This window comes from Oryctolagus cuniculus, chromosome 8, assembly GCF_051225735.1.
Source record: "Oryctolagus cuniculus isolate XC-2025 breed Fujian yellow rabbit chromosome 8, ASM5122573v1, whole genome shotgun sequence".
Lineage (NCBI taxonomy): Eukaryota > Metazoa > Chordata > Mammalia > Lagomorpha > Leporidae > Oryctolagus > Oryctolagus cuniculus.
Genome location: NC_142874.1, coordinates 74,597,156 through 74,669,244, shown reverse-complemented (window position 1 = coordinate 74,669,244; position 72,089 = coordinate 74,597,156).

Sequence of the window (72,089 nt, the reverse complement as noted above, 5' to 3'; positions counted from 1 at the left end):
GTGAACTGAAATTGATCACTTGGACTAGTGAGATGGCATTGGTACATGCCACCTTGATGGGATTGTATTGGGACCCCCTGGCATGATTCTAACTCCACCATTTGGGGCAAGTCCGATTGAGCATGTCCCAAATTGTACATCTCCTCTCTCTCTTTTCCCACTCTTATATTTAACAGGGATCACTTTTCAGTTAAAATTTAAACACCTAAAGAATAATTGTGTGTTAATCACAGAGTTTTGGAAGATCTCTGCGAGTGAGATCCCAGTGGAAAGAATAGGGCCATCAAAGAAGGAGGTACCTTTCTCTGAAGGGAGGAGAGAACTTCCACTTTGGCTATGACCCTGTCAGAATAAGATCGAAGTTGGCGAACTCAAAAGGCTTCCATAGCCTTGGCAATCATGACTAGAGCCTAGGGAGATTACTGACACCATAAACAACAGTGTCAAATTGTTAAGTCAACAACAGGAGTCACTGTGTACTTACTTCTCATGTGAGATCTGTCCTTAGTGTGTTGTCCAATGTGAAGTAATGCTATAACTAGTACTGAAACAGTATTTTATACTTTGTGTTTCTGTGTGGGTGCAAACTGATGAAATCTTTACTTAATATATACTGAATCAATCTTCTGTATATAAAGAGAATTGAAAATGAATCTTGATGTGAATGGAATGGGAGAGGGAGTGGGAGATGGGAGGGATGTGAGTGGGAGGGAAATTATGGGGGGGGGGAGCCATGGTAATCCATTAACTGTACTTTGAAAATTTATATTTACTAAATAAAAAATAAATAAAAATATTTACCACAAAAAAAGTCATTAGTAATTTACAAACTAAGGAAGAAGATTAGAACTTAAAGTGCACAAAATCATCAGTGAGTTTCTTCTCATCTTCCTCTGGTGTATCCTGGCATGGATGCATGGGAATCCCAGACCCAGAAGAGGGCACCAAGGTACAGACTGACAGCATTCCAAGAGAAGGCCTCTAATTCTGTCCTGAAGGGAGCTCACAGAGAAAATCCTTTAATTCTTTTTTTCATTTGTTTTCTTTTCTCACTGCTCCACACCCTAACTTTCAGACACGCCTATTGTGACTATGGAGACAGCAGCAACAGTGGTGGAAGCAGAAGCCTGGAAGTGTCAAAAATTCAATGGGAAAGAAATCTTTCCCAATTGGAGGGACTGTGGTACTGAGAGGAGAGAATAAAGACCTATTGCATGTCTTGCCTCTGCCGTACTGCTCGTTGGTCCTGGACGTGCATGGAGTCACTGAGAGTGTTCAGCAGATTGGGTCAACTAAAGTGTCAGCTTTCTGCTGAAGGATCTTGATAACCTATTTAATGTCCTCCACAGGGTTTTAACAAGGAGGGACTTAAATATTCAATTTATAAATAACAATCCAAAATTATTTGGGACAAAAACATTCAGAAAAACTTCAACTCATTTGGGAAAAGATGACACAGGTTTTGAAATTATCTGGAAAACAGTTCAGAATAACTGCCATAAAAATATTTGAAGAAGTAAGGATAAACACTGTTGAAATGAATGAAAGAAAGGATATCAAATCTCAGCTAAGAATTAGAGGGTATAAGGAAGAAAAAAATGGAAATTTCAGAACTGAAAAATGCAAAAACAACAACAATAAACCTCATTAAATGAGTTCAATAACAGAATGAAAATTACAGGAGGAAGTGTATGTAAACTCAAAAACAAACCAATAGAAATTATTCAATGTGAATCCAATTACAGAGTGAAAAAATATGTACAGAATCTTTTGTTCAATAAGAGGTGTATTATTTATATCATCAGCAAGAAAAGGAGATTATAATGCTGAAAAAAATTGAATAATGGCTGAAAACTTCCCAAATTTGTCTAACATGTAAATATACAGATTTCAGGAGACCAATGAACTCTAAGAAGGACAAACTCAAAGAAATCCAATACCAGGCACACAATAATCAAATTCCTAAAGTATAATTATAATTTAAAAATCTTAATAATATCAAGGAAAATGATTTTTTATTTATAGGGAGGAATAATTCAAATTATTTTGTATTGTAGTTTAGAAACCATGGAGGCCAGAGGGAAATGGGGTAAAATTTTTAAAGTACTGAAAAAAGGGAATGGTTAACCAGAAGTCTAGAGTCCAAAAAGATATCCTCTGGTAGTGAAAGTGAAATCATTTCCTTTTCAGATGAAGGAAAGCTAGGAGAAGTAGTTATTAACAAATGTGTTCTAAAACATTGCTGGAACAAATCTTTCAGACAGAAGTGAAATGGTTGCAGAAGGAAGCTCAGGCCATGGGAATGAAGGAAGAAGAGCAAAACGGTGAATATGTTTATAAATGTGAGTGTAATACTGGGCTTTCTCATTTTGAGTTATTTAAAATGTATTTGTTCATTGTTATAAAAATCATAAAAACTCAAATGAATCTCAATGGCTGCATGTTGAGTGAAAGAAGCCAGCTTTATACTATGGGGTATCATTTAGATGTAATTCTTTTTAAAATTATTATTTACTTTTAAATTTTTATTTGAAAGACAGACAATGAGAGATCTCCTATCTACTGAGTATCTCTCCAAATGCTTCTAACAGCCAGGGTTGAACCAGGCCCAAAGCAGGGACCTAAAACTCAAATCAGATTTCTTATGTGGGTGGCAGGAACCCACACACTTGAGCCCGCAGCACTGCCTCCCAAAGAGTACATTAACAGGAAGTTGGAATTGGGAATGGACTTGGGTCTTAAATACAGACACTCTGCTATGGAATGTGGGCTTTCCACACAGTATGTTAATGGCTGAGTCAAATACTCACTCCTATATGACATCCTTAAAGAAAAGATGCTTGTTACTTCCCCTGTGATGCCTGCTCTCACTCCCTAATCTAATGCAGCTGTCACCTCCATGCGATCATATGACCTGGCTGTATTTTACCCATAGCATAATAGCAATTACTACAATAGAAGTTATCTTTTTGCATATTTGTTTTGTTTACTATGTCTTCTTCTCTTCCCCACTCTGCTCTACCTATTTATCTAGTGAATTTGTTGGTTTTACTTACCATTGTATTCATAGCACACAGAGAAATGCTCAATGTATAATAGACACTTAATTGCTAAGTATATATTTGTTTAATGGCTGAAGTAGTGACTATTTTAGGAAAGCTGATGCTATCACACTTATATACTAGGTATTGGAATGTGGTGTCTTAATTTTGGTCATAGTTTCTTAGAGCTTCCATGACAAAATATCACATATTGGTGACTTAAAGAGAAAAAAATGTTTTCTTACATTTCTGGAGGTTAAAAGCCTTAGGTGAAGTTGTCAGTAGGTGGATTTCTCTGATGCCTCTCTGCTTGGCCTGAGGCTGGTCCCCTCATTGCTGGCTCTTCACACGGTTGTCCCACTGTACATATGTGCCACTGGTCTCTCTCTGTTCAATTTCTTCTTCTTACAGACACCACCAAGCTGGATTACAGCCCATCCCAGAACCCTCATTTTAACTTAATTACTTCTTCGAAGGTCCTGTCTCCAAAGTTACTTTCTGAGTTCTGAGGGTTATGGCTTTAACATGGGAATTTTGTGGGGACACAATTCAGCCCGAAACAATAGCAGTCATGGTACCATCTGTGATGCTATAACAAAATACTTGAGACTGGGTAATAGATAAAGCACAGAAATTTATTTCTCACAGTTCTGGAGACTAGAAAGTCCAAGATTAGGGCACTGACAAATTTTGTTGTCAGGTGAACCTCTTTTCTGCTTCCAAGATTGCACCTAGATGCTGCATTGTAGAGAGGTGGAACACTGTGTTCTCATATATCCAAAGGGAGGGACCTGAAAAATTGGACAAATGCTCTCCATCAAGTCCATTGATAAGGGCACATCATCTTCCAAAGTCCAAACCTCCTAATAATATTGCCTTGGGTATTAATTTTCAACATGAATTTTGACTATCACAAAAATATTCAAACCACAGGAGAAGCTAATATATTTTAAGGGCTTATTAGATTTCCAAATACTATTGTAATGCTTTCCATATATTCATTTATGTAATCTTCAAACAATACCATGTGGGAATAGCGATACTTATAATCATTCTATAGATGAGGAAAAGAGCCATACATGGTTTAAAATCATTTGCCAAAGTCACGTATTAAGTAGTGAACCCATGAGATGAAACCAGGAAGTCTGGTTTTAGAGTTCTTATGGTGATAATTCCCCCCTCTCCCTTTATCCTGGAAACAAGAATATCAATCGAGACTGTGAGGTGATAAGGGTCAGAACTGGCAAAGAAAAGGAAAGAGATCCTTTAAGGAACATAATATGGTACTAATGACAGACTGGACATGGGTGATAGGATATGGATCTTAAAGGGCATCTCTGACTTGGAGCAATTATAGCAAATCTTTACTTTTGTTCTGTAATTAACAAAGCAGATTTTGGAGGTAGGATGTAGTCCTGGAAATGATTAATAGGTGTTTTGATGGCAGAAAGACAGAAATAATGTTATAGACTTGAGAATCATTCTTACATAGTCTATGTATTTCTAGATGAAAAGTCATCTATAATTTGCATTTTCATATTTTTAAATTTAGGGTACATGTTAATGTTGGGATTCTATATATAATTTTTTCTGATCTTCCTTTTGTGGTAGATCTTTGATATTACCTACTATGAGGGTAGGTTCAGATTGTAGGGAGTGCAGCTAGAGAAAGAGAAAAGATTAAGGATTGGATCTTGAGATTTAGAGCATGAGAGGAGAGAAGACGTTAAGACTGGCAGGAATCCAGGGAGGAGCGTGAGGTACCAGGTGCTGGTGCCACCTCACTAAGCTAATTTCCTTCTAGCCCACTACTCACCAGCCAGTTGAGAGACCCAATCCATGTGTCAATGTAAACTAGCTCATGTCCTCTTTTTTTGAACCAGTAAGAGTTTAAAAAAAGATAAAAACCAAAAGTTTATGAAATAGTTACACAGTCATGTCCTATTTCTCCTTCCCCTTGACCCCCAGGCATACTTCCTTGGTCCTGATCTTGCTTAGTTACAGCACAAGGAAAAAGGAATTGTGGTATCATTGCTCAAAGGTGACATTACACCCAAGACAACCCCCAATATACTCAATTCTAAAAGAATTAAGGGGGCAGGTGCTGTGGCATAGCCAATAAAGCTGCCACCTGCAGTGCTGGCATCCCATATGAGTGCCAATTTGAGTTCCTGCTGCTCAACTTCTGATCCAGCTCTCTGCTATGTCCTGGGAAAACAGCAGAACATGGCTCAAGTGTTTGGAGCCCTGTAACCATGTGGGAGACCCAGAAGAAGCTCCTGGGTCCGGGCTTTGGATCCACACAATGGATGGAGGACCTTTCTCTGTCTCTCTCTCTCTGTCTCTCTCTCTCTCTGCCTCTCTGTAACTCTGCCTTTCAAATGAATAAATAAATTTAAAAAAATAAAATAAAAGACTTAAGATTTCTACATTTATAAATTTTGCCTTTCCATATCTGATCACTCACTGGGCATTAAACATCTTTGCATTAGGTTCATTTAAGGTTTACTCCTTAACTATTACTGGGCTACCTTATCTTCTAGGTGAAAACCTTGAAATATGAATTAGTTTAGATCCAGAGCTTAATTGTCCCCTTCTGTTACATTTAGTTCTCCTTGCAAAAACAATAATAAAAGTTCTCAAGCATTTTTTGGCCACATAGTCAAAAGGAAATATGATGCACTTTAAATTTGGGGATTCTGTGAATCATGTGTAGCAAGATATTGTATAAAACCAAGGGCAAAGCAAGTTTCCAAAATGAAGGGCAGATGAAGGGTGAAAGACACAGTAAGATTTGTTTTTCCTTGTAACATTCAAAAAGGAAATTAATACTTTTGGGGAAATATTAGATGGATTATGGGAATGAAGTTGAGTTTAAAGAAACTTCTACCATGTTTAAAGGATTTCAGAAGATGAATTGAATGTTTATAAGAAGGTCTAAAAACAGTTGGTTCTATACTACCAAAAACTATTATTCAAAAAGTTTGTAATGTAAGCTAAACCTAGCTATCCAGAATTGAGTTTCTGGCTAATGGGATAATTAAAATGTCAACCAAAAAAGGATATATTTCAATTATAGCCATACCCTATGCAATTAAAATGCCTTACAGGAAAATAAACTTATTATTATTATGGGGGAATTTTTTATTAGTTAAGAAATGCAATATCAGATTTGACTGAGGTGATGTAGTAATGTTACCTTAATTCTCATAAATCTAATAAGGAACCAGAAAGCGAAATTTTAAAAACATTTTAGAATTTTCAGCCTGGAGGAAAATAGATAAAGTCATATTTTATTGCTTTAGCAGTCTTAGAATAGTAATTTCTCTCCCCATAGGTTAGTGAATAGGAATATTTGGCATACCCCAGGAGTCTAATGCCTGTAAAATGGCCTTTTCTTAAATTTAATAGCAGATGTGTAGTACTGGTTACCTCATTTTCACTTTCACTAAGTTGAAAGTATGGCAATTTCAGACTACAAGAAACTTGTCTACAGATTTTATGTCTTCTTCATCCTTTATATTTTTAAATTGCATATATGTACATATATTACAGGAAATACGAATATGAAATAAATACATGTATCTTGATTATAGCTGGAGTTTATTTTGATATCATGGACAAAATGGAACCTTCATTTCAATCATTTTTTTAACATTAACATGGAGTTCGCATCAGATAACTTTAGCCATGCAGGAAGTTACACTATATAGTAGAGATGGGGCTTTCCAAACCAGGTACTCTGATATGGGATGCAGGAGTCAAACACCCACCCAGCCTTCTTGTGCTAAAATTGACATTTTTAAACTTTAGTTGGGTGCATGGTCATTCAGTGACAGCCAATAATGCTAGTTTGCAATCAGGTATGGCCTCATCACTAATTTCTTTTCAAAAGCATATGAGCCAAAGTTATACATGCCAATTCCAGGGCAAGCCCTCAAAAGAAATGGATATACCCTCTGCTTTATTTGATTCCTTTCCCACTGCCTGAGATTTGTGCTTGGTGAGAAATTGGGAGCAGTCTGCATGTATGTAGAGATGGAAGGTGTACACATAAAATGACAGCTAATGTACCAGTCTGCAAAACTCTGCTTTGTTTTCTGAGACAGTAAGCAAAATATTTGTCACGTTGAAGCTTTTATTTGACTATCTTTTTGTTACAATCTCCTGGACTTAATCAGTAAAGTGAGAGACTACGGACAAAACCTTACAAGTGTCCATTCAAATTTTTGTACTGAGAACATGACACAGTTGATTTTCACCTAGCCCTGGGACTAGAGAACTCCAAAAATACTGTTTGATTGTTTCCTGGCATCTAATGCAGCAAACAAGAAAACCAGGAAGAGATTAATATTGTTCCTTAGTTATATTAGGGAGTATGCTTTAAAATTTCTGGAAGCTTGATTTTTCTTACTGCTTTTTAATTTATTTTCTGAGTGATAGATGTGTCCTTTCAGTTGAAGACGTTTCATATTCTTCAGCTCTAGAAAGGGTCCTTTAATTATTTCTTCTAATAATCCTTCTTCTTCAAATTTCTATTCTTCGTTTCTGGGCCTTCTGAATTAATACATTATGTCTCCTACATTTTTTTCTTACTTTTCTATTTATTTTCCCCTAAGCTTCTGAACTCTAAGATAGTCACCAGTATTGAAAAATTGTTCTATACTTAAAATCTTAACTCTGTCACTATATGAAGAATACCAATACTTCCCAAATTTATTGCTTCTAGTTTCTGATAGGTTAGGATGCTTAATACCAAGTCCCTTCTCAGAATTAATTTTTTCTGTTCAATTGACTCAACCATGGTGCCTGAATCTGTGGTCAAATATTATTCTGAATGTTTTTATGAGGATGTTTCAAGAAGAGAGTAACCTTTTTTTTTTTTTTTTTTGGACAGGCAGAGTGGACAGTGAGAGAGAGAGACAGAGAGAAAGGTCTTCCTTTGCCGTTGGTTCACCCTCCAATGGCCGCTGCAGCCGGTGCACTGTGGCTGGCGCACCGCGCTGATCCAAAGGCAGGAGCCAGGTGCTTCTCCTGGTCACCCATAGGATGCAGGACCCAAGCACTTGGGCCATCCTCCACTGCCTTCCCGGGCCACAGCAGAGAGCTGGCCTGGAAGAGGGGCAACCGGGACAGAATCCGGCCCGGTGTGCTGGTGCTGCAAGGCGGAGGATTAGCCTATTGAACCACTGCGCCGGCGAGACTAACCTTTAAATTGGTGAATTGTGGGTAAAGCAGATCGCCCTACATTATGTACGTGAGTCTCAAGCAATCTTACTCCCCTAAGCAACAGAGGGAATTCTGTAGGCAGCTTTTGGACTTGAACTGCAATATCATCTCTTTCCTGATTCTATAGCTTCACAGTTTTCAGACTTCAATGGCAAATTTTAGATTTGCCATTATCATGTGAGCCAATTCCTCAAAATAAATTTCTTTCTCTGTAAATACACATCCTATTGATTTAGTTATTCTGGAGAACTCTAATACATCCTTAAATTCCCCAACCTCATTAAAAGATAATGATAACCTGGCCGGCGCCGAGGCTCACTAGGCTAATCCTCCACCTTGCGGTGCCGGCTCACAGGGTTCTAGTCCCGGTCGGGGCGCCGGATTCTGTCCCGGTTGCCCCTCTTCCAGGCCAGCTCTCTGTTCTGGCCAGGGAGTGCAGTGGAGGATGGCCCAAGTGCTTGGGCCCTGCACCCCATGGGAGACCAGGAGAAGCACCTGGCTCCTGCCTTCAGATCAGCGCAGTGCGCCGGCCACAGTGCACCGGCCGTGGCGGTCATTGGAGGGTGAACCAACGGCGATGGAAGACCTTTCTCTCTGTCTCTCTCTCTGTCCACTTTGCCTGTCCAAAAAAAAAAAAAAAACAAAAAACAAAAAACAAAAAAAAAAAAAAACAAAAAACAAAAAAAAGATAATGAGAACCATAAATTGACAATACTAGCCTGCATTTAATGACACGTATAGTGTGACTAGCACTCTTTAGTATTTTGAGTGTAATAATTTATTTAGCACTTCCATAAGGTAATATAATAATTTTACTTATACAAATAAGGTAATTAGGATGAGAGGATGTTAAAGGCTTGTTCCAGGTCACACAGATAAAAGCAGGTAAATAATAGCAGATAATAGCAGGTAACCTTTGTGGTCAAGTGCACTAAAATTTTTAATCTAGCTAGTAAATGAATAAAACATAAAATTGTTGAAATTTTTCTACAAAACTTTTTGTATTGTATATTTAATTGTAAAGCTTCAGGTAAGTGAAGCTTTTTAAGACAAAAATATTTTATGTGTTTAACTTTGGAGCCCTGTAGAAATCCTTTGAACATTTATTGGCATGTGTTTTAAATAGTCGAACTGCAAAGGAACTTCCTTTGTTTATTTCTGTCTCATGCCTTTTGTCTTTCTCCTTAAACAGGCTCCTGACCTTTATCATTTTTTCAAGCTGTAAGAAAACAAGAGATATTCTAAATTAACCCTAAATTTCCGACTTGGCAGAGCTGTATCAGAGATAATGTCCTGATAAAGAACAAGCACAGGGCAGATAGCATGGAATTGTTTGAATCTGTTTTGGAAATGGTTCAAGAGGATGTTAACCTAATTTGGGAGCTAGGAGCAAAAAGTGGGGGAAGGGGGCACAAAATTAATTTTTACAGTTTCTTTTCTTATATTTAGAGGCTATTCATTACTGAGTTGTTATTGAAATGTGTTGACATTAAAGGACTGTCATCAGAATATATATAGAATTACAATGCCTTGGATACTGAAAAAGCTGAGACTCAATTGGGAAAATTTTGTTCTATCCCTTAGGTTGCTTTTTTGAGGAAAACAATTTTAAAAACGATTATTTTTAAAAATTCATGAAGTTGTTTTAAGGTATATTATGTGGAAAATTTTTTCTTTGCTTACTATAGGTCGTATTTTATGGGAGGTTTGGCTCCATTCTTGTTCATTGACACCCATCACATAATTGTATAAATTTACAATTTCTTTGCAATATTCATTGACTTCTGTCCAAGTCCACTTGATTGCTTAACTAAAAACACAGCACATATTACTGAGAAACAGATGAAAGTAATTTCATGATTCTTAGATGAATCCCCAGAGAATACTCCACCTCATCCTGTTCAGTTGCATTAGCAAGGAAACATTAAGCAAATGTAATGTTCATGTGATCATTAATATTCGTGGATGATATAATCTTTCAGAAAAGATGTAACCTGTCAGAAAAGCATCTTGGAAAAAATAATAAAAAATTATATTGGAAATGTGTCAAAGACATAGGGAAATATTAGAATGCCAGTGAAAGGAAAATGATCATGTACCACCAAACTACTAATTTTGTTACACAAAATCAAGGATTTTAGGCATCTTTTGTTTTGTGATGGGTGTGAGACAATGCATTCAAGAGCGATATGAAATTTGAAAGCCAAACTGAACCCTTTGAAAATTGAATCCAAATGTTTGTGTGAATATCTGTCTGTATGTCTTGGGAGAAGTTGTGAAGAATAGTTTCCATCACATGATCTTCATTTTAGTTTTATCCACATGACCTCAGATCCTACAGGGACCCCTTAAGAAGAGACAAGTAGTTGATGCAGGTGTCAGAGCAAGATCAAAGTACAACAGACGGCCTCAAAAACTAAAACAGGAAAGTAGCAATCTGCACTCAAGTGTTCAAGTGCTTTGATAGTGACACCTACTTCATGGAAAACGGTTTGTGAATTTTTGATCCATGTTTTAAATCACTTATGATCACATTAGGTATTAAGCCTGCCAAATTATCCACTTGGACAATTAAATAACCAAATCATTATAATACTTAAGGGAGTCATGATGACATCTGTATTCCAGAGACATATCTTCTTTATCAGAAGTATTACCTGTGGATGAAATTTATCATGTGAAGATAATGCTGGAGAAATTATTGTTTCTCTAGCTTATACTTTAGAGGGGAATTTCAGCTAATGAAATTAATGATGTTTTATTTAAAAAGTTATAAGTTAGAGGCAGGCATTGTGGCACAGCAGGTTAAGCCATGGCATACAGTGTTTACTAGGTTGTTTTTCAGTGGTAGATTTTAAAAATGATTTATTTATTTGAAAGACAGTTTCAGAGAGGGAGACAGAGAGAGAGAGAGAGAGAGAGAGAGAGAGAGAGGAGGAAGCACACACATACCAGCAGAGAGAGAGAGAGAGAGAGAGAGAAACAGAGAACAGAGAAAAGAGAGATTTTGCACCCATTGATTCACTCCTCAGATGCCATTTGGGGATGACTTGGTATTATTGACAAAAGAAGCTATTTGAAGTTTTTATACTCTTTGATATATTATTTTCATAAACCACATAATACAAAATGAAATTACTTCTGACTATTTATTGTTATATACATCTACTCCTCAAATATTTTATACATAAAAAGATGAAAAATTGAATCATATTCTCTGAAAGACATATTACCTTGTCATGAATAGAGTAAGCATGAAAAGAGTTACAGATTTTATTTTTCATGATTTAAGTAGTTTAATAATCAAAGGCACCAAAAATAAAGACCAAAAAAATAATTTTCAGTAAAAAAGTGTTTTCTTTCTAAATTATCCCACATGCTCCAGTGTCTCAAATGATGATTACATTTTTAGAGGTTTAGTGTTTGGATATATATAACTAGACTCTATTTTTCTTGACTCAGATTTTTCTTATATACCACCATGAGTAAAATGCTGAGCTCAGCTCATAGTACATCATTAAATGTTTAACATGTTAAATATTTTATTTAATAATCAAATCATGTTTTTTTTGCAAAAGAAATTGAAACAAAAGGGACTAACAAATTAATATTCAATTCAAATGTAAATTTTTTAGTGTAAAGGTTGTAGAAATATATAGAAATATTTTTTCTGTAATTCCCAAATTTGCTCAGAGCACTTAATTTCTGAGGTCTTGATTCCTGAAAATGTGTTATTTTCTAATCACCACTCAAATAGCTTAAATGAGACACACTCTGTGTAGGAGAGAGTAGAATTTCTACTTATTTAATTTAGGCTGGTGGTGGGTTTTGTGGTAATCGCAGGTTAAGCTGCTGCTTCCAACACTGGCATCTCATATTGGAGATCCAGTTTGAGTCCTGTCTGCCATGTTTCTTATCCATATTCCTGCAAATGCTCCCGAGAAGTCAGTAGAAGGAGGTCCAATTACTTGGGCACCTGCTACCCACATCGGATTCCTGGATGAAGTTCTGGGCTCTTGGTTTTGGCCTGGCCCAGTCGTTGCTGTTGTAGCCATTTGGGGAGTGAACCAGCAGGTGAAAGCTCTCTTTCTGTATCTATCCCTCGTTCTTTCTAATTTGCCCTTCCTTTCAAAAAAATAAATAAAAAGTAAAAAAAAAAAGTTATAAACACAATTTAAAACATAATTATAAAAATTGTGCCATAAAACACAAATTTAAAACATTTAGCTAGTCTCTTCATTTTTATCAATTAATTTCTACCCTTTAGAAAGTTGATCCAAAGAATTATTTTACTAGTTGTGTGAGTAGTTACTCTGTGGCTTGTAGTTCACCAAGTGTAATTATAAACACAAGTTGAGATACCCTAAATCTACAGTTTTTCATGGAACAACATCTACTACTTACCACAAATAATTATGGGATATCCCCTAAGCCACAGTTAAAGCATTGTACGTTTCTTCTCAGTGCCTGCAGAGAACTGAGCACTGCCTCACATTGATTCAGGGATGTGGCAATTTGGTCACAGTTCTTTCAAACCCATCTATGGCCATCATGCAGTATAAATCCAACATTCATAGACTGTCTAGTCTTAGATTTCTTTTGTCTCTAAAATATCAATAAACACATTTTCTCCCCTTTGTAATACATTCATGTTGCCTTACCCATGGTTTATCATCACTCTGCTTGTCTCATATTGGAAATCCATGACTGGGATAATCTATTTTGAGAACTAAATTTGATACTTGTCATCTTTCTCCATCCCTCATATTAACTCAGTTTACTCTTCCTTCATGAGAGGACTTCTTATTCTTTGGCTTTCCATTTTTCTCTTTTTCCCAGTTCTTTTTCTTGGGGGGGTCTTCTTTTTCTCTCCTTCTAAGCTTAACCCCCTTTGTCACTTATGTCAACTATAATCTTATTAGAACATATAAGTGTCATGCATCCATATCCTTCTACAACAACTAGTAACATCTATGCTGTTTCCTAAAATTTTACTTCTGTTGTCCAGTAAATTCCTCTCTTCCCCACAGAAGTATTACAAACCTTCACTGTTTCCTCAGGACCTGAAACTGTCAAACTATTTTCATTTTTGGCAGATCCCTTGTTTCCTACTTGACTGACAAGTTTGGAGAAGTTATTCTCTACTCATCCCCCATACAAACTTCCTCAAATTTATTTGGACTTGAAGTAATGTTTATGTCCTTTCACTTAGTTTCTGAAAAGTTAGTACCTCACCTACAGTTTTGCTTTGAATCCAGATCACTATCAGATGATTAGAGAGTTTGCTTCATCAAAACCAAATACTCTTTCTTTTTTTGACAGGCAGAGTGGACAGTGAGAGAGAGAGACAGAGAGAAAGGTCTTCCTTTGCCGTTGGTTCACCCTCCAATGGCAGCCGCGGCCGGCGATTGCGCTGATCCGAAGGCAGGAGCCAGGTGCTTCTCCTGGTCACCCATAGGATGCAGGGCCCAAGCACTTGGGCCATCCTCCACCGCACTCCCGGGCCACAGCAGAGAGCTGGCCTGGAAGAGGAGCAACCGGGACAGAATCCAACGCCCTGACCGGGACTAGAACCCGGTGTGCCGGCGCCGCTAGGTGGAGGATTAGCCTAGTGAGCCGCAGCGCTGGCCAAAACCAAATACTCTTATATTTCTTTCCTAACAAATTCTCCCCTTTTCATATCTCTTTTTTCAGAGTACCCATATGGATCTCACTTCCTGTCTTCTTCCAGAGTTGCCGCTAAGTTTCTCCATCAGTTGAACTTCTCATCAATTTTCACTCATCTCAGCTGTTGCAGATTTCTAATCCTGATTTATATCACCTCAACAAATAGCTTATCTTGGCATTATTGTGTCAGTACTTGTGTACTAATTTATTTAATTAAGTCCATATCCTACCACAGGAATATTTCATTCATTCATTCATTCATTCAGTACCTAATGCGGATCCGGCTGAAATGCCCATGAGAGTATTACAGACATGGAAAGCCAAGAAACTCTGGGGAAAAAAAAATAAATGAAAGATCTCCATGAGTGAGATCCCCGTGGAAAGAATGGGTCATCAAAGAAGGAGGTACCTTTCTCTGAAGGGAGGAGAGAACTTCCACTTTGACCATGGCCTTGCCTAAATATGATCAGAGTCGGTGAACTCAGGGGGCTTCCATAGCCTTGGCAACTCATGACAAGAGCCTAGGGTGATTACTGATGCCATAAACAAGAGTGTCAATTTGTTAAGTCAACAACAGGAGTCACTGTGCACTTACTCCTCATGTAGGATCTCTGTCCTTAGTGTGCTGTACATTGAGATTTAATGCTATAACTAGTACTCAAACAGTATTTTTCACTTTATTTTTCTGTGTGGGAGCAAACTGTTGAAATCTTTACTTAATGTATGCTAAACTGATCTTATGTATATAAAGAGAATCAAAAATGAATCTTGATATGAATGGAAGGGGAGAGGGAGTGGGAAAGGGGAGGGTTGTGGGTTGGAGGGATGTTATTGGGGGGAAGCCATTGTAATCAATATTCTGTACTTTGGAAATTTATATTCATTAAATAAAAGTTGAAAAAAAAATAAGTATATTTTAACCATCTGTTAAGGCAGACACCATGCTAGCAGTACAAGTATTATGCAGAACTATATACAAACAATTTTTTCTCTTTGAGTGCTAATGTTGTATAATACTCCATTCCCATATCCCAGCAGAGCTACAGAAATATTTGGATATGGTTCTCTTGGTCAGTTTTTGCTCATTCATTCTACACATTGGGTGCCTTGTGTGTAGTCAGAATTCTAAGGTGATTGTCAATTTCCCACATCATTGTAAATACCAGCCTCTTGCATATGAAGAGATCTGTGAATAAGTGGTTATTTTATTCTGGATTAAATAGTCACTTCAATTTAATTTTTAAAGATTTATTTATTTGGCAAGCTGAGATATATAGAGAGAGACAAAGAGAGAAATCTTCCTTCTGCTGTTTTATCCCTCATATGCCCACATCAATTAGGGCTGGGTCAGACCAAAGGCAGAAGCCTGGAATTCAATCCAGATCTCCCACATGAGCGGCATCATTTGCTACCTCCCACAAGGCATTAATAAGAAGCTGGGACAGAAGTAGAGTGGCCTGGTCTTGAACCAGCAATTCTCATGTGGCAGGTGGGTATCCCAAGAAGCAGCTTAACTTGCATGCCACAACATCCATTGTAGCAGTTAATTTTAGATAAGATTATCCTTGGGTCTCAGCTAATTTGGTAAATTCTTAAAATATGTGGGTAAAAAAGGTAGCAAGTTCCAGAAAAATATGGTTACCAGCGGCAGGTTTGAAGACGAAGAGGGCCATGTATCAAGGGATGGTGGGCTCCTCGGAGAGCTGCTAGTATTTTTTAGCTGACAGAGAAGGAACAAGGACCTCAATCATGTGATTTCATGAAGTTGAACTCGGATACAACCTGTTGAGCAGAAGCGAGGAGCCTTAGCTCTCGATGAGGACAAAGCTCTACTAACCCCTTGAACTTAACCTTGGGAGCCCTGAGCAGAGCCACCAAGCTGGCTATGGCCAGACTTCTGATTTACATAATTATGAGGTAATGAATGGGTGTTGCTTGCACTCAATGGGTTTGTGATAGTTTACTGTACAGTACACCTTGTCCATGCTCAATTTCATCATTTTAGTAAAACTAGTCCTATGTATGAAGACAGTTTCTTGATTGAATTTAGTAGCCTGATAATGAGAACAAAGATGAAGCAAAATACTGGCAATGACCTAATAAATAATATACATTTTTGGAAAATCATCTCTAATAGACCCAGAGAAAAGATAAGACTTTCAATGGTAGGATTCTCTATAGATATTCATAAAATGAGAAATGGAAAATTCTTTCATTATCCCAATAATCCCAATTATTTTAAAGAAGAGGTAGTCAAACCAAACATGTTAATTTTCTGAGTTCATCTTTTTAAAAAATATTTAAAATTCATAGGAAAATGATAAAAATGGAGTATTAATCTATAAAAAAGAAAACTAAATACCAAAAATATTACAAAAATGAAAGAAGTAAATTTGTGACCCAGATTTAGACTATTTACTTATTCACAAAGTATTTCTCTAATTCCTCTATCTTCAATATAGCTCTAATTCATTGGCCGGCGCCGCGGCTCACTAGGCTAATCCTCCGCCTAGCGGCGCCGGCACACCGGGTTCTAGTCCCGGTCGGGGCGCCGGATTCTGTCCCGGTTGCCCCTCTTCCAGGCCAGCCCTCTGCTGTGGCCAGGGAGTGCAGTGGAGGATGGCCCAGGTGCTTGGGCCCTGCACCCCATGGGAGACCAGGAAAAGCACCTGGCTCCTGGCTCCTGCCATCGGATCAGCGCGGTGCGCCGGCCGCAGCGCGCCGGCCCGCGGCGGCCATTGGAGGGTGAACCAACGGCAAAGGAAGACCTTTCTCTCTGTCTCTCTCTCTCACTGTCCACTCTGCCTGTCAAAAAAAAAAAAAAAAATAGCTCTAATTCATAAAACTATAATTCATTGTTTAAGTCAATGCTGATAATGTAAGTCACTCAGCCAACTAAATGATATGATATTTCTACCTTTTGATCAGAGTTAAAAACTGATTTGGATCTCTCCTGTTGTAGGTCAGTTTTCTTTACACTAATCTTAACACCTTTGCTTCAGTTTTCTATTTGGGATTCTGAATAAATTCAGTCTCCAGACTACTGATTACTGACAAAACCAGAGCTTAGATCTACAAAGGCACTTATACCATAGTATGCTTTGGCTCCACTTAAACCTGAGAATCCTGGTTAATCCAATATAAATTGCTTCCTTGTCATTCTTGGCCCTCATTGGAAATATTAGCATTCTCTATTGACCACCTAATTATTCTAGTATTCTTTTTTGTCCCATTCCTTTTCAATGTATGCCTCATTAGAGGTGAAGAGAGATTAAAACAAGTTTAGCATGTTCACTAGAAGCCCAAACTCCACGTAGATCATACAGCCTTCCGGTGGGTGGAAATTGATTGTTATCAGGAATGGAGCTTCTCTGCTGGGTGAAGTGAGTAGCACATCCAGGGGCTCAAAGTGTCCTGGGACCAGACTGGAGCCTCTGAATGGCTGTGTGATAGGAGGGAAAGAGGGCAAGGTCATAAACTACCATTTGAATTGCCCTTTTCAAACTTCAATGGCAACTGAGTTTCTGAGACTCACAATTCAAGAAACTACAGCTGCTTGGGAGCAGTGAATCCAGCAGGGCTTAGGGCTGAGGGGGAATGGCAAGAGGTAAAATCTTCAACAGTGGTAGAGGGGAGGCACCTGGCAACAAGGTTGGGTCCAGCTCTAATGTTCTAGAAAATAGTGACTTGCCGTTATTTGCTTAAGTGTTCAGTATGAGCTTTTTGATGGCTCAAGGGGTGACTGAGGAGACCCTCTATTTCAGTTTCTGCTACAAGACCAGATTATATCTGTCTCCTCTGCCTAGGACCTTATTATATGCAATATAAATAATTTCAGAAGATATAAAATGTATTGACAGAATTAGATTAACACGTAAGAGACTCAGAGCAAGATACTACTGTCCCAAATCCCAAATTGAATTTTTACTGAATTGTCTCAGTTTCCTTAATATTATCATTCATTGGGGGCCAAAAAAGAAAAAAAAAACTTTTGAGCTCAATAGATTGAATACATCACAGAACATATTACTGAGCTGTGCTGTGAAGAGCTCTTTCGGGTATTGGCCCAGAAATGGGAACAGCAAGGGAAGCAGTATGGAGTTATGGTTTATCCTAAAGCTCTGGAGTCTAATTTTCTAGGTTTGAATCTTTCCTGTGATAGTTAATAGCTGTGTGAATTTCAGCAATCCCATAACCACTATTGTTCTTGATTTCCTCATTTGTAAAATCCAGCTAATAATAGTATGTATCTCATGGGGTTCGTTTACAGATCAAGTGAGATATTGTAAGTGCTAAGCAAGGAGCTTTGCCCATGGAGAGGAGCAAGTTTCTTCCTAATATTGTAAGTGCTTGTGGGAGTCACTTTCTCATGTATCACGTGTCATGCCTCCACCACATCTTGAAAACGGTAGTACCATCCCTGATCATTACTGAAATGTTTAATTGAACAGAGACTCTTGATTTCATTGAAACCCCCAAGTTCTTTTTATGCAGTAATCTCTCTACTCAAAATTGGTATTCTCCCACTTTATCAAAACCCTCTTGTGGTTAAGCAGTCATATTCATAAGGGAGAGGTAAAGTATTTTTGCTTTTAGACCAATGACAGTAATACTCCAACCCCCAATGCCATCTACCTATAGAGTTCTTGAAGTGCAAGTGCCAGCAGTCAAAGAATAGCAAATTTTTTGGCTTGAAACAATAGCAGTATAATATAATTTATTAATTTAGTTATTGGCTTCTGATAACTCTTAGATAAAAAGGCCTTTACAAGGAGTGTTTGAAAAGTTCATGAGAAATGCATGAAAAACTATGCACAAATTTCAAAACTTTTTGCATAAAAATAAACTTACCTTTTAATTCCCTTTTCCATGAACTTTGAAGTGCCCTTGTATGTGTCCTTTTCCTATCTGAAACTTTGATTCTACCTCTTCATTATTCATATTCATATTTCCATTCAAAGCATTCTTTTCCTGATGAGTAGTAACTCAATCAAATGGTCCTCTCCATGTGTTAAATGATGGAGAAGAAAGAAGAATTAATATTTGATGAACACCTATGATGTACCACACACCATACTAGGTGCTTTTATATGCTGGATCTCAATTAATCTGCAAAACAAATGTACTTGATATGTAATGTTTAACTAGTTTTCTAGATCAGGGTATAGTAGTCCAATTTATTATGGTTCTGTAGGCTGCTCATCACCATATTCATGCCTAAAGTGAGATGGCTGATGGCCAAGAAGTGGTTGAGTTGATTTAAAATTTTTCTACATATGCATCAAATACATTCTAATTTTTAGGTACTTTTTATAAGCTAGATTCACTCAACTCTTTGCTGTAGACTGGCTATAGTTTCATTAGTAAAGAAATCAAATTATTGATCTGTTTGTGAGCCCCTAATCCAGGAATTAAAGAACATTTACTAAGTCTTGTATATTATGGAGAAAAATGAATCAAGTCTAAGGACGATTGGGCTGCAAGAAAGGGATGAATGTTGATCAAGGCTACAACTTGGCTGCCAAAAGATAAAGTACTGGCATATTTTATGAATCTAGTTATGAACATTCAAACTGACTCCTTAACTTTTCTACTGATGTTCTAGCATTCTATGCAACATATAGACTAAGATTAAAATATCAAATCAACTTCAATACTCCACTCTCAGAAATAGACAGATCAACAGCACAGAAGATCAACAAGGATACAGTAGATTTAAACAACACTATAGCCCAAATGGATCTAACAGATATCTACAGAACTTTTCACCCTATATATAAAGCATTTATATTCTTCTCAGCAGTACATGGAACCTACTCTAGGACTGAACACATACTAGGCCATAAAGCAAGTCTCAGCAAATTCAAAAGAATTAGAATCATACGATGCAGCTTCTCAGACCCTAAAGGAAAAAAGTTGGAAATTAGCAACTCAGGAATCCCTAGAGCATATGCAAACACATGGAGACTAAACAACATGCTCCTGAATGAACAATGGGTCATAGAAGAAATCAAAAGAGAAATCAAACACTTTCTGGAAGTAAATGAGGATAACAACACAACATACCAAAACTTATGGGACGCAGCAAAAGCAGTCTTAATAGGAAAGTTTATATCAATAGGTGCTACATCAAGAAATTGGAAAGGCACCAAATAGATGAGCTTTCAATGCATCTCAAGGATCTAGAAAATCTGCAGCAAAACAGACCCAAATCTAGTAGGAGAAGAGAAATACTTAAAATCAGAGAAGAAATCAATAGGATTGAATAAAAAAAAATTACAAAAAATCAGCCAAACGAGGAGCTGGTTTTTTGAAAAAACAAACAAAATTGACACCCCATTGGCCCAACTAACTAAAAAAAGAAAAGACCCAAATCAATAAAATCAGAGATGAAAAAGGAAATGTAACAACAGACACCACAGAAATAAAAAGAATCATCAGAAACTACTACAAGGACTTGTATGCCAGCAAACAGGAAAACCTATCAGAAATGGATAGATTCCTGGACACATGCAATCTACCAAAATTGAACCATGAAGACATCGAAAACCTAAACAGACCCATAACTGAGACAGAAATTGAAACAGTAATAAAGGCCCTCCCAACAAAGAAAAGCCCAGGACCAGATGGATTCACTGCTGAATTCTACCAGACACTTAAAGAAGAACTAACTCCTATTGTTCTCAAACTATTCAGAACAATCGAAAAAGAGGGAGTCCTCTCAAATTCTTTCTATGAAGCCAGCATCACCTTAATTCCTAAGCCAGAAAAAGATGCAGCATTGAAAGAGAATTACAGACCAATATCCTTGATGAACATAGATGCAAAAATCCTCAATAAAATTCTGGCCAATAGAATGCAACAACACATCAGAAAGATCATCCACCCAGACCAAGTGGGATTTATCCCTGGTATGCAGGGATGGTTTAATGTGCACAAGACAATCAATGTGATACACCACATTAACAGACTGCAGAAGAAAAACCATATGATTATCTCAATAGATGCAGAGAAAGCATTTGATAAAATATAACACCCTTTCATGATGAAAACTCTAAGCAAACTGGGTATGGAATGAACATTCCTCAATACAATCAAAGCAATCTATGAAAAACCCAGGGCCAACATCCTATTGAATAGGGAAAAGTTGGAAGCATTTCCACTGAGATCTGGTACCAGACAGGGATGCCCACTCTCACCACTGCTATTCAATATAGTTCTTGAAGTTTTAGCCAGAGCTATTAGGCAAGAAAAATTAAAGGGATACAAATTGGGAAGGAAGAAGTCAAATTATCCCTCTTTGCAGATGATAGGATTCTTTATTTAGGGGACCCATAGAACTCTACTAAGAGACTATTGGAACTCATAGAAGAGTTTGGCAAAGTAGCAGGATATAAAATCAATGCACAAAAATAAACAGCCTTTGTATACACAAGCAATGCCACGGCTGAGAAAGAACTTCTAAGAGCAATCCCATTTAAAAATAGCTACAAAAACAATCAAATACCTTGGAATAAACTTAACCAAGGATGTTAAGGATCTCTACAATGAAAATAAAAAACCTTAAAGAAAGAAATAGAAGAGGATACCAAGAAATGGAAAAATCTTCCATGCTCATGGATTGGAAGAATCAACATCATCAAAATGTCCATTCTCCCAAAAGCAATTTATACCTTCAGTGCAATACCAATCAAAATAACAAAAACGTTCTTCTCAGATGTGGAAAAATGATGCTGAAACTCATATGGAGACACAGGAGACCTCGAATAGCTAAAGCACTCTTGTACGGCAAAAACAAAGCTGGAGGCATCACAATACCAGACTTCAGGACACACTACAGGGCAGTTGTTATCAAAACAGCATGGTACTGGTACAGAAACAGATGGATAGACCAATGGAACAGAATAGAAACACCAGAAATCAATCCAAACATCTACAGCAAACTCATATTTGATCAAGGATCCAAAACCAATCCCTGGAGTAAGGACAGTCTGTTCAATAAATGGTGCTGGGAAAACTGGATTTCTGCGTGCAGAAGCATGAAACCAGACCATTACCTTTCTTCTTACACAAAAATCCACTCAACATGGATAAAAACTTAAATCTACGACCCGATACCATCAAATTATTAGAGAACATTGGAGAAACCCTGCAAGATATGGGTACCGGCAAGGACTTCTTGGAAAATACCACAGAAGCACAGGCAGTCAAAGCCAAAATTAACATTTGGGATTGCATGAAATTGAGAAGTTTCTGTACGGCAAAAGAAACAGTCAGGAAAGGGAAGAGGCAACCAACAGAATGGGAAAAAATATTTGCAAACTATGCAACTGATAAAGGGTTGATAACCAGAATCTACAAAGAGATCAAGAAACTCCACAACATCAAAACCAACAACCCACTTAAGAGATGGGCCAAGGACCTCAATTGACATTTTTCAAAAGAGGAAATCCAAATGGCCAACAGACTCATGAAAAAATGTTCAAGATCACTAGCAATCAGGGAAATGCAAATCAAAACCACAATGAGGTTTCACCTCACCCCGGTGAGAATGGCTCACATTCAGAAATCTACCAACAATAGATGCTGGAGAGGATGTGGGGAAAAAGGGACACTAACCCACTGTTGGTGGGAATGCAAACTGGTTAAGCCACTATGAAAGTCAGTCTGGAGATTCCTCAGAAACCTGAATATAACCCTACCATACAACCCAGCCATCCCACTCCTTGGAATTTACCCAAAGGAAATGAAATTGGCAAACAAACAAGCTGTCTGCACATTAATGTTTATTGCAGCTCAATTCACAATAGCTAAGACCTGGAACCAACCCAAATGCCCACCAACAGTAGACTGGACAAAGAAATTATGGGACATGTACTCTATAGAATACTACACAGCAGTCAAAAACAATGAAATCCGGTCATTTGCAACAAGATGGAGGAATCTGGAAAACATTATGGTGAGTGAATTAAGCCAGTCCCAAAGGGACAAATATCATATGTTCTCCCTGATTGGTGACAACTAACTGAGAACCAAAGGGGAAACCTTTTGAAGTGAAATGGACACTATGAGAAACAGTGACTTGATCAGCCCTTGTCCTGACTGTTGATGTACAATGTAATACTTTATCCATTTTAGTATTTTTTTTTGTTCTAGTACTATTGGTTGAACTCTGTAATAAACACACAATTATTCTTAGGTGTTTAAATTTAACTGAAAAGTGATCCCTGTTAAATATAAGAGTGGGAATAAAAGAGGGAGGAGATGTACAATTTGGGACATGCTCAATCGGACTTGCCTCAAATGGTGGAGTTAGAAACGTGCCAGGGGATTCCAATATAATCCCATGAAGGTGGCATGTACCAATGCCATCTCACTAGTGCAAGTGATCAATTTCAGTTCACAATTGATCACACTGACAGGTCTAAGATTCAAAGGGATCATACAAACAAAACTAGTGTCTGCGAATACTAACTGATAGAATAAAAAAGGGAGAGAACCATCCAACATGGGAAGCGAGATACACAGCAGACTCATAGAATGGCGGATGTCCTCAAAAGCACTCTGGCCTCAGAATCAGCCCTTAAGGCAATTGGATCTGGCTGAAGAGCCCATGAGAGTATTTTAGGCATGGAAAGCCAAGACACTCTGGCAAAAAGAAAAAAAAAATAAGAAGACCTAAATGAAAGATCTCTACAAGTGAGATCCCTGTGGAAAGAACAGGGTCATCAGAGAAGGAGTTACCTTTCTCTGAAGGGAGGAGAGAACTTCCACTTTGACTATGACCCTGTCAGAATAAGATCGAAGTTGGCAAACTCAAAAGGCTTCCATAGCCTTGGCAATAATGACTAGAGCCTAGGTAGATTACTGTCGCCATAAAGAACAGTGTCAAATTGTTAAGTCAACAACAGGAGTCACTGTGTACTTACTTCTCATATGGGATCTGTCCTTAATGTGTTGTCCAATGTGAAGTAATGCTGTAACTAGTATTGAAACAGTATTTTACACTTTGTTTCTGTGTGGGTGCAAACTGATGAAATCTTTACTTAATATATACTAAATCGATTTTCTGTATATAAAGATAATTGAAAATGAATCTTGATGTGAATTGAATGGGAGAGGGAGCGAGAGATGGGAGGGTGCGAGTAGGAGGGAAGTTATGGAGGGGAAATCCATTGTAATTCATAAACTGTACTTTGGAAATTTATATTTACTAAATAAAAGTTGAAAAAAAGAAAAAAAATCAAATCAAAACAACTCACATACTGCACTTTTTTAGACTATCATGTTTCATTGTTTCAGTTATATCACCAATGTCTCATTGCCAATAATTGGCTTGAAAAAAGCATGTCTGAATACTTGCATGTTTAATAAAACGTGTATGATAAGCGAAAACTAGTCTGTCACTTTTATTTGATGACAAAATATGCTCATTGAAAGCAAGTCAGATAATATAAGCATTTCTAAATAAGAAAGTAACAATCATTACAAGTTCCTCTATTTTAAGATAGATTGTGGTAATATATTGGTTTAGCATCCACTTTCATTTTCCTCTCTTTCTGTTTCTCTCCTTGTCTGGCTCTGTTTCCCTGTGCATGAACTATTTTATAAATAGCATTCCTCCCCTTCCCCTAGCATCAAAAAAGACTGTTTTTCTCAATAGAGATATCATCATAATGTTTACTGGTCACATAGTATTACAATACATGGAAAAGCACAGTCTCCTACATGAATAGACATTTGTGTTGTTTTCAGTAGTTTACTGAAAATTAAAACAGCACTTCAAGTAAAAAAAAATCTCAGACCGTGTGGTGGACAGAATAATGGGCTTCGAAATAGCTCCACATCTTAATCTCTTGAAACTGTGAATGTTATCTTATATGGCAGAAGACAGTTCGCAGATTTGATTAAGTGAAGGATCTTGATATGGGGAGATTATGTAGATTATCCAGGTGTGCACAAGGTAATCAAAACAGTGCAGATTGACACAAGGAACTAAGAACATGAGAGAAAGGAGGGAGGAAGGAAGAGAGAGAGAGGGAGGTGAGAGAGAGAGATTTTCATCTGGAAATTAAAAGAAATGAAAACCCTGATTTCAGTTTTATAAACCCATTTGAGGACTTCTGACTTCCAGAGTTGTTAGAATAATACCTATTTTAAGGCACTAAATTTATGGTAGTTTGTCACAGCAGGAAAACAGGATAACTTTTTGTACTCTATCCAATTCAGATAAATTACCAGAAATAAAAGCTCAAACACATCTTAAATTTTGTATCACCAAATCTCAAAATCTCTCCAAAGAATCTGAACTACATGTTTACAATGGCTCTTCTTTTCAATTCCCTTCTTCTTCCAACCTTACCCTTGGCATTGTGGACTACTATCCATCTTTTTCATCTTGACCAAAGAAAAACATTTTTAAAGCTTTGTTTTGATTGTTTTAAGTGCTATAGGGTTACACATATTTCAGGTATGTTTTAGAATAATGCTTATCAAAGTTCAATGAGTGTAAGAATCCATGGGAGTCTTGTTAAAAAATGAATTCTGATTCATTTGTCTGGGATCAGTGCTTAGATTGTGCATCTCTGCTATGTTCCCATGGAATGGCCATGCTGTTGGTTTTTAGAATTCCTTTCTAGGAGAAGGATATGAGATGTGATATTTATTTATGGTAAGTATTATAGAATGGTAAGTAGGATCATAGATTCAGTAGTCAGACAAATCATGTCCCTGATTTGTTACTCTTTAATTGTGTCAGTTTGAACATCAATACTCTACAAGACTGAGAAAATGGTAGATGGCCATTTTATACATTTCTTATGATAATTCAGTAATGCAGTACCAATAATTTCTTTAGCTCAAAGCTTGGGGTCAGCATTTATTATTATTGTTGCTAGTTACATAAATTGAATTGACTCTATACTACCTTCAATTTTTCTTGGCATACTTATTTTTTCTTATAATAAGTGCTCTCATATATTTCAGATATCAAATCAACCATTAACTCACCATTTTTGTTAATATTTTCTCCAATTTTTTTACTTAAAAAATTAGACATATAAAAATTATACATATGTATGGGGTACTATGTAATGTTTCAGTATATGTGTACATTGTGTAATGTTAATCAAAAATACTTATCTTCTTAAACATGTAGCATTTGTTTATGATATAAACATTCAAAATACCATCTTCTAGATTTTCTTTTTAATAGGGAAATATACAGTACCTTATCTATAGTCAACTATTGTGCAATAAATTTTTAAATGTGTTTTAAGTTTATAACTTTAAAAATGTATGTTTTAAGTATTTCTAAATTATATGACCAAGTTTAGCAATATTGTTTCTTATGGTTTCTATTCTTGCTTATAAAGAGTTTTTCTATGACAACATTGTTTTTTTTTTTTTTTTTTTTAAGTATTTATTTTATTTTATTTTTTTTTTAATCTTTTATTTAATGAATATAAATTTCCAAAGTACGTCTCATGGGTTACAATGGCTTTCCCCCCCATACCGTCCCTCCCACCCACCACCCTCCCCTTTCCCACTCCCTCTCCCCTTCCATTCACATCAAGATTCATTTTCGATTATCTTAGTATACAGAAGATCAGCTTAGTATACCTTAAGTAAGGATTTCAACAGTTTGTTCCCACACAGAAACATAAAGTGAAAAATAATAGATGATTTTTTTTTAAATGATGATGAAATCAGATCAGACCTATTGTCATGTTTAATCCCAGTGAGAGTCAAGTTGGGAATTGATAGTTTCTTTTTTTTTTTTTTTTTTAACAGAAGATCAGTTTAGTGTACATTAAGTAAAGATTTCAACAGTTTGAACCCACATAGAAACACAAAGTGAAATATACTGTTTGAGTACTCGTTATAGCATTAAGCCTCAGTGTACAGCACATTAAGGACAGAGATCCTACATGAGGAGTAAGTGCACAGTGACTCCTGTTGTTGACTTTACAAATTGACACTCCTGTTTATGGCATCAGTAATCTCCCTATGCACCAGTCATGAGTTTCCAAGGCTATGGAAGCCCCTTGAGTTCTCCGACTCTTATCTTGTTTAGACAAGGTCATAGTCAAAGTGGAGGTTCTCTCCTCCCTTCAGAGAAAGGCACCTCCCTCTTTGAAGACCTGTTCTTTCCACTGGGATCTCACTCACAGAGATCTTTTTGCCAGAGTGTCTTGGCTTTCCATGCCTGAAATACTCTCATGGGCTTTTCAGCCAGATCCGAGTGCCTTTAGGGCTGATTCTGAGGCCAGAGTGCTATTTAGGACATCCGCCATTCTATGAGTCTGCTGAGTATCTCACTTCCCATGTTGGATCACTCTCCCCTTTATTTATTCTATCAGTTAGTGTTAGCAGATACTAGACTTGTTTATGTGCTCCCTTTGACTCTTAGTCCTTTCATTATGATCAATTGTGAACTGAAATTGATCACTTGGAATAGTGAGATGGCATTGGCACATGCCACCTTGATGGGATTGAATTGGAATCCCCTAGTATGTTTCCAACTCTACCAATTGGGGCAAGTCAGCCCGAGCATGCCCCAAATTATACATCTCTTCCCTCTCTTATTCCCACTTTTATGTTTAACAGGGATCACATTTCAGTTAATTTTCAACACTTAAGAATAACTGTGTGATAATTACAGAATTAAACCAGTCATATTCTTACTTGTGTTTCAAGAGCTATTTCCTTTTTTCTTTAGTTTTAAGTTCTTTATTTACATAAAATTGATTTTGTTTAAGGGAGTGAGGTAGAGATTTCATTTATTTCCCACCCCCACAGATTAGTCAGTATCTCAACATCATTTATTTGGTGATCTATTTTTTCTACTATTTAAAATTTTATTCATGTTTGTAAACTGAATTTTCTAGAATGCTAACTTTATTTGAGGATGGGCTGCTTATCTCCAAATTAATACTGCATATTTAATTACTCTGACTTTCAGTTATATTTTGATATTCAGTAGTTAAAAATTTTCCCTTAGTATCTTCATTTAAGAATTATCCTAATTCTAAATATGAAATATTTCATATAAATTTCAGGAGAAAAATTTTTGTTGATATAGTTGCAGTTTCTTCTTAAGTGTTCTAGTAGTTTTAAGATGTCTTTCTCTTATTCTATTTATTTTTCTTTCTTATAGTTCCAGTGATAATTTAACCATTTTATCTTTTTCCATTTTTTTTTTTTTTTGGTCAGAGTAAGAGAGAGAGAAAGAGATGTACAAACAGAGAGAGTTTCCATTTGCTGACTCCCTTCCAAAATGCCTGCAACCGCTGGGGTTGGGCAAAGGCTGCAGCTGGAAGCATGGGACTCAATGCAGGTCTCTCTGGATTGAGTAGGAGCCAGGAACTCAACAACTGGAGTCATCACCGCTGCTCCCAAGTCTTCCTTAGTAGGAAGCTGGAGTCAGGAGTTAGCACCAGGAATGGAATACATGTACTCCAATGTAGCATGCTTTAATTTGTAGTTCAAATGCCTGCCTTTATATTATGTTAAAATAAGCTTGTGTGTAGACATTCTGGGGCTGGTCATCATAAGTTGGAAGAATAAATGAATAATGATATACTAATATTTAAGTCCTGACTGAATTATATGTTCAAATTGGAACTGATTAGTAGTAATCTTTGAAAATCATACACTTTTGGGGCTGGTGTTGTGGCTTAGTGGGTTGAGCTGCCACGTCCAGCATCCCATACCAGAGCTCTGTTTCAAGCCCTCGGTGCTCTGCTTCCTGTCCAGCTCCCTGCTAATGTGCCTGGGAAGGCAGTGGATGGTGGCTCAAGGAGGTCTGGATGGAATTTCAGGCTCCTGGCTTCCTCCTGGACCAGCCTTAGAATAGCCATTTGGGGAGTGCACCAGTGGATGGAAGATTCATTCTCTCTCTTTCTCTTTGTCTTTCCCCATTTCTGTAACTCTACTTTTGAAATAAACAAACAAATAAATCTTAAATGCCAAAACCCATGCTGCCATGAACAGTGTTGAAAAAAAAGTCACATACTTTTATTTCTGACTATATATAGTTCAAAATTTATATAGCTACTATCAAAATATGAACTTATGTAAGTATGTTTTTAAATTCTACATTGTCCTTGTTCCCCGTATATCCAAGTGTTTGTTGACAAAAGCTGGCTCTGCCTTTGCTGTTAACATTGCTGTCTTGGTTGCTACCCAGGCTCCTTCTGTACTTCTGTTATTGACATCAGAGTTGTTAACTTGGAAATTAAGTTCTCTACATCTTTTCTTGGCTGCAGTGCACAAAGGAAGTATATCTTATAGCAGGTTTAAGGTAAAAAATATTCGCTATTAACCATAACTACTTAGGAAGTTACAGAGATAACTGCCTCCCCAAATTAAATGTTTGTAACCTAAGCACACTAATTAATTTGGTAGAAATAGTGACCTTTTGTGGCAAGATTTTTGACCTTGTTTCATTACTTTATGCTCAATGTTCTCTGGCTAATGATTACTTTAAAGGGATTTGTCACTATCCAAAGACCAATGTGGCTGGAAACAGTTTTCTCGGCAATTTTAATGCCTTGTGAGAATCGCAGTAATGGCACTGTTTCACTGCTAATCTGTGGGGTGTTGGCTTTTGCCATTCATAAAAAGCCTCCCTCCATTTGTTTAAGGTACAATATTATTTGTACAGTTCAAACAACTTTTTTCTAAATGATGTCTCTGTAATTATTTCCTTTTTTACTTCATTTGCAAGATAAATATCTGTTTTTATGTGCCCAAGCAAGCCAAAGTTTGTGAAAGAAAACAGCATTCTTGAATTTCTTTCTCCCTGTGACTTTTTTTTTCTTTTTCCTTTTTTTAATAGAATGGTCTGTTTTGTGGAACAGCAGGTTTTTGTGCCATTTCAGATGGCGATGCATGTGGCAGAATGGGCCCCATTCACATTTTCTGTGGGACAATTTGCAAAGGCACCGTGCTGTGGGAACCTTTTAAAGAGGGGAGTCCGTAGGGGCAGGCAAAGGGCTATGCAACACCTGTAGCAAGATGCAATGTGTTCAATACTCAGATCTGATTTTATAGTTTGTTTTATTCCCTGTAAGTATACAGCATATGTTCCTTTTTATGAAAAATAAGGGCTCTCTCTGATGGCTCAAATTAAGTGAGCTTGAGGAGGTTAATAGATTAACTGCAATCAATCCAAATAGTCTCTTGGGAGACCCTAACACTGCTTATTCACTGCCGCTGTTATGATGATGTTCATTTTATTAGAGCATATAGCTCAATAGCCAGAGAGCACAATCTTTTTACTGTGAAAATCCTTCTGCCGGCCTCCTTTAGAAAGCACCAGTAAAATGGTATGCACTCCCTTTACAAGGCTTGCAGTGAATCTGGAGTAACAGAAATAGGGTTTTCATTTTAAATAGCCTAAGTGAATGTCTAATCTTTTCCTGGGCCTGCTAGCACATTCTGTGGACTGGAATTTTTAAATACAGTGTTTCTAAGCCCCGTGTCCCTCTCTTGCTTCTTTCAGACCCCTTTTTTCCCCCTTCTATTTCTGAATTAGAGCAGTTGGGCCTGCACAGAGACACGTACAGTAGTGATGCCATGTGGTTCAAGTCAAAGAATGTTTAGTCTTGGTCCCACAAAAGCCCACAATTCCCGGCACACAAACAGATACAGCAGAGGACGGAAAAAGCAAACGTGGCATCAAAGAAAACTTGTGAATATAGACACCACTAAAAAACCAACTCTGTTAGCCCAGTGAAGAAAGAAATAACAAGGGTTTTGAATGTGAAAATATAGAGGGTGGTATGAAAGGGAGGGAAACATACACAAAGTAGACAAACTGAATAAAAGTATTTATCTTCAACCCACACAAGTCATGGTAATTAAATTAGGTCAGGCTGGTTACAACGCTACAAAAAGCAGGCTGTAACTAATTTCAAAAGGAGCAGAAAAAACCTGAAAAGAAAACAGATCGACAGCTCCTTATTTTTTAACTCAATCAAGGCAATGAAACATCAAAAAACGGGAAGCAAGACTTTGATTTAGCAAGAAAATTCATCTCATCACAATATACAAACTTTGCAGATAGAGTCAGGAACAGCTTAGAAGAATGGGAAATTATTACTTGCTATAACTGGAAAGCAAGCAGCACAAATGTTATCAAGTTTGCCATTTGACGGACACTAGCTAATGAAAAAAACAAAATAACTCCAATTTTTAGATAGCTTGATGTCTAATTACAAATGTTGCTATCACCCTTATGCATTGTAATCACACAGGATCTTTCTCTGAGTCGGTATATTCTGATTCTGCTTTCTGAAAAGCAGACCTCTGAAAGTATTACATGAAGAGGAGAATATTATGAGGTTTTTTTCAAATTATCTCTTAATAAAGAACACTTGTTGATGCCTATTAAATGACGTTTGAAAATAGCTCCAAATATTATAGAACATTTAGAATGCAAACTGGGGGATGGGAAAAATTACACAGAAAAACCTTTTTTTTTTCAGAGTTCATTCTGTTTTTTTAAAGGAATATTTATAATGTTTCACATCCTTCCCATCTTTGAAAGAATTAGCATACATTTGGATAATTTTTATTAATGTAGTTATTTTAAGTAGGAAAAAAGCTGCATACCAAACAATGATGCAAAAAAAAAAAAAAACTAATAAAATTGCTTATGGTAATTTCAAGTGCACTTTTCATCTAATAATTTCTTTTTATTCTCCTCTTGAGATTTGAGTCATGGGAAATATTCAACAGCTATGCAAGAGTAAGGACAGAAGTAATTGTGCTGTCTTTTCACAGATTTTCGGTAGTTACTCCTTTTCATGTATTTCAAACACTGATCTGTCTTCAGTGGCTATAATATATGCATCTATTTTCTTACCCATGTAGGAAATCCTGCTCTTCAGGATTTTAAACTTTAACAGGGAATGCTGACACGAATGAATGTATAAGACATCACAATTATTTTTAAATGTAGTTTTGCCTTTCCCGATCTTTTCTTAAGGTGTGTTTACTAATGTCTCCATTGCTGGAGGCCTTTTCTGAAGTGCAATTGGCTGATTTCACTGGAATGGCTTAGTGATGACTGCTGTTCCTGCTGTTGAGTTGTAGGACCAAGAGCCTGGGTTCCCATACTCAGGAAGTGGAAATGCATTGTTACTGTCAGCCAAGACTTGGATGAATAAATTCGTATGTGCTAAGTGAGTTGGGAAAATCCTGGATAGGGAATAATCTATAGTTGAACTCTATTATGGCCATACACAACATTACCCTCAAATTAGCTTGACTTTCAATCCCATCCATGCACCAATGGGAAGCCATGTGAAGAATGCAAAAGAGTCAGATACCGTGGTATTAATGTCTTCATACAACACCAATGGCGTGCACTCCACTTGTCTGTGAGGATAGGTCTCCCATGGGTTGGTGAGAAGTCAGACTGGTGTTCCTGTGGAGTAGTCTTTCCTGGACCTGGAGATTTGGGCAAGATTGTGCAAGTCTGCCAAGAGACTGGCAGAGATGCCTGTGCCCCTTTTAGCAGGTCACAGTGGCTGATTTTCCATATGCCTCGCACAGCGTCACAACCATTTCAAAACAGCTATTGGAATTTTACTATGTGCTTACTTGCTAAGTTTTGTTTGGCAGGGAAAGTAACATAATAGGAGAAGTGCATCAAGGCAGAAAGGGGTGGGTTTGCCGAAGGAAGAGGAGGGCAAGCCAAGGAGAAAGATGTGGAAATTGAAAGAGACTGAATGTTTTAGAAAATGGGCAGAACAAAGAAGCTAACGTGACCCATGCCCCCTTGTGAAGGTCTGCATCTGCGGTAATGAGGCTCTGTTGTTGGGTATTCAACCTTGTAAATGAGAGCACCGGAGAACCCAGAATGGGAGTGGGTGGGCCAAAGATGAGGGGGAACAATCCCCCTTACCCAAGTCCATGACCTCAGGCTGCCAGGAAGCCATTGTGCACACCCACAGTTCTGAGTGCTGCAAAGAGAAGACAGTTTCATTGCACAAGCCAGTACACAATGGACTTTTTTTTTCTTTTTAAAAAAGAAAAACATGAAATAAGTTAGCCATTTAATGCTTAGAACTGATACATAAATCTTGACAGTGGGAATGCAGGTAGAATAATCCGATAACATCTGATTGAGGATATGCAGGATAAATAGCTACAAGAGAGAAAATTTCATTCTTTATATTAAAAATGACAGTGTCGTTCTCACACTGGGATATATTCCTGTGTGACCATTTTCAGCAGTTACACTGATGTCACTTTTCATCCATCATATCCCTTTCTTTGTGGATCTTTAGTTTAGTGTGACGTTTTAGACCGAGGACTCTGTATATGCACAGCAGTGTTGGAAGTACTTGCTTTGTGACCCTGCAGACTTGGTTCAGTCTGTTGGACTCTGTTCTTTGGTTGACATACATTAAGCACACTCAAAAAATGTGAGCTGCCAAAGTAATATGATTCTCAAGAAATTATAACTTAGGCCATGCTGTCCAATTGTATATATATTTTTTCAGCTATTACTCTGTCTTTGGTCATAGCATCAGTCTTCTTAGATGGAGAGGTTACTTTAAGGCAGGCATCATGTTTTATCTTTTTGTGTTTATCTGTTAACACAGTAGTTTACACTGGGAAAGGAGACCAATATATGGCCAAGTGAGTGATCAGATGATTGAAAGACATAAAAATTGTTTTGGGGGAGAGATCTACTTTACAGTTGAATGATCGCTGTACTTTTAAAAGATTCAGCGGAGTTCTGGGGGAATGAGCATGTTTAAACACACTTTCAAAGAATAGATGTGGCTCGAAACTTCCTGAAAACCTCAAATGAACCTTTCAACACATCAGTAACTGAGATCTCTTTTAATCTAAAACACTCTTGGCATTCTTAATTATTACATTAATTCCCAAAGTTTCTTGGAATGCTCATCTGGTGTGCAATCATTTAGCTCACAGCTTTCTCAGGCGTTTTGAATTAAATCCCAACAATTTTCCGTCATGAGATATGTAAGATATATTTGTTACTTGGGTAACTCTCAAAGAATAAAAAAACTTGTGAAAATGTCATTCTAGGCTCCTCCAAATTTTTGTGGTAAAAAATGTGTGTTTGTTTCCTTATAGTATTACTGTTGTTACTCTCATGTTGTGTTACATAGTAATGCTATATTTAACTCTACTAAATATTGAAACCAGCAGTTTCCAATTTAACATTGATGTTATTCTATGTATTCTTATTCTACTTTATATTGATTTTCTGGAAGATGGTATAGATATTTCCAAAGGCCTTGTTTGTTAAAATGGATATTGAATCTATCTAGTGAAAAAATTATTTATTTATTAGTAATATGAGAATTTGTAAGGAGATGTGGTCCAAATATTTGTTTCTCCCCAAAATTCATGTTTTAATTTTTTAAAAGATTTATTATTCATTTGAGAGGCAGAGTTAATTCACTCCCCAAATAGCTGCAACAGCCGAAGCTGAGCCTATCCAAAGCCTGGAGCCAAGAGTTTCCTCCGGGTCTCCCATGTGGTAGAAGGGCCCAAGCACTTTAGCCATCCTCCACTGCTTTCCCAAGTGTATTGGAAGTGGAGCAGCAGGAACTTGAACCAGCACCCATATGGAATGCTGCACTGCGGGCAGATTACCCTACTATGCCATAAGGCCAATTCCCATTTTCTTGATTTTTAATTAAAAATTAAGACATATAATATTGTACATATTTATAGGATACTATGTGATGTTTCATCACATGCATACAATTGTCCAATCAGGGTAAATATTTTTAACTTTCAAGCATTTATCATTTCTTTATCATGAGAATGTCCCAACTCTATCTTTAGTTCTTTGTAGAGAAATATACAGTAAATTAACTATCTCTCTTCACCTTACTGTGCAAAAGAATCCAAGAACTTCTTATTCCTTTCTAGTTGTATCTTAGTATCCATCAATAAACCTTCCCCGACTTCCCCACTACCCTCAACAGTCTCTGGTAAACACAATGATGTTTTTAACTACTATGAGATCACTTATCTTTTTTTTTTTTTAGATTTATTTATTTGAAAGAGTTACACAGAGAGAGGAGGAGAGACAAAGCGAGAGAGAGGTCTTCCATCCGCTGGTTCACTCCCCAATTGGCCACAACAGCCGGAGCTGTGCTGATCTGAAGCAGGAGCCAGGAGCTTCTTCCAGGTCTTCCATGTGGGTGCAGGGGCCCAAGGACTTGGGCCATTTTCCACTGGTTTCCCAGGCCATAGCCGAGAGCTGGATCAGAAGTGGAGCAGCCAGGACTCGAACTGGTGACCATATGGGATGCCAGCACTGCAGGTGGTGGCTTTACCTGCCTATTACACGACAGCACTGGACCACCTATCTTTTTTAGATTCCACATATGAGTGAGATCGTGTAATATTTTCCTTCTTTTGTTTGCCTTATTTCATGTAACATAATGGGCTCCAGTTCCATCCATGTTGTTGCAAATACATGATTTCATCTTTTTATGGCTGAGTAACATTCCTAAATATATATATACATATATATACACACATATACATATATACATTTTATTCCTTCTCTTTTTATTTACATAAATATAAAAAGAACAGATTTCATAGATATTGCTGTGAATTCATTCTGAGAGGAGGGTCTCAGTGGGGCAAGAGGCGCGGAGTCACCACACAGACACAGGGAGTGTCGGGTGAAAGCAAGCCAAAGGTGAGCAGCCCTCAGACTTGTTTATTTCAGTTGGTACAGCAGCTTAAATAGTCAAGGCAGCCAATCCGGTCAAGGAATGGTCTATGCCCTAACCAATCAATGCCTGTTGCCAGGTGGGTTCCAAAGCCATTCCTGAGTAACTGATGCTCGCTTGCAGCGGCCATCTTGGCACAGCCTTATTCCACTACACATAGATAGAATTCTAAGAAGATAACCCTAATTTTCTCCCTTCTCCCTCTTGCAGTCCTCTCTTCTTTGAACTTTTTGTCTTCTTTTTCCCTTTAGCTTTTTCAAAAGCACACTTTCTTTTAAAAAAAAGATTTTATTTATTCATTTGAGAGGCGGAGTTACAGACAGAGAGGGGAGAGACAGAGAGGCCTTCCATCTGCTGGTTCACATAAAGAATAGCATAGTGTTTGAGAGTGTGAGCAATGAACTCAGGCTACTGTCTTGGTCCTATGAGTGCTAGATTTTTTGTTAGGCAAAAAAATGATATAAAACATTAAATGGTATTGTTTTTCAATATAAATTTAATGCACAAGCATAGTGAATGAACAGGGAATACAAAAGTCCTAACTGTATGCCCTGATGCCTTTTTGCAAATTGAATAAATGTATTTCCTAATAATATGATAAAGAAATAGAATATTAGCACTCCAGAAGTTTCCTTATATCTTCTTCTACTAACTGATGCCTCAATTTTCCTTTGTGAACTTTATATAAATGGAATTGTGAAATATGTACTCTGATTCAGCTGATAATCTTTTCATCAATGGCATGTCTATGTGTTCGCTTTCTTAGAGATAGTTGTAGTTTGCTTGAATTCATTATCATAGGTAAATGCATGTATGCATATACCAGAAATTATTATTTATATTATATATTATAATTATATATAAATTATTCTACTATGATAGTTGGATTGTTTTCAGTGTTGGAACCCATAAATGGCACATCTATGAGCATTCTTAAATGTTATTTAGTTTATGTATCTATGCATTTCTGTCAAATATATATTTAAGAGTGAGATTGCAGAATCACAGGGACTGCATATGCTGAGATTTAGTGGATTCTGTGAAGTTTTTAAAATGATTGATCCAATTGAGATTTCACCAGCCATCAGTGCGAGTTCTGATTACTCCATATCTTTGCCTACACTTCATTCTGTAAGACTTTTTCAGATTTCACCCTCTAGTAGTCATATAAATGTGTATCTTTGTCACATGACTTTCAATTTTTCAGATGTCTAAAACAGTTGAGCATCTTTTCAAATGTTTATTGGTCATTTTGATATCCTCTTTTGAAGAATTTATTCACTTTTTTTGGCTTGGAAATCAATTGCACTGCTACCTTTTTCTTATTACTGTGTAGGACTTCATTGTAAATTCTGGATATAAGTCCTCTGGTATACACATTGGAATTCTCCTACTATGGGGTTTGCCTTTAGATTCTCTTTACAGTGTCTTTTGATGAACTGTAGTACTCAGTTTTAAAGTAGTCCATCTAATCAAATGTGTTATATATGAGTGTATATATTTACACATGTGTATACATTGATTTAGATCTAAAATCCTTCTAGAATTATTTTGTGATAATCAGAATTTTTAATTAGTAAAAAGTTTTCCATGTGACCTAGAACAGTGTATTTTAGAGAAAAAAATTTCGTGTCACTACCTTAAAGTTTTTTTTTTCTTTAAGATTTGTTTATTTATTTGAAAGGCAGAGTTGAAGAGGGGTGGGGAGGGAGAGAAAGAAAGAGAAGTTCTTCCATCTACTGGTTCACTCCCCACATGGCTGCAATGGCCAGAATTGTGCTGATCCAACGCCGGGAGCGAGGAGCTTCTTTTGGGTCTCCCAAGTGGGTGCAGGAACCCAAGTACTTCCACTACTTTCCCAGGTGGATTAGCAGGGAGTTGGATCATAAGTGGAGCAGCCAATACTCTCAGGCAGAACTTGAGTGGGTGCCCATATGGGATGCCAGTGCCTCAAGTAGTGGTTTTACCCACCGTGCTACAGCGCCAGTCCCTAACTGAAATATTGTTATATGTGTTGTCATAAATCAGATTCAATCACAGAAGTGCAACCACTAGAACATATACATTTATTTGCAGGTTTGTTCCATGGATTTGCTCTTGTGCAATGGTTGGGAATAGTTGAACAGTCTGTATGAGATTATTGCATCTGTGTCTGTTCCTGGGCAGTCATATAGAAAGAAAATATGGCCATGAAGTAAGAAACGAGACAAAGCTTGGACCCTGTGAGGAAGAGGTGAAAGCCCAAAGAAAGAACTGCGGCCCAGGCTGGCTTCTTACTGCCTCTAAGACTGCACCTTCAGTGATGGGTGGTGTGCAGAAGACAAAGATACTCTTCCAGTGCAACTAACCAGTCTCTGGTCCTGGGGTCAGAGAAGTCAAAGGAGGACGTGCTGGAACCACCGACCTGCTGCTGCACCAGGCCAGCAATTGAGCCACCTGGTAAGGACAGTGCCTGAGAGTTCTGCCAGAGCCTAGAGAATGTGTCTGCTGCTTCATGTCCAGGTGCCAGATCTCATGCACAATGCCTCGGTGGCCCACCCTGACTAAGAAACATGCGTGGCAGGATAACGAAGAAACAGTTCTGGTTTAGTTTTGTTGGCACAGTGCAGAGCTACCACTTCCTATGGCTGAGTCTGAACTCTGTTCTGCTCTACTGGTTGATTAGAATGTTCTACCTCAAACCACTTTTCAACTGATGTACCTTGCAATAGGTCTTGGTATCTGATAAAATAAGTCCTCTGGATTTTTTCTTCCTCACATCGCCTTAAACAGGTTAACAATTTTGCATGCATGTGCAAATTTGGAACATAATATTTTTAAAGGTTTATTCATTTATATGAAAGGCAGAGTTAAAGGGAGGGGGAGAGAGAGAGAGAGAGAGAGAGAGATGGGGAGAGACAGAGACAAATCGTCCATCTGCTGGCTCACTCCCCACATGGCCACATCGGCCAGAGCTGGGCCAATCCAAAGCCAGGCCAAGAACCAGGAACTTCCTCCTGGTCTTCCATGTGGGTGCAGAGGTCCAATGACTTGAGCCTTCCTCTGCTGCTTTCCCAGGCACACTAGCAGGGAGCTGCATTGGAAGTGGAGCAGCTGGGAAGTGAACCAACACCATATGGGATGCTGGCACAGCAGGCAGTGGCTCCACCTGCTACACCACAGAGAGGACCCCTTTGTCACTTTCAAAACAAACTGCTGTAATGTGAATGGGATTACACTGAATTTATATCTCATTTGGAATATAATTAAAATTTTCCTTTATTGAAAGTTTTAATCCAAGAATATCTATCCTGTTTTATTAAGGCATCTTTATTATCTTAATGTTTCTAATTTCCTGAGTAATATTCTGCTATGTTTCACTGCTGTATTTTTATCACATGTAAAGGTTTATATTTTCTATTTTTAATTATAGATACATATATAATTTATTTTAGTTTGTTGTCATATTTGAAAATCTTTATAAACTTGTTTTTAATTATCCCTTCCATAGTACTTTTGAAATTTCTACATTGAAAGTCATATAGAAGTAATTACATAATAACTACAGATTACTTTTTCTCTTTTCATCCACTTTTTTTGGCATTTCATTTTCTTTTTTTTTCTTTTATTTAATGAATATAAATTTCCAAAGTACGACTTATGGATTACAATGGCTTCCCCCCTATACCATCCCTCCCACCCACAACCCTCCCCTTTCCCACTCCCTCTCCCCTTCCATTCACATCAAGATTCACTTTCAATTATCTTAATATACAGAAGATCAGCTTAGTATACATTAAGTAAGGATTTCAACAGTTTGCTCCCACACAGAAACATAAAGTGAAAAATAATAGATGATTTTTTTAAATGATGATGAAATCAGATCAGACCTATTGTCATGTTTAATCTCAGTGAGAGTCAAGTTGGGAATTGATAATTTCTTCTTTTTTTTTTTTACAGAAGATCAGTTTAGTATACATTAAGTAAAGATTTCAACCGTTTGCACCCCCACAGAAACACAAAGTGAAATATATTGTTTGAGTACTCATTATAGCATTAAGCCTCAATGTACAGCACATTAAGGACAGAGATCCTACATGAGGAGTAAGTGCACCGTGACTCCTGTTGTTGACTTCACAAATTGACACTCCTGTTTATGGCATCAGTAATCTCCCTATGCACCAGTCATGAGTTTCCAAGGCTATGGAAGCCCCTTGAGTTCTCCAACTCTTATCTTGTTTAGACAAGGTCATAGTCAAAGTGGAGGTTCTCTCCTCCCTTCAGAGAAAGGTACCTCCTTCTTTGAAGACCTGTTCTTTCCACTGGGAACTCACTCACAGAGATCTTTTTGCCAGAGTGTCTTGGCTTTCCATGCCTGAAATACTCTCATGGGCTTTTCAGCCAGATCCAAATGCCTTTAGGGCTGATTCTGAGGCCAGAGTGCTATTGAGAACATCTGCCATTCTTTGAGTCTGCTGAGTATCTCACTTCCCATGTTGGATCACTCTCCCCCTTATTTATTCTATCGGTTAGTGTTAGCAGGTACTAGACTTGTTTATGTGCTTTGACTCTTAGTCCTTTCATTATGATCAATTGTGAACTGAAATTGTTCACTTGGAATAGTGAGATGGCATTGGCACATGCCACCTTGATGGGATTGAATTGGAATCCCCTGGTATGTTTCTAACTCTACCATTTGGGGCAAGTCAGCTTGAGCATGTCCCAAGTTATACATCTCTTCCCTCTCTTATTCCCACTCTTATGTTTAACAGGGATCACATTTCAGTTAATTTTCAACACTTAAGAATAACTGTGTATTAATTACAGAATTAAACCAGTCATATTAAGTAGAACAGACAAAAAAAAATACTAAGAGGGATAATGTATTAAGTTGTTCATTAACAGTCAGGGCTATGCTGATCAAGTCCCCATTTCTCATAGTGTCCATTTCACTTCAGGAGGTTTCCTTTTTGGTGTTCAGTCAGTTGTCACCGATCAGGGAGAACATATGGTATTTGTCCCTTTGGGACTGGCTTACTTCACTCAACATGATGTGTTCCAGATTCCTCCATTTTGTTGCAAATGACTGAATTTCATTGTTTCTTACTGCGGTATAGTATTCTAAAGAATACATATCCCATAATTTCTTATCCAGTCTACCGTTGATGGGCATTTAGGTTGGTTCCAGGTCTTGGCTATTGTGAATTGTGCTGCAATAAACATTAGGGTGCAGACAGCTTGTTTGTTTGCCAATTTAAATTCCTTTGGGTAAATTCCAAGGAGTGGGATGGCTGGGTCCAACAGTAGGGTTATCTTCAGGTTTCTGAGGAATCTCCAGACTGACTTCCATAGTGGCTTGACCAGTTTGCATTCCCACCAACAGTGGGTTAGTGTCCCTTTTTCCCCACATCCTCTCCAGCATCTGTTGTTGGTAGATTTCTGCATGTGAGCCATTCTAACCGGGGTGAGGTGAAACCTTGTTGTGGTTTTGATTTGCATTTCCCTGATTGCTAGCGACCTTGAACATTTTTTCATGTGCCTCTTGGCCATTTGGATTTCCTCTTTTGAAAAATGTCTATTGAGGTCCTTGGCCCATCTCTTAATTGGGTTGTTGGTTTTGTTTTTGTGGAGTTTCTTGATCTCTTTGTAGATTCTGGTTATTAACCCTTTATCTGTTGCATAGTTTGCAAATATTTTTTCCCATTCTGTCGGTTGTCTCTTCACTCTCCTGACTGTTTCTTTTGCAGTACAGAAACTTCTCAATTTGATGCAATCCCAATAGTTGATTTTGGCTTTGACTGCCTGTGCCTCCCGGGTCTTTTCCAGAAATTCTTTGCCTGTGCCAATATCTTGAAGGGTTTTTCCAATGTTCTCTAATAACTTGATGGTGTCAGGACGTAGATTTAGGTCTTTAATCCACGTTGAGTGGATTTTTGTGTAAGGTGTAAGGTAGGGGTCTTGCTTCATGCTTCTGCACGTGGAAATCTAGTTTTCCCAGCACCATTTATTGAATAGACTGTCCTTGCTCCAGGAATTGGTTTTAGATCCTTGATCAAATATGAGTTGGCTGTAGATGTTTGGATTGATTTCTGGTATTTCAATTCTGTTCCATTGGTCTATCCATCTGTTTCTGTACCAGTACCATGCTGTTTTGATTACAACTGCCCTGTAGTATGTCCTGAAATCTGGTATTGTGATGCCTCCAGCTTTGTTTTTGTTGTACAAGATTGCTTTAGCTATTCGAGGTCTCTTGTGCCTCCATATGAATTTCAGCATCATTTTTTTCTAGATCTGAGAAGAATGTCTTTGGTATCTTGATTGGGATTGCACTGAGTGTATAAATTGCTTTTGGGAGAATGGACATTTTGATGATGTTGATTCTTCCAATCCATGAGCATGGAAGATTTTTCCATTTTTTGGTATCCTCTTCTATTTCTTTCTTTAAGATTTTGTAATTCTCATCGTAGAGATCTTTAACGTCCTTGGTTAAGTTTATTCCAAGGTATTTGATTGTTTTTGTAGCTATTGTGAATGGGATTGATCTTAGCAGTTCTTTCTCAGTCATGGCATTGCTTGTGTATACAAAGGCTGTTTATTTTTGTGCATTGATTTTATATCCTGCCACTTTGCCAAACTCCTCTATGAGTTCCAATAGTCTCTTAGTAGAGTTCTTTGGATCCTCTAAGTACAGAATCATATCGTCTGCAAAGAGGGATAGTTTGACTTCTTCCTTCTTGATTTGTATTCCTTTGATTTCTTTTTCTTGTCTGATGGCTCTGGCTAAAACTTCCAGAACTATGTTAAATAGAAGTGGTGAGAGTGGGCATCCCTGCCTGGTGCCAGATTTCAGTGGAAATGCTTCCAACTTTTCCCCATTCAATAGGATGTTGGCCGTGGGTTTTTTATAAATTGCTTTGATTATATTGAGGAATGTTCCTTCTATACCCAATTTGCTTAGAGTTTTCATCATGAAAGGGTGTTGAATTTTATCAAATGCTTTCTCTGCATCAATTGAGATAATCATATGGTTTTTCTTTTGCAGTCTGTTAATATGGTGAATCACATTGATTGTTTTGCGAATGTTGAACCATCCCTGCATACCAGGGATGAATCCCACTTGGTCTGGGTGGATGATTTTCCTGATGTGTTGTTGTACTCTATTGGCCAGAATTTTCTTGAGGATTTTTGCATCTATGTTCATCAGGGATATTGGTCTGTAATTTTCTTTCAGTGCTGCATCTTTCTCTGGCTTAGGGATTAAGGTGATGCTGGCTTCATAGAAAGAATTTGGGAGGATTCCCTCTTTTTCGATTGTTCTGAATAGTTTGAGAAGAAATGGGATTAGTTCTTCTTTAAATGTCTGGTAGAATTCAGCAGTGAATCCATCTGGTCCTGGGCCTTAATTACTGTTTTGATTTCTGTTTCAGTTATGGGTCTATTTAGGTTTTCGATGTCTTCCTGGTTCAATTTTGGTAGGTTGCATGTGTCCAGGAATCTATCCATTTCTGATAGGTTTTCCTGTTTGCTGGCATACAGGTCCTTGTAGTAGTTTCTGATGATTCTTTTTATTTCTGTGGTGTCTGTTGTTACGTTTCCTTTTTCATCTCTGATTTTATTGATTTGGGTCTTTTCTTTTTTTAGTTAGTTGGGCCAATGGGGTGTCAATTTTGTTTATTTTTTAAAAAAACCAGCTTCTCGCTTGGCTGATTTTTTGTAGTGTTATTTTTGGATTCAATCCTGTTAATTTCTTCTCTGGTTTTAATTATTTCTCTTCTCCTACTAGATTTGGGTTTGGTTTGCTGCAGTTTTTCTAGGTCCTTGAGATGCGCTGAAAGCTCATTTATTTGGTACCTTTCCAATTTCTTGATATAGGCCCCTATTGCTGTAAATTTGCCTCTCAATACTGCTTTTGCTGTATCCCATAAGTTTTGATATGTTGTGTTGTTGTCTTCATTTACTTCCAGAAAGTTTTTGATTTCTCTTTTGATTTCTTGAATGACCCAGTGTTCATTCAGGAGCTTTTTGTTCAGTCTCCATGTGTTTGCATACTTTCTGGGTTTCCTGGGTTGCTAATTTCCAGCTTCATTCTGCTGTGGTCTGAGAAGCTGCATGGTATGATTCTAATTCTTTTAAATTTGCTGAGACTTGCTTGATGGCCTAGTATGTGATCAATCCTAGAGAAGGTTCCATGCACTGCTGAGAAGAATGTGAAGTCTGTAGATGTAGGGTTGAAAGTTCTGTAGATATCTGTTAGATCCATTTGGACAATAGTGTCAATTAAATCTGCTGTTTCCTTGTTGATCTTCTGTCTGGATGATCTGTCTATTTCTGAGAGTGGAGTATTGAAGTCTCCCAGTACTATTGTATTGGAATCTAAATCTCCCTTTAAGTCCCTTAACATATCTTTTAAATAGACCGGTGCCCTGTAATTAGGTGCATATACATTTATAATAGTTACATCTTCCTGTTGAATTGAACCCTTAATCATTATATAGTGTCCCTCTTTGTCTCTCTTAACAGTTTTTGTATTAAAGTTTATTTTGTCTGAATTAATATGGCTACACCTGCTTTTTTTTGGTTTCTGTTGGCATGGAATATCTTTTTCCAACCTTTCACTTTCAGTCTGCATGCCTCTTTGTTAGAGAGATGTGTTTCTTGTAGGCAACAAATAGTTGGGTTGTGTTCTTTGAGCCAGTCAGCCAAACGGTGTCTTTTAACTGAAGAATTCAGACCATTAACGTTCAATGTGACTATTGATACGTAGTGACTTTGCCCTGCCATTTTCCCGGAAATATTTTCTAGTATATGCTTTGAGCTTCCCATGCTCTTTTACTGGTAGGTGTTCTTCCTTTCCCTTCTTTCATATTGATGGCCGTGTTTCTGTGTTTCTGAGTGTAGCACATCTTTAAGTATCTTTTGCAGGGCTGGATGAGTGGTGACAAATTCTTTCAATTTCTGTTTGCTATGAAAGGTCTTTATTTCACCTTCATTCACAAATGAGAGCTTGGCAGGATATAATATTCTGGGCTGGCAATTTTTCTCTCTTAGCACCTGTGCTATGTCTCGCCATTCCCTCCTGGCCTGTAGTGTTTCTGATGAGAAGTCTGCTGTGAGTCTGATTGGAGATCCTCTGAGAGTAATCTGACGTTTCTCTCTTGCACATTTTAGGATCTTTTCTTTATGTTTCACTGTGGTAAGTTTAATTACCACGTGTCGTGGTGAGGATCTCTTTTGGTCATGTTTATTGGGGGTTCTATGAGCTTCCTGTACTAGGATGTCTCTGTCCTTCTCCAAACCTGGAAAGTTCTCTGCTAGTATCTCACTAAAAAGGCCTTCTAATCCTTTCTCTCTCTCCATGCCTTCAGGAACTCCTAGAACTCGAATGTTGGTTTTTTTAATAGTATCCTGTAGATTCCCAACAATATTTTTTAGATTTCTAATTTCCTCTTCTTTTCTTTGGTTTGACTGTATGTTTTCCTGTGCTCTGTCTTCTAAGTCCGATATTCTCTCTTCTGCTTCACTGACTCTGTTTTTAAGGCTTTCTAATGTGTTTGTCATTTGATCTATTGAGCTCTTCATTTCATTTTGATTTCTCTTCACTATCACACTTTCCTGTTCTACTAGTTTCTGCGTTTCATTTTGATTCTTCCTTAAAATTTCATTTTCACGAGAGAGATTTTCAATCTTGTCCAATAAGGATTTCTGTAGTTCAAGGATTTGCTTTTGAAAACTTCTAAATGTTCTTATCATAAATTTTTTGAAATCCGTATCTTGCATTTCTTCTATCTCATCATCTTCATAATCTTGGTTTGGGGTGTTTTGTTTATTTGGAGGCATCATAGTGTCATCGTTGATCTTGTTCCCTCGATTTCTGTGTTTGTTACTTGGCATAGTTAATTCTTCTTGCGTCACTGTGCGTTTTTTTTTTTTCTTATACTATGTCCATGTTAAGTGGACTGCCTGCTGTTGGAGGAGCCTTGGAGGCCTGAGATGGGTGCGGCCTGAGAGCTCTGCTTGGTTCTTCCTGGTTAAGGGTGTGCAAATGTGACACCCTTAGGTTATGCGTGGTAAATCTCTCTCTTTTTATTTATTTATTTATTTTATTTATTCAGGGGGTAAGTAACACCGCATGGCATGGCTGTGCAGAATTGATGGTATTTAGCTTCCAGTCTCTGGCTTCTACCCACAGAGTCCATTTAGGCTCCTCTGGACTCCCACTGGGTTGCCTAGGCTACTGAATTGTAGTGACTCAGTTCCTTAGCTCTCCCCCATTGATATGTAAATCCAGAGAGGGGGCCTGCTCTTTGTCTCTTGGGAATTCTTCAAGCCTTGCAGCCTTGCAACCTTTGCAAGGTTAGGGGGAAGAGAAACCCCGAAGCTTTTTTTTCCCTTCTTTCCGGTAGTGAGTTTGCTGCACTTTCCGGCCCCCCTCTAGATTCTGACCCCCGTTTCCCCACCAATGTCTCGGGTTATTGAGCTCACCTCCCCTTCCAGCGCCGATGTGTGGACTCGGAGCCCTGGACGTCCCAAGTCTCCCCGCTGTTGTCTGTGTGGCATGCACTTCCCTTCGAGCACTGGCGCGCAGACCCTGCAGCTTCAGCGGCTCGGTCCGGTCCCGCGGCTCGGCTTCCGCATGGTGTGCGACCTTGTTCTCCCAGTAGGTCCTCCGATTCACAGCCACTCGATCCAGAAGAGATTCCTCTGCAATATTTTCCTGGTTCTTTTTTCTGAGGCTACCGTAACTCCCCTTTTATTAAACTAAATTTTCCCTGACTATCGGTGCGCGCCCTCACTATTCCGCCATCTTGGCTCCGCCCCCTGTGATTTGTCATTTCATTTTCTTGCCTTCTTTTTCTAGCTGGAGACCCAGTTAAATGTTGAACAGAATGGCCATAAAAGATTTGAACTGATTGATCTTAACCTTGGGGAGTTTTCAATAATTTACCAATAACAATAATGTAACAATAATAGGGATCTTCTTTATACCAAAAGAACATCACTTGCATAATTTCTACATTCATTTCTTTGACTGATGTACCTAAAATAGCAACCTTTTTGGTCAGGGTTACATGCATTCATCAGTGTATTATTGAAAAAGGAGGTGGAAAGCATTTGACATATAGCAAAAAATTAGGAATCTTGTAGGAGGTGCAGATACTGGAGGTGTGAAAATCTTGCAGTCACTATTCTCATATGATGGGGCGTTTTTAGGAAAAGAGTAGTCTTAAAGAAACCGCTGTATTATTTACAGTAGAGGGTAAGGATAATGGTTAAAAGCTTAGTCTTTGGAACAAAACTTCTTGAATTTAAATCCCAGATGTGTCCCTTGCAGATTACATTATTACCAACATAATTGGTAATTCATATTCCTCATTCTTCATTTGCTAAGTGAAAGAACCTAACAATTCCTCATCATGGGATTGTAGTGAGCATTAAAAGATTTTGTATGTAAATTATTAATAACAATGCTTGGCACATAATAAAAACCACTCAAGCAAGTACTTTCCATAATCGACTTTAAAGTAACAGCATCACCAAGTGCTTTAGAGACAACAGGTGGCCTGTTGTCCATGGATATGAAGTAGAGAAGCCATTGAAACAGTGAAGGAGGTGATATAAACTGAATGTTTACGTGAGACATGGGTTTTATCGTGCTGTACTACTATTGGTATGACTGTTAATATGAGATTTTTGGGACCAGCGCAGTGGCATAATAGACTAAGCCAACACCTACAGCGCTGGCATCCCATATAGGCACCGGTTCATGTCCTGGCTGCTCCTCTTCTGATCCAGCTCTCTGCTGTGGGCTGGAAAACCTGTGGAGGAAGACCCAAGTCCTTGGGTCCCTGCACCCACATGGGAGACACAGAAGAAACTCCTGGCTCCGGGCTTCGCATTGGCTCAGCTCCAGTCATTACAGCTATTTGGCAAGTGATCCAGCAGATGGAAGACCTTTCTCTGTCTCTGTAACTCTGTCTCTCGAATACATAAGTAAATAAATAAATAAAATCTGTAAACAAAAATGAGGTCTTTGTATATTTATTGCTGTTGACAAAATAACTTTATTCATAATATTCTTATTTTAAATATCTTTTTTTTGCTGACTAGTAACTTTTAGTCATACATTAAGTTCAATAGATATCAAGAAAAGGAATTTTTAATCACTACCATTGTATTATGCATGCATATGTTAATTTTACAGGAGAGATACTAGTTTTCCATTGAGTATTTACATTTTTTTTTACCATGTATAAATTTGTTGCTGAAGAGTGGCTGCCCAGCCAGGGAACTGTGCTCGGCTCTCTAGATGGGGCCTCGTGACTAACTGCCCTCTTAGAATGGTGAATAGAAGTGATCTGTGTGATCTGTAAATAGGAAGCAAATGTGTCTTCTCTGCTCCTTTTTCCGTCTGTTGTCCAAAGAGAAGGATACAACCAGATGATGAAAGATCATCATGAACTCTTTTAGCCAGGAAAACCCAAAGGTGAGGGTGACATGACCATGAAATATATTCTTTTTTTAAAAAAAATATTTTATTTATTCATTTGAGAGGAAAAGTTATAGACAGGGAGAGGAAAGACAGAGAGAATGCCCTTTCATCCACTGGTTCACTCCCCAGAAGGCTGCAATGGTGGCAGCTAAGCTGATCTGAAGCCAGGAGTCAGGAGCTGCCTCCAGATCCCCCACACAGGTGCAGAGACCCAAGCACCTGGATCATCCTCTGCTGCTTTCCCAGGCCATTAACAGAGAGCTGAATTGGACGAGGAGCAGTTGGGGCTTGAACTGGTGCCCATATGAGATGCTGCTGCCATAGGCGGAGGCTTAGCCTACTATGCCACAGAGCTGGTCCCTATGAAATATATCCTATCAGGAAACCTCTGTGCCCTCAGAGTTTATCAGTTATAGCAGCCAACATTGCTTTTTTTGTGAAGATATTTTTCTTTCAGTTTAGTTTCCATGTGATATGATACAATTCCCTGATGAACTGAAGCAGCAAATAGAATGATATACTTGTATGACAATATTTGAAGCAGTTCATGAAAATTTTAAATTAAAAGGTAAATTTATTTTGGTGTAAAAATTTTGAAATTTGTACATTTGTTTTTCATAGAATACATATTACATAAACTTTTTGAAGACCCCTCAGAGACATAAATTTCTATTTTTTTACACACAAATAAACTCATTTTTTAATTCCATTGTTCCAGGAAATCTTTAAAGTACCCTTATATTCATTAAGGTAAGAGACGTAGGGAAGACACATATAAATCTACTTTGCTTTAGATGTCTCCCTTGAGTTTTAGTTATTCATCCAAATACCTACTTAAATGATGAGTCTCTGGCTATAATATTTACAGTTATATTTTGCAATTGATTGTGAAGTGGAAAAATCTGCTTGTAAATTTTTGTGACATGATGGATAAAAAAATAAAAGCATTTACCATTCCTTTTTTTGAAGCTTTTTATTGGTTTGAAAACTTTTATCTTAATGTTGCCTAGAGAGAGAGAGAGAGAGAGAGGAGAAAGAGATTGTAAGCAGCTGATGCATAGCACCTAGACAGTAAGGGATCTGAAGTGCCCTGAGGAATTGTGTGTGTGTGTGTGTGTGTGTGTGGCACTGATGGACAGTTGTCCAGAATGCTGCTATATCGTTGTGATGTAGGGAGAGTTAATAAAAGAAAAAAATGTTTTCTTTCCTTACATGATGGAATTTAATTTTTTTTAAAGATTTATTTATTTAAAAGTCAGAATTACAGAAGAGAGAGAGAGAGAGACATACAGACAGACAGACAGAGAGACAGACATCTTCCATCTGCTGGTTTGCTCCCCCAGAAGGTCACAACAGCCAGAGCAGAGCCAGGCTGAATCCAGGTCTCTCAGGTGGGTGCAGGGACCCAGGCACTTGGATCATCTTCCACTGCTTTTCCCAGGCCATCAGCAGAGAGCTGGACAGGAAATGGAGCAGCTGGGACATAAACTGGCACCCATATGGGATGCTGGTGTCACAGGCAGCGACTTTACCTGCTATGACACAGTGCCATCCCCACATGAAAGAATTTTATAAAACAGAAATGCCTAATGTGAAAGCTTTAAATTGTTATTGAGATGTGCAATGTAAAAAAAGTGTACTTGCTATTGCTTTGTGCATTCTATTTCTCATTTGCTTTGCTTTAAAACATAAATAACAGGTGTAGGTGCTGAGATGAGATGGCTTTATGAACTGCATATATCTGGATTATAAACTAAGTTTTTTCCTTTCTTTTTTCTTCTGCAAGTTTAATTTTATGAGATAGGCTTAATCAGGTAACAGTTAAAATTGCGTTTTCAGGATAAGCAGAAAATTAGGAGGTTCTGGGGAAAAATTTCAAGCCTTCTTCTTTTCAAGTGCGATCTTTGACATCTTACTCTACTTTCTTTTTAAAGTTTAAAGCATTTTTGTATAGTCATTAGACCTCCTGAATGTTTTTTTTCTGTGTAACCAAAATTTTATATCATTTGACTAACATCTCATCAGTCTCTATGCTGGATGCCTCACACACCACCCTCAGCATCTGGCAATCACCATTCTACTCTCTGCTTCTATGAGACTTAATTATTTTGGATTCCACATACAAGTGAGATCATGCAGTATTTGTCTTTGTGTGCCTGGCTTATTTCACTATCCATAATGTCCTCCAGTTGCATCCATTTTGTGATAAATGACAAGATTGCCTTCTTATTAAAGACTGGAATAGTGTTCCATTGTGTATATACACCACATTTTCTTTACCCATTCATCTGTTGTTGGAAACTTACATTGATTCCATATCTTGGCCATTCTTTATAATCCACCTCCTTTTTTTCTTTTATTTTTCTCTTTCTTTTCCCTACTCTTTTTTATTTCTAGAAATACTTTAATCTTAAATTATAAATTATGACTGTGTTAAGTACTTTCACTTCCTTTCACTTCCATAACTTCTTTTGGCCCATTGAGGAAATGGATTTTTTTTTAAAAATTGATTTTCTGGAGTCAAGGCCATTATTTCTCCATTAGCATAATTGAAGACAAAAATGGTAACAAAGTCAAGCTTGATCAGTGGATCAATTGGTAATGAATCTTTCTCTCTCCTACCCACATTGAAACCTGCTTCTCTGTGTCAGTTCCCAAGCCATAAGGAAGAGGTTTCTGACTGAATTCCTCATAATGGAATTTTGTACAAACTATTTTTGGTCTGGAAATTGAACTAATATATTGCAAAAAGCTGACTTTTGGCATATAGCATTTCACTTTATCCTGTTCCAAATTATTCAGGGAAACTAAAATGACAAATCATGCATTTGGAAATTTTGTCTGGAAATTGAAAATGCTTAAGAAACAATTTTTTATAGACACCAAAACTGAAACTTAGGAATCTTTAATGGAAGATATCATCCATCAAATGCTTTAAGTTACCTTTTATTGACACCAGATATATCCATCTATCTATGTATCTATCCATAAGCATTGCTTGTCCTTTGTGGCTGTCTCAGTCATTTTCATCCTATTGTGTTGTGCAGTATTTGTGGCACACATTTACATTTTAAAAGTTGTAGTCTAAGCAGTGTGACTTTCAAACAATTGACAAACCTATTCCCATGTCAAACCCTCTGCTTAATCAGCAGTCACTTTATTCCCACTCCTTTCAAAGGCTCTTGAACTGCCTGAAAAGCTAAGGGACAATTCAAGTGAGTGTGCTGCGCTGGTCTCCTCCAGTGTTTGTCTATTCAAATTCACCCATGTAATCTGGTGAGGAGGGTGCTTCAAAAGCTGCATCACAGCTCTGCCGGACAGACGCTATGAAATAAAATAATGAAAGTTTCCTTCCAGAAAGAGGAGTTGATTTTTCTTATGCCGGTTATGTGAGTGAGTAGTGGTTTCAGGATTGAGGGTAAAGACTAAAGTTAGAGAAAACACTTTGCAATAGTAACGCATGAGCCTACAAGACCTTTGTGTTTGGCAAACCCCCCCTGAATGGTTTTATCAAGTATTCAGTTGCCCCAATCATCACTGCATAGACCCTGATGACTTTCTATCCTGCTGATTTGAATCTGCACTCAACATCATCCAGAGTCCTCAATGCCTACATCCTTAGGTGTAAAATGATTGCAATATTGTTGAAAGAAAGATGTATGCATTTGTCTGTTTTCCTACAGACCTTTGATTTCTAGTAAGCTTAACTCCCTTGAACCTTTGAAAAGATGCTTTGGCTTTCATTTTGTCTGAGATAGTCAGATTAGCCAAAAGAAAACATAACCAAGAAAAAATACAAATAATTTTGGATATGAATAAAACATTTATTTTGACAGATTGATTTGGCTATGTGTTCTAAGTTTTAAAAAAATATTTGAATCTATGGGAAGCATATTGTGAAGTTGAGATTTGAGGGATGCACATGCTCATGTGATAATTCTGAGACTATTTTAATTCCTAATTTAACACTGTTTCATAGTTGATTTAAGTAAAACTGTGTTTAAAATGTGAATATTGATGTATCAGAGGAGAATATGTTGGTGATAAAAAACACAGAACTAAGAACAGCAGTTCTCATCTTGATGTATTCTGAACCACTCACCGTGAGACAAAGACTTAACTGTTTCTTCAGCACTGTCCACAGTGGGGAAAGAATCATTTTCATCAAACAAACACATTTGAACTTGATTTGGATCATTAACTGTGTAACCAGGAGAAATTATTTCTCCTGGAGCATCAACCTCTGCTGTTGATAAAATACGACATTTTCTCCATTTTGATTTATACATGATAGATATGAATATTTTTCATGGAAAAGTCTTTGTCTAAATATATCAGAATAAATATTTGAGATTAAGAAAAGAATCAGTTGTATTTCAAAGATTTCTTAATATGATTTAGTAGGTATATTTTGTTATATTAAAGTGTTTATACTTTTTTAAAATTGCCAAAATGAGAATTTCATTATTTTCCTTGGAATAATAGATTTAGAAGTTCTATGTTGTAATTTTACTAATTTTTACTGAGTTTTTCTGCTACTGCTGAATTTAGGATGAATTTTAAATCATTTTCTTTTGCTTTGAGGGTTTTGTTTCACCTATGCTCTATATCATTTGTGGACGGTTTAAGGTAACCTGGCTTCATATCTGCCCTCTTTTTGCTTATTACATCTGGTGTTTGTGAAATGGATGGGATTCAAATAAGTTTGGGGGACAATCCAGAAAGGATGGAGGGAAAAGAGGTCCTGATTGATGCCTTTAGATGGGATTCATATATGAAACAGAGTTCAGTGAAATTATTCCAAGAGTTTAAATGTAAGAACTAATTGCAGGGATGGCATTGTGGCATGGCAGGTTAAGTTGCTACCACATTTGATGCTTGGTATCCCATATTGGAGAGCCAGTTCAAGTTCTGCCTGTTCCTTTTCATATCCAACTCCTGGCCAATGCACATGGGAAAGCAGTGGAACACGTCCCAAATGCTGGGGCCCCAGACACCCACATGAGAGACCCAGATGGAGTTCCAGGATCCTGGCTTCAGTATGGACCAGCCCGGGTCACTACAGCATTTGACAGATCAATCTCTCTCTCTGTCTCTCTGTTACTCTACCTGTCTAATAAATAAAACAAATTTCATTTAAAGGAAGAGCTAATTACTTGGTAGGTATTAAGCCCTGTCATCAGTTATCTTAGGGAAGCTGACATTACAAAAAAGAATAAGGTTTATAACATATAGTGATGCACGTGTACATTTTCCTCTTAATTCTTAGATACATTTCAATCTGATTGAATCCTTTTGGTACAACACTTTTGAGCTGGGAGACTTCTTCCAAAATTTAAGCCCTAATGTTTTCCCTTTTCAGGATTATTATTACCAAATAGTCTTCATAGTTGACAAGTTCAGTTAGTCTTTAACACTATCGTATCAGGAGCCCCAGGACTCTGTTCACTGAAGCTGACAGTCCTCTCCAATCCTCCTGCTTCCATTGTCCCAGGCCTTACTGAGCTTTCAGTCTGGGGGATCCCAAGGGATAAGGTGCCATGTGTGTTGGGTTAAGAAGCAAGGCTGTTCTTTACATTGACCACTAATAGTCCAAAACAGGCCTTTCGTAAGTTTCACTCTAGCTAAGTGGTTTATCAGAATGTCCACCTGGTTATAATGGCTGTATCAAGTTTAACAATATGCTCTGCTTCACACTTTCCCCAAAAGATAATTATAAACACATTGGTGGTTTTTGTTGATGTTTAGATTTTCATTTTACTGTTTCGTGACCTTGGTAAGCACAGGATATTTTACTAAAAATTCAAATACTCAAATGTACTGAAAATAATATTCTAGGTCACTCTTTTCTAAATGATATAGATTTCACTTATTAGTACTATTTGTCAGTGAAGCTGTTACCAAATGAGTATTACATATACTGATGGATGTGGCTCAACAGCAGCAATGTAGGAAAAAGACACAAGCACTTGAACTGACAGGTATCACCATGACTCAGTCCTTGTGTCTTTTTCCTACATTGCTGTAGTTGAGCCACATCCATCTGTATATGTAATACTCATTTGGTAACAGCTTCTTTATACTAAGCCAGGACCCATTTTACCTGGTGGTTTCATTTTGAATGCATAGGCTGTATTAAATAAGATTCAAATAAGTAATAGAAATTTAACTCAAATATGAAAAGGAAAGCTGTACAGGCATACTGGGAGTGAGGTAGAATCTGGCGCCTGCAATGACTAACAGGTTTGACATATTACACTAGACTCAAAACTCTGTAAGTAATATCTGGCAGAAAATCTTGTCCTTATTTTTTAAAGATTTATTTATTTAAAAGATAGAGGGGCAGAGAAAGGGAGAGTTGGATGAGAGAGAGAGAGAGAGACATTTCATCTGCTAGTTCGTTCTCCAAATGGCTGCAACAGCCAGGACCAGGCTAAAGCCAGGAGCCTGGGACTGCATCCTGGTTTCCCACATGGGTGGCAGGGGCTCAAGTTCTTCAGCCACCCGCCTCTGTCTTCCTGGATGCATTAGCAGGAATCTGGATTGGAGGTGTGGTAGCTGGAACTTGAACCAACACTCCAACATGGAATGTCAACATGGCAAGTGGTGAATTAACCTGCTGTGCCATGATGCCAGCCCCAGAAAATCTTGTTCTTAAAAACAACTTCTACAGTTTGACATGAATCTGATATTTCAAAACATTGAGTTGCCTATGCATCCAATTAATATTAGGATGGGTTGGAGATTTTGAGAGCACCTTGCCCAAAAGGAAATAAAATTGGTTCACTATCCCCAAGATTCATCTTAATAAAATCAAACTTTTGGGTATTTGAAACACTAAATTATTGATGAAACGTAGTTAATTTGGATATTTGATCTCATATATATTCCTAGTAAATAAAATATAATACTAATATACTTGATTTGTGAAATATTTATAAAAGTGTATTTATGTAGAAAAAAATAACCAGTCATTTAAGTCTGTCTAGATAATTTTGGTTAAAATATTGAGTATTTTAGTTAGTATCAACATTCATTTAGTATGACAACCTACTGATTTCTTTATTTTGTATTATAATAAAAATAAACCTCAATCTGGGGTGACTTGTTAAAGGAAATCAATATTTTCTATGATACTATTAGAATATCAAAGAAGCAGAGATAGTAATTTACCATATAGGATTACATAAAACAACTAGACTTGTCTTCTGCTTTAATGAACATACAAAGCTCAAAAATATATCCAGGGTCTGGCATTATGGCCTAGCAGGTAAAAACTACCACCTGTGATGCCAGTATCCCATATGGGCACCAGTTTGAGTCCCAGCTGCTCCATTTCCAATTCAGTTCCCTGCTAATGGCCTGGGAAAAGCAGTAGAAAATGGTTCAAGTGCTTGGACCTTTGCAACTACATGGGAGACTGGGATGAAGCTTCTGACTCCTGGCTGATGCATCCATCTGGGGAGTGAACCAGGGAATGGAAGATGTCTCTCTCTCTCTCTCTCTCTCTCTCTTGCCCTTGCCCTCGCCCTCACCCTCTCCTTTTCTCTCTGTGTGTATGTGTTTCTCTCTCTCTCTGTTTCTCTCTCTCTAATATATATATCTGCCTTTCAAATAAATAAATATATCTTTAAAAAATCCAGATACACTGCAATTGTGGCACGATGCTTTGATGAGAAGACTTTCTTCAGAGGCTGGCTTTTTCTTAGCTATTACTAATCTTCTGAAAGATGAAACAAGTGTCTAATCTTTCATCATCTTGTCTCCTAAACACTTCAAGGAGGCCAATTTAGAGTTAGTTGGTGAGATGAGCGTGAGGGGAGCTAAGTAATAAGTGAGTTTGCTGCCCACACCAGAGTAAAACATGTTTTCTCAAAAAATTTATTTCGGGGAATGTTGCAGAATGTCCAAAATTTTATTCATATGTAATTGTACAGATGTGACAAGCAAATAGGTAATAAAATAAAATAAAATAAAATAAAAACAAGCTTGGCCTTCAAAACATGCAATTCTTCCTCCAAAAAAAACTCTCTGATTGGAGATTTGGCTCAAATTATGTGTATATAGAAATATCTGGGTAAGTAACATGAACAAAGCATAGTATATGATTGAGATAAAAGTCTTCTTTGAATATTGTTTGTAACTTCAAGACTTTTTTCACTCATTGGATAGATTCCATTAAACACAGCCGGGAGCAATATATAGTGTGGATCATACGACTTTGCTGTAATGGACATGCAAATACATATTTTTCACATACAATACACAAACATCTCAGCAAGACCATTAGGTAATGGAGCCAAAAAATCAGAAAACTGGCAAATGTACAATGGTTACTATGGCGTCATCCCACACTTCAAATGTAATGAACATTTAATTTATCTGATGCTTTTCCTAATTGGAGACACATTGGCAGAGGGGCATCTGAGTTCACAAACACTCCCAATTACTTCCATGCTAACCACACTTCACAAACTTCCAACTTGTGAATCATTAAAAAAGAAATAAAAACTTAATGTAAAATTTGCAGACTTGACCAAATCCAATTTTTACCCTTTTGTTTTTACTTTTGCCTCTCAAGTGATGCTCAACTGAAGTTAGAATTCATGTTTCAGTCTCATGTAACAATTTAAATGTAATTGAAATAATCAGAAATTTAGGAACAAAAAATTGTAATTTGTTTTGCCAAAAATATGCCAGGTTAACATTAAAGTTTCAAAAGTGTTTCATGAATCCTAGTTTATTATCTTCTATATGACCCTATCAACTAAACTATAGTAAATGATAGTAAAAGTGGCAGGTGCAGCGGCTCAATAGGCTAATCCTCTGCCTGTGGCAACGGCACACCGGGTTCTAGTCCCGGTTGGGGTGCCGGATTCTGTCCCGGTTGCCCCTCTTCCAGGCCAGCTCTCTGCTGTGGCCTGGGAGTGCAGTGGAGGATGGCCCGAGTGCTTGGGCCCTGCACCCACATGGGAGACCAGGAGAAGCACCTGGCTCCTGGCTTCGGATCAGCATGGTGTGCTGGCCGCAGCAGCCATTGGAGGGTGAACCAACGGCAAAGAAGACCTTTCTCTTGTCTCTCTCTCACTGTCCACTCTGCCTGTCAAAAAAAAAAAAAAAAAAAAAAGATAGTAAAAGTGTTCTGATTTGAATAGCTTCACAGTTTACAAAAGTCATATATTCATTCATTTAAGTAATAAATATTTGTTGAATACATGCGAAGTGCTGTATATATTTGGTAGACTCAAGAAATAATAGTTTGAAGGAAAAGTACTTGTCCCACTCTCATGAAGCTTTCAGTCTGGCCCCAGATGCCTCACACACTCTGGTGAAGTGGGTAACTCCCAAGTCTTCTGTTAACCTCCTGCTCCAAATTCCCATTACCTGGACTTCATGTTATTACCCCCTGCAATTATATCCCTAACTAATATGCTTTCAGTGTTTGCATGGTTTTGTGTTTTGTTTTTTTTTGTTTTTGTTTTTGTTTTTTGCCTTTATATCAATGCTATCTTAAGTCTTCTTCTGTGAGCTGGTTTTTTAAAATTTGTATTGTTTTATATTTTATGTTGATTTGCACAGATATATTTGTCCATTTTCATTACTGCACAGTGTGAATATGCTACAAATCATATCTATTATTGGTGAATATAAGTTCTAATTGTCCTATGTCTTTACCAACTCTTGGAATTATTAGACTTATAATTGTTTGCCAAACTGTTGGATTAGAAAAACATCGCATTTTAGTTTAAATTAGCATTTCCATTACTAAAGAAGTTAGTACTTTTCACAAGCTTGTTGGTCATTTGTGTTTTATAGATTGTCATCTTAATGGACTAATACATTGTTTTTACATTATTTTTAAGGTTTTCCCATTTTCTTTTTAACACATATTCTATAATACCAATATTTTTAAAGTAATATGTGTTTTCTAAATATGTTCTCTGAGTTATAGTTTGCCTTTTCACTATGTTGATGGAGACACAATTTTCTAAAAGCTCTTGCTAATGGAAAGTTCTTAAAATTAATGTAGTCTAGTTTATCAATAGTATTATACATGATTTGTTGATTTATTTAATTTCTAAGGCAGAGCAACAGAAAGAGAGAGATAGACAGAGAGAGAGAAAGAGAGAGAGAGAAACCTTCCATCCATTGGTTCTCTCCTCAAATGCCCAGAACAGCTAGGCCTGGGCTAGGCCAAGCCAGGAGCTCAGAATTCCAAAAAGGTATCTCATGTTGGTGATAGGGACTCAGTTACTTAAGCCATCATCTGCTGTCCCCAGGGTTCATCTTCTATGGCTTTCCTGGGCCATAGTAGAGAGGTGGATCAGAAGTGGAGCAGCCGGGACTTGGGCCATTAGCGGGAAACTGGATTGAAAGCAGAACCAGGACTTAAACACTGGCTCAAATATGACATGTGGCCATCCCAAGCAGCATTTTAATCACCGAATCACAATGATTGCCCCTGCATGATTTTTATGTTGTGCCATATTTAAGAGTTTTTTTTTGTCTGTTCTTATTTTATTTATGGTATACAAATTTCATGTGTTTCATATATACAGATTTAGGAACATAGTGATATTTCCTATGCTACCCTCCCTCCTGCCCACACTCCCACATTTCCTCCTCAATCCTCTCTTATTCCCTCTCTTCATTTTTGCAATGATCTACTTTCTGTTTACTTCATAATCGTAAGATTAACCATACACAAAGTATAAAGTTCAACAAATAGTAAAAAGAAAAAAACACTGTGCCTCAACAGTCGAGTTAAGGACTATAAGCAATCATTTAAAATCCAAATGTCCATTACCCTCCTCTACATTACGTTGAAGTGACTTTATTACTTACCTCAGATCAAGAAAAACATATAATACTTGTCTTTTTGTGACTGGCTTATTTCACTAAGTATAATGGCTTCCAATTGCATCTATTTTGTTGCAAACTATAGGATTTCTGCTTTTTAATTTTTTACAGCTGAGTAGTACTCCATCGTGTATAAATATATCATACTTTCTATATCCAGTCATCAATTGATGGACATCTTGGTTGACTCCATATCTCTACTATTGTGAATTGAGCTGCAGTGAAATTTGGGGTACAGATACTCTTTCATGTGCTGATTTTTTGGTTTGGATAAAATCCTAGGAGTGGAATGACTAGAGCATATCGTTGGTTTATATTCGGATTTCTGAGGAATTTTCATACTGTCTTCCTCAGTGGCAGTATTAGTTTACATTCCCACCAACAGTGTATTAGGGTACATTTTCCTCCACATCCTTGCCAGTGTTTATTGTTTGTTAAATCTGTATGAAGCCATTTTTACTGGGGTGAGTGAAACCTCATGATTTTCATTTACATTTCCCTGATGGTTAGTAATTCTGAGCATTTTTTTCAAATGTCTGTTGGCCATTTGAATTTCCTCTCTTGAAAATTGCCTTTTCAGGTCCTTCGCCCGTATCTTAACTGGATTGTTTGTTTTGCTGTTGATGAGTTTCTTGAGCTTTTTATAGATTCTGGATATTAATCCTTTATTAGTTTCAAAGTTTGCAAATATTTTCTTCCATTCTGTCAGTTGTCTCTTTAGTTTGCTGAGCGTTTCTTTTGCAGTGCAGAAGCTTCTCAGCTTGCTGTAAACCCATTTGTCAATTCTGGCTTTGTCTGTGCTTTTGGGTTTTTTTCCAAAAAGTCTTTGTATATGTCAATGTCTTTCAGAGTTCCCTCAACCTTTTTATCTAATAATTTGACGTTATCAGGTCATAGATTTAGATCCTTGAGCTATTTTGAATTGATTTTTGTGTAAGCTAGGAATCTTGTTTCATACTTCTGCACATGGAGATCCAGTTTTCCCAGCACCATTTATCAAGTCTATACATGTTTATAGATTTTACAATGTTCAACCTATTTTACAGTCCTGAAATAAACTTCATAGTGGTTTTATTAATTTTATGTATAGCAGGATTCGGTTTTTTTAATAATTGGTTTAGGAATTTTGCACCTGTGTTCATGAATGAGCTTGTCCTCCAGTTGTTCCTTTCATGTGTTGTCTCTGCCAAGCTTTTGTATTCATTGTCAAGAAGTGAGTTGTGCAGTATTTCACCATTTCTATTCTCTGGAAGAGGTTGCACGGGACATTGTTATTTTCAATTTTTAAATTTTGAATGTCTGATAGACTTACCAGTGAAATTTTTTTGAGACTACTATTTGTTGCCTTTTTGATAATTTCTGATCTATCTTCTTTGTTAATTTTTTCCTGTACATCCAAATGCAGCTTTGGGCTCCAAATTTTACTTATTATAATATTAATGCTACAATCAATTTAATTCTTTTAAATTTTTTTTATAGTTTCTCATTCTCCACAGTTACTTGTTATTTCTTTAGGCATGGTTAGCATAATTGTTCTTCATATTTTATTGCATATTTTAAAAGCTGTTTTTTTTTTTTTTTTGGACAGGCAGAGTGGACAGTGAGAGAGAGAGAGAGACAGAAAGAAAGGTCTTCCTTTGCCGTTGGTTCACCCCACAGTGCGGCCAGCGTGCTGGGGCCAGCGCATCAGGCTGATCCAAAGCCAGGAGCCAGGTGCTTCTCCTGGTCTCCCATGGGGTGCAGGGCCCAAGCACTTGGGCCATCCTCCACTGCACTCCCGGGCCACAGCAGAGAGCTGGACTGGAAGAGGAGCAGCCAGGACAGAGTCCGGTGCCCCAACCAGGACTAGAACCCGGTGTGCCGGCACCGCTGGTGGAGGATTAGCCTAGTGAGCTGAAGCACCGGCTAAAAGCTGTTCTCTTTACACATAGGTCAGTGTTATTTTTTTCTGGTATTGGTTGGTTTAATTTAATTTTTTTTTTTTTGACAGGCAGAGTGGACAGTGAGAGAGAGAGAGACAGAGAGAAAGGTCTTCCTTTGCCGTTGGTTCACCCTCCAATGGCCGCCGCGGCCAGTGCGATGCGACCGGCGCACCGCGCTGATCCGATGGCAGGAGCCAGGAGCCAGGTGCTTTTCCTGGTCTCCCATGGGGTGCAGGGCCCAAGCACCTGGGCCATCCTCCACTGCACTCCCGGGCCACAGCAGAGGGCTGGCCTGGAAGAGGGGCAACCGGGACAGAATCCGGCGCCCCGACCGGGACTAGAACCCGGTGTGCCGGCGCCGCTAGGCGGAGGATTAGCCTAGTGAGCCGCGGCGCTGGCCCTGCTTTAATTTAATTTAATTTAATTAGTTTATTTATTTGAAAGGCAGAGTTACAGAAGCAGAGGCAGAGAGAGAGAAAGAGAGAGAGAAAAATCTTCCACCTGCTGGTTCATCCACAAATCACAATGTCCATAGCTGGGCCGATTTGAAAGCAGGAGCCCGGAACTTCTTCTGGGTCTCCCACGTGGGTACAGGGGCCCAAGGACTTAGTCCATCTTCTATCGCTTTCCTAGGCCATAGCAGAGAGCTGGATCAGAAGTGGAGCAGCCAGCATTTGAACCAGTGCCCTTGTGGCTTTACCCACTTTGCCACAGCACTGGCCCCTTCTGGTATCTTTTCTATTGTCTTATTTGTGAGCTTTTTTTTTTATCTTTGACTGATTGTTAGTCATTGCCCTTAACAACCTATCTCCAAGTTTCAACAAAGTCCAAGACAGGTGAGACCTCTTCCAGAGACAGTTTATTTTTACTTCTTCCTATTTCCTGTTCATGATAAGGCTTGGGGAGCAATCATTTGTACAACTTCAGTTTGGGTGGTCCATACAGAATTAATATTACTGTTAGACAAATTCATATATCAGTTATGTACAATGACAAGTTTGCAGGATTTTATTTCCTTATCTTTTTATTCCTTTTCCTTTATCACCCGTGTATCTGATTCCTCAATATCAGGGAGATGAGGAAGGTTTAGATTATGTGCAGCCCCTCAGAGTTTCATGATTAATTTTGAGAAGTTTTTATAATATTTCCCTAGAATCATGTTAAAAATCTAAAGACACTTAAAAACTGTAAGGAAACACTGTTATGCTGGTAACCCTTAATAAATACTTACTAAGATTTCACTTTTCATGGGGCTCTACTACATTCCACAGAGATCATGGTTTTTGTTCAGAACATTTTTCAATACCTTATTTATTGTGAACTGTAAATAAATTTGTAGTAAGTACAACGAAAGGGATTTGATATTTCGATTCAAAGACACATAAAACTAAATTCTTAAGAAAACATTTCTGTTTAGATGAGAAGAAAGACTATGTTGGAATAATTGAAGCTACACATGGATTACAAGTTTCTGCTCTTTTACTCTCACCTGACCTGCATGTGCCTGGCTGCCAGACACCAAGATTTTTGTTTTTAAACATTGAAAGAAAAATATTCAGAGAGCCAACCAAAGAGGCTTTCCATATACACAAATTACAAAGCAAAGCCCTTCTCTGGTATCAGAGATGTGGTTTTGCTGTTCTAAGATGGTTTCACAGTAAGAATGTGAACAGTTGCCAGCCTGAGAAACTCTAATTCTCTGGACTCAGTTGCTTTGGAAGCCACGAGCTAACGAAAAGGGCAAGAGCTCAAAGGAGTGGTTTGGCCTTTGTATTTTTCATACCTTTTCTTGCTTTTAAACGAATTCAACTCCATGGATCAAAAGTTGATATGAGGTGACTTCAAAAACTCTAGAATAGAGAGAAAGGATAAGTATATGCTGTTGCAAAAAATTTTTGAAATGCATACATAGCTTTTTCATAATATATGTCTTCTATGAATTTTTGAAGACCTCTAGTGTTTTGTTTATAATTTTTAAAACATTACTGAGAATGCTAATATGCATGTGACCTTCTACCCTCTCAATCAATCCAGTGCCCCTTCTGCAGGCAAATCCTGTATAACTTCAGAGTTTACCTTTACACAAATTTGTGTGTATGCAATTTTATGCATCTTTAGCTCTGGTGCTGCATGTGTGCTTACTGTGTGAGGAAGTATGTTGAGTGGCGAAGAGAGCAGTCTCAGACTACCTGTGCAACCTCTGGCAAGTTACTGAACTTGTCTATGACTCACCTGTTAGTTGAGGATAATAATATGGCCAATGAAATCAGTGTTGTTCTTTGAAAAGATCAATAAAGTAGACAAAGTTCTTTGAAGGGCAAGGAAAAATAAGATCTAAATACTAGCAACTATGAAAGGGAATATTTATAAATACCAAGATTTAAACATAATAACATAATGATATAAACAATTTTATGCCATTAAATTTGGAAATTTATATGAAATGATTACTGTCCAGAAAAGTACAAATGACCAAAATTAAGGAAAAAAATACAAGAGATAGAAAAAAAAAGAAAGAAAAAATTTTAAGATCTATTTATTTATATGAAAAAGCAAAATTACAGAGGCAGAGGCAGAAGTAGAGGCAGAGAGAGAAGAGAGATCTTCCATCCGCTGGTTCATTCCCCAGATGGCCGCTACTGTCAGGGCTGTGCTGATCAGAAGCCAGGAGCCGGGAGCTTCTTCTAGGTCTCCCACATGGGTGCAAGGGCCTAAGCACTTAGACCATCCTCCACTGCTTTCCCAGGCCATAGCAGAGTGCTGGATCAGAAGTGGAGAAGCTGGAACTAGAACCAGTGCCCCTGTAAGATGCTGGGACTGCAGGCGGCAGCTGTACATGGTACGCCACAGTGCTGGCCCCAAGAAGAAAATATTAAGTTTTTAATTACATTTAACATACATTCAGAAGAGTAAAAAAGTTAATCAAGAACAATTCAACGATTTTTCTGCAAAATGAATGCACCTGTGAATCCAGCTATCAGTGACTGAAGAGGGGAAACAGCATGAATTCTCTCCCTCTTCTGTGTTCCCTTTCAGTCACCAATCCCCAACAATAATTAATACCTGACTTTTTATTCCATATATAAATTTTATCTGTTTTGAACTTTATATAAATGAACTTGGACAGCAAGTTCTGAGCTTCTTTTGCTCAGTGTTTGCCCGTGAACTTCAGTTCTGTTAGCTGTTCTTATGGTTTGCTCATGTTCATTGCTCTAAAATGTTGTATCATATAAATATAGTACGATTTATTTACTCAACTGTTTACAGACATTCTGGTGGTTTTCCAGAATTTTTTAACGCTTCTATGAACCTTCTTGTACATGTTTTTCTAAGGGAAAATTTGTGCAATTTTGTAAATATACAGTCACAGCATAATTAAAGGGTACAGAGATCTTCAGCTTGAGTAGACATTGGCAAGCCCTTTTCCGAAATTCTTGTTCCAATTTACCCCACCGGCAATGAAGAGAGATAGTACACTCCTTATTTTTCTAACGCTACGATGCAGACACTGTGAAGACAAGAATCTTTCATTCCATTCACCACTATACCTCCTGTCAATTTATAATTAAATAATTTATATATTGACATTTACAAAATGTATTACCGTAGTTTTCTTAGAACATCATTTTCTTTTCACAGCTCTATTTCTTTACACTTAGGATTCCTCTACTAACAACCCTTCCTTCCTTGACCTCTCTCAGTCAAAGAAATGTGTTTGCAAGAGATATTGTAAACAAGCACAAGCCCTGTAGCAGTCTTCAAGAGGACAGGCCTTGGCTGGTCATTTGAGCTGCTCTGAAGGAGATCAACCAACAGGCCAGAGTGTGCTTTAATTCAATTCTTCAACTACTTCAGAGATTGTCCATCCATCTGTGCATTTTTGAATCACTTAATAAATATGTATTGAGTAACTACCCTCTGCCAGGACTATATTACCTGAGCAAAATCAGTCCCAGCCTCTGTCCTCAGGAACATTATATTCTGTGATGCATAGAGATAATGCACAAATAATCATAGAGAGAAATATCAAATCACAACTGAGGTACACTCTACAGACTACAGGTATATATATTCATAAGAGGATAAAAAGGAAACATTTCCCTAGGCCTAGGGTGAAGAACTTACAAAACCAGGTGAGAAGAGATCATGTCAAATCCCAGCAACTGCAGGAAAACAAGAACAAATGGACTGCAGAAAATTAGGAGACAAAGTAGAAAAATGAACCTGGAAAAGAAAATGGGTCTTTGTCTTTTAATGAAAGCATACATTGATTCTGTGTGTTATTAGAAGGCATGGGATGAGAGCAGCAAGATGGTGGAATAGGGATGGAGCACACTGATAGTCCCAGAAGAGACAGTTTAATAGAAGTGGAGATACTGCAGGTTCAAGGAAGAGTAGGGGAAGAATCAGCAGAGGAAACTCTTCCAGAACTAGTGATTCATGGTGGACCTGCATGGAGGGTGTGGGAGCCCACGGTTCGGGACACCAGCGGCAGAATCAATGCACCAGCGCTAGAATGCGAGGTGAGCTAAACCTCAATAGCCCGAGACACTGGCGGGAAAGTGGAAAGAGGAGACTAGAGGGAACGAGGCTTGAAACCCCGTGGGGAGAAGTTCACCAGGCTAACTAGAGGAGAGAGGAAAAAAAATAAAATGTGACCGGTACAGACACGAGTTTCTCTCTCTCTGCTCACCTCTCAAAGGCGAGCAAGACAAAGAGCAGGCACCATTTTGGACATATTTCATAAGCAGTGTGACCTCAGGACTGCAGCTGCCCTCAGCCAAGCAGAAAAACCTGACTCTGGAGGGGTGTGTGTGTGTGAAATAACAGGAGATTAGGACCTAGTGAATGTGTGGTACTAATGAACTGAGACTGTGAAAAAAGAGACGGTGGGTGAGAGAACTCATGGAATTCACGTGAGTACTCTCCAGAGATGCTACAATTTGGTAACCTTGGCAACCCAATGGGAGACTGGAGGAGAATTTGAGCCCACACTGAGGGCAACACAGATTCCCTGTGTGGTCCTTGGGAAAGAGTTTCAAATATCTGGCTCCTGTGGGTATTTCATTCACCTGCTAACTACCTCCAATTCTGCTCAACTGTGTGGAATTACTTCCCTTCTGAATCAAAAAAAAAAAAAAAAAAGAAAAGATAGAAAGAGAGAGAGATTTACCACTCCTAAACTGGGAGTGTCACCTTTGGCACACCCTTAACCCTGAGGAACCAAACAGAGCTTTGAGGCCACACCCATCTCAAGCCTCTAAGGCTCCATCAAAAGCAGACAGTCCACTTAATACAGTCATAGTATAACAAGAAAAAAACACCACAGTAGGGAAGAAGAATCCAAAGAAATTCTCCAAAATGCCAAGCAACAAATGCATAAACTGAGGAAATAAAACAAGGAAGACATTATGGCACCCCCAAATGAACAAGACACCACAAGCAAAGATTATGAAGATGATGAGATGGAAGAAATGCAAGATATGGATTTCAAAAAATTTATGATAAGAACAATTAGAAGTTTTCAAAAACAAATGCTTGAGCTACGGAAATCCTTACTGGACAAGATTGAAAATCTCTCTCGTGAAAATGAAATTTTAAGGAAGAATCAAAATGAAATGCAGAAACTAGTAGAACAGGAAAGTGTGATAGTGAAGAGAAATCAAAATGAAATGAAGAACTCAATAGATCAAATGACAAACACATTAGAGAGCCTTAAAAACAGAGTCAGTGAAGCAGAAGAGAGAATATCAGACTTAGAAGACAGAGCACAGGAAAACATACAGTCAAACCAAAGAAAAGAAGAGGAAATTAGAAATCTAAAAAATATTGTTGGGAATCTACAGGATACTATTAAAAAACCCAACACTCGGGTTCTAGGAGTTCCTGAAGGCATGGAGAGGGAGAAAGAATTAGAAGGCCTTTTTTAGTGAGATACTTGCAGAGAACTTTCCAGATTTGAAGAAGGACAGAGACATCCTAGTACAGGAAGCTCATAGAACCCCTAGTAAACATGACCAAGAGATCCTCACCACAACACATTGTAATCAAACTCACCACAGTGAAACATAAAAAAAAATCCTAAAATGTGCAAGATAAATGTCAGATTACTCTCAGAGGATCTCCAATCAGACTCACAGCTGACTTCTCATCAGAAACCCTACAAGCTAGGAGGGAATGGTGAGATATAGCCCAGGTACTAAGAGAGAACAACTGCCAGCCCAGAATATTATATCCTGCAAAGTTATCATTTGTGAATGAAGGTGAAATAAAGACCTTTCATAGCAAACAGAAATTGAAAGAATTTGTCACCACTCATCCAGCCCTGCAAAAGATGCTTAAAGATGTGTTACACACAGAAACACAGAAACACGGTCATCAATATGAAAGAAGGTAAACGAAGGAAACCTCACAGCAAAAGATCACAGGAAGTTCAGAGCATATATTAGAAAATATCTAGGGCAAATGGCAGGGCAAAGTTATTACTTATCAATAGTCACATTGAACGTTAATGGCCTGAACTGTCCAGTTAAAAGACACAGATTGGCTGATTGGGTTAAGGAACAAAACCCATCTATTTGCTGCTTACAAGAAACACATCTTTCCAACAAAGATCCATACAGACTGAAAGTGAAAGGCTGGAAAAAGATATACATGCCAACAGAAGTGAAAAAAGAGCTGGCATAGCCATCTTAATATCAGACAAAATAAACTTTACCACAAAAACTGTTAGGAGAGACAAAGAGGGGCACTATATAATGATTAAGGGATCAATTCAACAGCAAGATGTAACAATTATCAATATGCAACTAATTACAGGGCACCGGTTTATTTAAAAGATTTGTTAAGGGACTTAGAGGGAGACTTAGACCCCAATACAATAGTACTGGGGGACTTCAATACTCCCCTCTCAGAAATAGACAGATCAACAGGATGGAAGATGAACAAGATTTAAATGACACTATAGCTCAAATGGAACTAACAGATATCTATGGAACTTTTCATCCTACACATAAAGCATTTATATTCTTCTCAGCAGTACAGGGAACCTACTCTAGGACTGAACACATATTAGGTCATAAAGCAAGTCTCAGCAAATTCAAAAGAAATAGATTCATACGACGCAGCTTCTCAGACCGTAGAGGAATGAAGTTGGAAATTAGCAACTCAGGAATCCCTAGAGCATATGCAAACAGATGGAGATTGAACAACATGCTCCTGAATAAACAATGGGTCATAGAAGAAATCAAAAGAGAAATCAAAAACTTTCTGGAAGTAAATAAGGATACAAGCACAACATACCAAAACTTATGGGAAACAGCAAAAGCAATGTTAAGAGGAAACTTTATAACAATAGGTACCTACATGAAGAATTGGAAAGCCACCAAATAAATAAGCTTTAAATGCATCTCAAGGATCTAGAAAATCTGCAGCAAACCTGACCCAAATCTAGTAGGAGAGGAGAAATAATTACAATCAGAGAAGAAATCAATAGGATTGAATCCAAAAAAAACATTACAAAAGATCAGCCAAATGAGGAGCTGGTTTTTTGAAAAAATAAACAAAATTGAAACCCCATTGGCCCAACTAACTAAAAAAAGAAAAGAACCAAATGAATAAAATCAGAGATGAAAAAGGAAACATAACAACAGACATCACAGAAATAAAAAGAATCATCAGAAATTACTACAAGGACTTGTATGCCAGCAAACAGGGAAACCTATCAGAAATGGATAGATTCCTGGACACATGCAACCTACCTAAATTGAACCAGGAAGACATCGAAAACCTAAACAGACCCATAACTGAGACAGAAATTGAAACAGTAAGAATGGCCCTCCCAACAAAGAAAAGCCCAGGACAACATGGATTCACTGCTGAATTCTACCAGACATTTAAAGAAAAACTAACTCCAATTCTTCTGATACTATTCAGAACAATCGAAAAAGAGGGAATCCTCTCAAATTCTTTCTATGAAGCCAGCATCACCTTAATTCCTAAGCCAGAAAAAGATGCAGCATTAAAAGAGAATTACAGACCAATATCTCTGATGAACATAGATGCAAAAATCCTCAATAAAATTCTCGCCAATAGAATGCAACAACACATCAGAAAGATCATCCACCCAGACCAAGTGGGATTCATCCCTGGTATGCAGGGATGGTTCAATGTGTGCAAAACAATCAATGTGATAACATTAACAGACTGCAGAAGAAAAACCATATGATTATCTCAATAGATGCAGAGAAAGCATTTGATAAAATATAACACCCTTTCATGATGAAAAGTCTAAGCAAACTGGGTTTGGAAGGAACATTCCTCAATACAATCAAAGCAATCTATGAAAAACCCATGGCCAACATCCTATTGAATGGGGAAAAGTTGGAAGCATTTCCACTGAGATCTGGTACCAGACAGGGATGCCCACTCTCACCACTGCTATTCAATATAGTTCTGGAAGTTTTGGCCAGAGCTATTAGGCAAGAAAAAGAAATTAAAGGGATACAAAATGGGAAGGAAGAACTCAAACTATCCCTCTTTGCAGATGATAGGATTCTTTACTTAGGGGACCCAAAGAACTCTACTAAGAGACTATTGGAACTCAAAGAAGAGTTTGGCAAAGTAGCAGGATATAAATTAAATGCACAAAAATCAACAGCCTTTGTATACACAAGCAATGCCACGGCTGAGGAAGAACTTCTAAGATCAATCCCATTCACAATAGCTACAAAATCAATCAAATACCTTGGAATAAACTTAACCAAGGACGTTAAGGATCTCTACAATGAAAATTACAAAACCTTAAAAAAGAAATAGAAGAGGATACCAAAAAATGGAAAAATCTTCCATGCTCATGGATTGGAAGAATCAATATCATCAAAATGTCCATTCCCCCAAAAGCAATTTATACATTCAGTGCAATACCAATCAAGATACCAAAGATCTTCTTCTCAGATCTAGAGAAAATGCTGCTGAAATTCATATGGAGACACAGGAGACCTCGAATAGCTAAAGCAATCTTGTACAACAAAAACAAAGCCGGAGGCATCCCAATATCAGATTTCAGGACATACTACAGGGCAGTTGTAATCAAAACAGCATGGTACTGGTACAGAAACAGATGGATAGACCAATGGAACAGAATAGAAACACCAGAAATCAATCCAACAATCTACAGCCAACTTATATTTGATCACGGATCCAAAACCAATCCCTGGAGTAAGGACAGTCTATTCAATAAATGGTGCTGGGAAAATTGGATTTCCACTTGGAGAAGCATGAAGCCAGACGCTTACCTTTCACCTTACACAATATTCACTCAACATGGATTAAAGACTAAAATCTATGACCCGACACCATCAAATTATTAGAGAGCATTGGAGAAACCCTGCAAGATATAGGTACTAGCAAAGACTTCTTGGAAAAGACCTCAGAAGCACAGGCAGTCAAAGCCAAAATCAACATTTGGGATTGCATCAAATTGAGAAGTTTCTGTACTGCAAAAGAAACAGTCAGGAAAGTGAAGAGGCAACCAACAGAATGGGAAAATATATTTGCAAACTATGCAACAGATAAAGGTTGATAACCAGCATCTACAAAGAATTCAAGAAACTCCACAACATAAAAAAAAAAAAAAAACACTTAAGAGATGGGCCAAGGACCTCAACAGACATTTTTCAAAAGAGGAAATCCAAATGGCCAACAGACACCTGAAAAAAAGTTCAAGATCACTAGCAAGCAGGGAAATGCAAAGCAAAACCACAATAAGGTTTCACCTCACCCGGTTAGAATGGCTCACATTCAGAAATGTACCAACAATAGATGTTGGAGAGGATGTGGGGAAAAAGGAACACTAACCCACTGTTGGTGGGAATGCAAACTGGTTAAGCCGCTATGGAAGTCAGTCTGGAGATTCCTCAGAAACCTGAATATAACCCTACCATTCAACCCAGCCATCCCACTCCTTGGAATTTACCCAAAGGAAATTCAATTGGCAAACAAACAAGCTGTCTGCACATTAATGTTTATTGCAGCTCAATTCACAATAGCTAAGACATGGAACCAACTCAAATGCTCATCAACAGTAGACTGGGCCGGCGCCGCGGCGCACTAGGCTATTCCTCCACCTAGTGGCCCCGGCACACTGGGATCTAGTCCCGGTCAGGGCACTGGATTCTGTCCCGGTTGCCCCTCTTCCAGGCCAGCTCTAAGCTGTGGTCAGGGAGTGCAGTGGAGGATGGCCCAAGTACTTGGGTCCTGCACCCCATGGGAGACCAGGAGAATCACTTGGCTCCTGCCATCAGATCAGCACAGTGCGCCAGCAGCAGCGCGCCAGCCGCGGCGTCCATTGGAGGTTGAACCAACGGCAAAGGAAGACCTTTCTCTCTGTCTCTCTCAGGGTCCACTCTGCCTGTCAAAAAAATATAAAAAAACAACAACAACAACAGTAGACTGGATAAAGAAATTATGGGACATGTACTCTATAGAATACTATATAGCAGTCAAAAACAATGAAATCCGGTCATTTGCAACAAAATCGGGGAATCTACAAAACATCATGCTGAGTGAATTAAGCCAGTCCCAAAGGGACAAATATCATATGTTCTTCCTGATTGGCGACAACTAACTGAGCACCAAAGGGGAAACCTGTTGAAGTGAAATGGACACTATTAGAAACAGTGACTTGATCTGCCCTTGTCCTCACTGTGTAATACTTTATCCCTTTTAGTATTTTTTTGTTCTTGTACTACTGGTTGAACTCTGTAATTAACATAAAATTATTCTTAGGTGTTTAAATTTAACTGAAAAGTGATCCCTGTTAAATATAAGAGTGTGAATAAAAGAGGGAGGAGATGTACATTTTGACATGCTCAATCGGACTTGCCCCAAATGATGGAGTTAGAAATGTGCCAGGGGATTCCAATACAATCCCATCAAGGTGGCATGTACCAATGCCATCTCACTAGTCCAAGTGATCAACTTCACTTCACAACTGATCACACCGATAGGTCTAAGAGTCAAAGGGATCATACAAACAAGACTAGTGTCTGCGAATACTAACTGATAGAATAAAAAAGGGAGAGAACGATCCAACATGGGAAGCGAGATACACAGCAGACTCATAGAATGGCAGATGTTCTCAATAGCACTCTGG